The following is a 70,676-nucleotide window of genomic DNA, read 5'->3' as shown; positions in this document are numbered from 1 at the left end:
AGATAACCGTGTCAATCAGGATCTGGGGGTGAATGACCACAGGTGCTGGCTTGTGTGTATTTGATGCGTCCGTGTGTGAGCAGGTGTGTATATTTGGGAGTGTGTATGTCCCCGTGTGACATTAGCAGTCCCCAGAGAGAACTCTGCCCCAGAGAGGCCAAGGCCCCTCTTCACTCCCTCCTTCTCCCTGTGCTGAAGACTGAGAGGGACAGAGGAGTCTCTGCACCTCCAAGGTGTCCCTGAAGAGAGCTTTAGGGTACAGCAGAGGACCCAGCAGGGGGTAGGTCAGCCCGGTCCCTGCCGGGGCTTCCAGCTCTGGTCGAGAACCTGCCCGGATACCTCTGTGAGGTTGGCAAGCAGCTAAGAATAACAGTGACAATCACAACCACTTATGTGTGTTCAAAGCTTTTTTCTTTTTTCTTTTCTTTTATCTCTATGATCTCATTTGATCACACAACTACCTCGAAGGGAAAGAGGGCAGGCCTCAGGGCTCCCTCAGCCCCAGTGGAAACAGGAGTTCAAGGAGGAGGCAAGGGACCTTCTCGCGGAGACCCAGCTGCTGGCCCTAGGGCCTCAGACGTTCCTGCAGCCGGATGGGATCGCTGGCCTTCCGCTTGGGCCGAGGATGGCCAGGGGGATGACAGTGTGAATCTGCAGACTGAGGTCCCTACAGCCAGGCAGCCCTGGCCCGGCCTCAGGCCAGCCTCTCCGTGCCTGACTCTACTGCCACGTTTCCCTGCAGACCAGCCGTGCCCGTGCAGCTGAACCCGGCCCCTCAGACGGAGTGACTCGGTGAGCTCATTCCCCACGGCCAAGCCTGGCCCAGGTGGTTTTAACAGTCCCGTGGGTGAGGTCCTGCCCAGGCGCTGTCCTGTTGGTGCCTTAGGCGAGAGCACAGAGCCCCAGCGGAGGCGAGTGGCCAAGATGGAGGTGAGGAGGAGGGGCCCCCACAGCCTCAGCTTCCTGCTGACTGGCCCTGCTTCAAGCCCCTGGGGTCCCTGGCTCTTCCTTGGGGCTCCTAATCACCAAGCATGCCTGAAGGTCAGGTCCGGTGCCCCGTTCCACCAGCAAAGGGGCCGCCATGCTGTTCCTCTTGCTCAGCTGTCTGACTGCCACGCAATTCCAAGCAACTGGAGGCAGCATTCAATTACAGCCAAGTGGAGGGAGGGCCCGGGGAGGTGGGTGGAGAGTCCCATCTCTCATCTGGGGAGCCTGAGGTGGAGCACCACACAGAGGCAAGGGATGAGTCAGGCCGGGGCACTGCCTGGGCAGCCCATGGAGCCTCATGGGCAGGAAGAAGAACCCAAGCCGAAGTCCTGCCCGAAGGGCTCACCACAGAACCCCAACTGGGCAGATCTGTGGGGCTCAGACGGGACCAATCCCTATGTCTCCCATGGACAGAACCTGGGGTTTTCCAGACCTTTGCTCAAAACACTCCGAGGCTACAGAACAGTGAGTTTCCAGGTTAAAGACCTGGTACTCAAAGCCCCTCGCAAGTTGGCCCCTACCCACTGGTCTGGCTCTCCAGCACTTCCAGGGAATTATCTTCTTAAGATCTCTGCCTGATCAATTCCCCCTCCCCTACCACCGGGTCCATGGTCAATGCCATTGACGCTCCTCCTCTCTATCAGAAGTTCAGCCAACTCTCAAACTGCTGCGCACACTCCTGCCTCTCTCTGCGGGCACCCAGCACCGTGTCTGGCGTGCTCAGCGAGCATTTCCGGGTCTTACAAATGCCTGGCTGGGAGGCCACCTTAGCTGATGGCTCTGCCCTCTAAGCCCTTGGAGAGGGAAGTATATGAGCTGTTCTCTAAGTAAAGCTTAGGGCCCCAAAGCCAGGCAGGGCTGAATATCCCCTCTCCCTGTGTCAGCAGGGGCTCCAGCACCTCCCCCCCACAGGGGGCTCCAGATCCACATCCTGGTTAACAGACCCAATAATGGAGGACTGAGGCTAGCCAATGATGGGGTTTTTAAAAATACACAGTTTCTACCCCTCTTCATCCCAGACCCTATTTCCAGTCACTAAGAATATTAGAAACATTCTTCTGTTCTGACTGTGATTTTTTTTGTTGTTGTTCTTTTATGTTTTTGTCTCTGTTGCAGGCTTTGAATGATACCAATAGATAAGAATGACCAAGTGGGGCGCCTGGGTGGCTCAGTCAGTTAAGCATCCGACTCGGTTCAGGCTCAGGTCATGATCTTATGGCTTGTGAGTTCGAGCCACGTGTCAGGCTCCGTGCTGACCATGCAGAGCCTGCCTGACATTTTCTCTCTCTCTTTCCCTCTGTCCCTTCCCCACTCTCTCTCAAAAGTAAATAAGTAAACTTTTAAAAATTAAAAAAAAAAAAAAAGAACTATGGAGGGCTGCTTCTGGGCCAGGCACTGTTCTAAGTGCATTAAATATATTGACTCCTCTAAGTCCTGTGTCACCCTTTAGGCCGATATTTCTCAATCAGGGTCAATATGGTCACCAGGGGACATTTGGCAATATCTGGAGACATTTTTGGTTGTCACAACTTGGGACAGGACGTACCTCTGGGATCTGAAGAGCCAGGAAGCTGTTAAACATCATACGGTGCACAGGAGAGCCCCTCACAGGGAAGAGCCACCGAGTCCCCAGTGCCAACAGTGTTGGCACTGAGAAGCTCTGCTCTGAGACCTAGAGTCTAAGCCAAGGCCTATGATCCTCATCTCACTTTCCCACTGAATGAACTGCGGCCCAGAGAAGTTAAGTGACTTTCCGAAGGTCACACAGCTAGTCAGCAGGTAGCTTTAAGCCAAGCAGTCTGGGACCACGGTCCACACATCTGGCTTCACTGTGTGGTATCTCACTTCACCCCTCTGGCCAGGATCCCTTCCATGTGGGCTCTTCCTGAGGCTGAGGCTTCCCAGTCAGAGTCCCCAAGTCCTTAGCCACATTCTAGCCCCGAGAACCTGGGACAGCTTGCACCAGGCCCCCCACCCAGGCCTGCAGCCACACTGACTTCTTTCCTCTGAATGGGGTCACAGCCCCACACGAGGTCTGGCCTGTACAAAAAGCACACGGGTGCCCAGGCTGGGATCGTACCTCCTCCTTCGCCCCCACCTCACCGGGTCCAGGGCCATGCACCCACAGCTGGGCCTCAGTCAGTTTTCTGTGGCTTGGCCTATGACATAAGGGAGTGGTAGGAAGGTTCTGGTGCAGAGAAGATGAGGTGACTGGCAGACATATGCGAGGCTAAGGGCCGTCAGTTTGTCTCCAGGTGCCATGGGGCCTAAACTGGAGAGGAAGCAGCCTGAAATGAGGAGCCTGTTGGGGCCTTCCAGCCTGCACGCAGGAGGAAGAGGCCATGTGCAGAGGGAGGCAGACACCAGCGCTGGCACTGCCTGTCTCAGGACGCGGACCCCGGCTGGGCCAGGCCTCGAGCCGCCCTCCCACTTGTGAGGCAGTCGGCCAGGGTGAGGGGCCCAGGCTGAAACTAGATGCAGAAAAAGCCAGCTAGCACAGTGAGAAATCTCCCCACTGCTGGCCTGCTGCTTTGGCCGGGCAAGGGGTTGGGGGGGGTGGGGGGGGGATGACCGGGAAGGTGCATCAGGGAAGGAGGGGCTCCTTCCTTCTTCCTGTCCAGCCCTGCGGTCAGGGTCTGGCACAATCCAGGGGTCCCCAACAGATCCTGCTGCTGATTACCTGCCTGCTAGAGGGGCGTGGTGGAAGAGGGAGGGAAACATGGCAGAAGGAGACAGGGGCCAAAAATAAGATGGGAGAAGCCACATGATGAAAGATGAAAACCTATATGGAGGAGGAAGACCAGCTCAGCAGAAAGAGTAAGTAAGGCTGCTTCCTGCAGGAGCCCCTCACAGGCAGCACAGGCCCCCCTTGGGCCCCCCAGCTTGGGGCTCCCCCACCAGGCCTCCCAAGGATGCCCACTTCCCAGGACTAGCTCACTCTGCCTCCCTGGAGTCTGGCTCTTGCCTCACAGACACTCCAGGGCTTATCTGCTTCCCTCGTCAATGCTCAGGTCCTCTGGCTGCTTCGAGATGCATCACCAACTCACACGGTCTTCTCTTCACGTAGTTAAAGAGCAACTTCCTGCCTCTGCCAGAGATCTTCATACGAAATGCTTAAAGGAAAAGGGAGAGGCAGGAAAAGCCATAACACAAAGTACATTATTATGCTTTAATATATTATCTCATTCATCCTTGTAACATGCTTGCTACTGTATCCCCAGCACCTCTCACAGTGCCCAAAACAGTAAGCATTTGTCCAGAAATCACAGGGCAATCGAAAAATGAAATTGAGAAAACAATTCTATTTCCTTTTTCTGTTTTTTATTTAATTCAGCAATCTCTACACCCAATGTGGGGCTCAAACTCATGACCCCAAGATCAAGAGTTGCATGCTCTTCTGGGTGTCTGTGTGGCTCAGTCAGTTGAGTGTCCGACTTCGGCTCAGGTCATGAACTCACAGTTCATGGGTTCGAGCCCCACGTCGGGCTCTGTGCTGACAGCTAGCTCAGAGCCTGGAGCCTGCTTCAGATTCTGTATCTCCCTCTCTCTCTGACCTTCCCTGCTCATGCTGTGTGTGTGTCTCTCTCTCTCTTAGATATAAATAAAACATTTAAAAAAAATTTTTAAAGAAAAAAAAAGAGTTGCATGCTCTTCCAACTGAGCCAGCCAGGCACCCTAAACAATCCTATTTCCAACAGCATCAAAAAGTATGAAATACTTAGAAATAGATTTAACAAAATAAGGGCAATGCTTATACTCTGAAAGCTACAAAACTTTGAAAGAAATGCTAAAAGATCTAGAAAATTAAAAGAATATCCCATGTTTTTGGTTCAGAAGACCTAATGTTAGGACGGCAATACTCACCAAACGGATCTACAGATTCAGTGCAATCCCTCTCAGAATTCCAGCTGAGCTCCTCGTAGAGATTGGCAAGCTGATTCTAAAATTCAGACAGAATCGCAAGGGACCCAGAATAGCCACACCTATCCTGAGAAAGAACAAAGTAGGAGGACTCACACGTTCCGATTTCAGACCTTACTACCAAACAGTAATCAAGACAACGTGGTCCTGGCAGAGGCATAGACACATAGATTGCTGGGACAAAACGAGAGTCCAGACAGAAACTTACACATCTATAGTCAATGGACTTTTTTTTTTTTTTTGAATGTTGGTGTTATTTTGTTTTGTTTTGGTTTGGTTTTTTGTTTGTTTTTGTTTTTTGGTTTGTTTTTTTTTTTTTAACTCATGAAGTGAATTTTATTCAGGAGCTTCAGGAAGGAAATTGAAGGTTTGATTTGTATCTCTTCCTTAGAGGTGGATATATAAATCTTTGGAAGTTTCTTCTAGCTTTATTTTTTTAATAGTTTATCGTCAAGTTGGTTTCCCTATAACACCCAGTGCTCATCCCCACAAGTGCCCTCCTCCATGCCCATCACCTCCCTTCCTCCCCCCCCAACCCTATCTGCCCTCAGTTTGTTCTTGGCATTCAAGACTCTTTCATGGTTTGCCTCCCTCCCTCTCCCCCACTATTACCCCCCTTCTTCTCCCCCACGGTCCTCTGTTAAGTTCCTCCTAATCCTCCTATACGTGCAAACATATGGTATCTGTCCTTCTCTGCCTGACTTATTTCACTCAGCATAACACCCTCAAGTTCCATCCATGTTGCTACACATGGCCAGATTTCATTGTTTCTCATTGCCATGTAGTATTCCATTGTATACATAAGCTACATCTTCTTGATCCATTCATCAGTTGATGGACACTTAGGCTCTTTCCATGTTTTGGCTATTGTATAGTCAGTGAACTTTTTGACAAGGGTGCCAAGACCATCCAGTGGGAAAGAATAGGTTTTCAACAAATGGTCCTGGAACAACTGGACATCCACACACAAAAGAATGAAGTTCAACTATTATCTTACACCATATATAAAAATTAAGTCAAAAAGCAAGAGTTAAAATTATAAAAAATCTTAGAAGAAACATAAGGGTAAACCTTTATGACCTTGAATTTGGCAAAGGACTATGAAATAGGCCACCAAAAGAATGAACAACAGAAGAAAAAATTAGAGACATTGGACTTCAACAGACTTTATGTCTGTGTGTCAAAGGACATTGTCAAGAAAGTTGAAGGACAATCCACAGAATCAGAGAAAATATTTGCAAATCACATATCTAATAGGGGACTTTTAACAAGAATATATATAGAGCTCTAACAACTCAAAAATAAAAGGACAAATAGCCTAATTTTAAAATGGGCCAAGGAGATGAGTAGATATTTTTCCGAGGAAGATGTGCAAATGGCCAAAAGTAGATGAAATGATGCTTGACATCATTAGTCATCAGAGAAATGCAGATCAAAACCGCAGTGAGAATGAGATACCACTTCATACCTTCTTGGATGACTAGATTTAAAAAGCCAGATAGTGAGTAAGATGTGGAGAAATCATAGATATCTGAGATTCACCCTCATAGATTGCAGGTGAGAATGTAAAATGGTGCAGCCACTTTGGAAAATAGTATGGCAGATCCCCAAAATATGAAACACAGAGTTACTCAATGACCCTGAAATTCCGCTCCTAAGGATACACCCAAGAGAAATAAAAACATATCTTCATACAGAAACATATACATGAATATTTACAGCAGCATTATTACCAGTAGGCAAAAGACGGAAACAACCTAAACGTCCACCAACTGATAAACAAATAAACAAAATGGGGTATATCCATACATGGAATATTTTTCAACCAAAATGACTGTACTTTAATGTAAACTGCGGACTTTCGTTGATAATGCTGTGTCAATATCAGTTCATTGATTGCAACAATCTGGTGCCACACTGTACCATGCTAGTATGGGATGTGTGGGATTGTAGGGGAGTGTGTGCGTAGGGAGATAGGGGATGTGGCAACTCTGGACTTTCCACTCAATTTTGCTATGAAATTAAAGTTGCTCTTTAAAAAAGTATTAAGTTTTTGTTTTTTTTTTTTAATGGGAAAAAAATGTGAAGTATTGAGGCAGGCTACCACATGGGTGAACCTTGAAACATTAGGTCAAATGAAAGAAGCCAGTCAGGAAAGGCCACATAGTATATGCTACCATTTATATGAAAGGTCTCAAACTGGGAAATCTATAGAGGTAGAAGGATGAGTGGTTGCCTAGGGCTGGTGGTGGGGAAGGGGTTGGGGAAAGTAAGTGGATGATAGCCAGAGAATCCAGGATTTCTTTTCAGGGCGATGTTCTAACATTGACGGTTCTGATGGTTGCACATATGTGGATATCCTAAAAACCATTTAATGTTTCTTTATTTTTGAGAAAGAGACAGAGACAGAGACAGAGCATGAGCAGAAGGGCAGAGAGAGAGGGAGAAACAGAATCCGAAGCTGTCAGCACGGAGCCTGATGCGGGGCTCGAACCCACAGGCTGTGAGATCATGACCTGAGCTGAAGTTGGATGCTTAACCGACTGAGCCACCCAGGCACCCCTAAAAATCATTTAATTATACACTGTTTAGAGTGCATGGCATGTGAACTATATCACAATAAAGCTCTTAAGATAAAGGCATTATTAGGGCGGCTCAGTCGGTTAAGCGTCTGACTCTTGATTTCAGCTCAGGTCATGATCTCACAGTTTGTGAGTTCAGCACCGCTTCAGGATCTTACCATGACATCTCTGAGTCTGCTTGGGATTCTCTGTCTCCCTCTCTCTCTGCCTCTCCCCCGCTCATTTGCTCTCTCTCTCCCTCAAAATAAATTAAAAAACATTTTTTAAAAAAAGAAAAAGACATTACTGAAGTGACTGAAACTAAATATAGACTGTAGATTAGAAAATTATTAAATATTTAATATTAGAACTTTCTGATTTTGATGATTGAAAAAATTAATGGACAACTCTATCAGGTAGGCACTATCATTATTCCCATTTTACAGATGCAGAAACTGAGGCATGGAGAGGTCAAGTTCCTTGCCCAGAATCACATAGCCGTCAGTCTCAGAGGCCATTGTCTTTCCCCTCTTCTTGTCTCCCCTGGTACCCTGGTCTTTCATAACACTTGTCACAATTTGTAATTTTATATTTTTTGTTCCACAAGACAATAAACCTCTTGGAGGCAGACAGGTCTCTTCTGATCACTACTTTTCCAACTATTTAAACAATCATTTATTGAACCTACTATAAGCCAAGCCTGAAGGTGTTACAAGAATCAGTGAAAATATCTAGTACAGATTCTAGCTTATAGTGGGTACTGAATAGGTATTTGTAGTTTGAATGGGTAGATGGATTGGTGGGTGGATGGGTAAGTAGACGGATGGATGTGTGAAGGGTACATGGATGAGTGAATGGATGGATGGGTGGGTGGATGGATGGATGGATGGGTGGATGGATGGGTGGATGGGTGGATGGATGGGTGGATGGATGGATGGATGGATGGGTGGATGGATGGGTGGATGGATGGGTGGATGGATGGGTGGATGGATGGGTGGATGGATGGATGGATAGGTGGATAGGTGGATGGGTGGATGGTTATCTGGAAGCATGGGGAGGTAGGTTCTGGACAAGGCTGCCTGGGCCTGTCCAGGCCCCATCCTCTTCACCTAGCTACCTTTCCTCTCCTACACTTACCTCCTTCCCCTGCCCCAATCTTCAGGCCCATCACATCCTCAGACATCCCCCCACACACACCTTGCCAGTGCTCAGACTCCCCTCTCTTTCTCCATGAAGGCTGTTCAAACTTTCCCCATACTTCAAGGCCCTACCAGGGCCCACCGCCTGCAGGGAGCCTACCTAGCCCGTGTGTTCTGTCCCTTCTCTGCACTCCTTCTAATGTACAATATTTGACGGACATCACCAGTTACTTCCTGTACACGATCCTGTCCTGAGATTCAGATCTGGAGCTTGGGAGGGCTTGACCTTGGCTCTCTGCTCCTCTGCTGTCCCAGGGACAGGTCAGTGGCAGGGCCCTGGTGAAGCCATTGCATTGGCCACGTGGGTAGAAGTCATGGCCTCCCCCTCGGCGGAGGGAGAGGACCCAGGCACCAGGAGGAGAAAGACCCTCAGCAGCACCAGCTTCTCGAGGACCGCGAGGCCTGAGCCCGGTGGAAGTTCGGCCCAAACCTGACCCCTCAGCCAGGCTGGGGCTGGGCTGGCAGCGGCAAGGCAGGCACGCTGGCCACAGCAGGGGCCGGGCGTGGGCGCCTCCCTCCCCTCCCAAGCTGGGCAGAGCAGCCCCAGGCAGGCTGGAGGCCTGTTTGCCTTGGCCCGGGGCCAGGGCCGCCCCGCCAGTGAGTAATGCGTGAGGACCGCCTGGCTCTGGTTCAAGGGAAATGGGCTGGAGACGGGGCCTCCTCAGCCTGCACTGGGTTAGGGTCTGGGGGCGGCTTCCCGGAAAGCGCCTGCTGTGGCTGCCTCAGAGCCAGTACCCAGCCTGCTGTCCTCTCTTCCCCTTCTCCCTCTCCCCTTCTCCCTCTCCCCTTCAGTAGAGACCAAGGACAGATAGAACTTGAATTCCCAGAAAAAGATCCTCAGTCATGGCCCAGGAGCCGGCCAGTCCCCCACACCCCTTCACAGAGTCTGCCATTCCCTGGGACTGACGGACCACACTTTCTGCGCACCTACTATGTGCTGTTAGGGACGACATGGGACTTCGGGGGTTGAGTAGGGGGCAGGAGGGGAGAGGAGCCCCCAGAGGCTTTAGGTGCTCATATTGGAACCACTGGTACTTGAAGAGGCCTCCCAGTTTACCTGCCAGTACCCAGGGCTCTAGGTGAGGACACTGAGGCCCAGAGAAAGAGTGACTTCCCAAGCCACGCAGCAAGTTAATTACAGCAAGCTAAGGGCCCACGCCACCTGGGGTGGGGGGTGGGGGCAGCCCCCTGCTGCTCTGTAGGATGGCCTTGGTTTTAAAACCCGCATAGCTCTCAGGGGCCCCTGGGTGGCTCAGTCAGGTGAGCATCTGACTTTTGATTTCGGCTCAGGTCATGATCCCAGGATCGAGGGATAGAGCCCTGTGTTGAGCTGTCAGGCTCCAGGCTGAGCATGGAGCCTGCTTGGGATTCTCTCTCTCCCCTTCTGTCCCTCTTCCCAACTCACACACTCTCTCTCACTCTCTAAAATTAAATATATATGTATATTTTTTAATTTAAAACTGCATGGCTCTCATGATGGAGGGACACTGCCTAGAACATGTTTATTTCAAGGCTGGGTCTTCCGAAGAGCATTCCCAAGGGCTTCTGTAACTTTACAGGAGTTGGGCTTGCTTAGGACCCAAGTGGCCATCAGGTGGGAAGGATAACCATGGCCACTGTCACCACTGGGAGGGTCAGAGATTCCCAGCCCTCCCGTCCCAGTGGGATGACTGCAGCTGACCATGCCCGCAGCCTCGCCCAGCTTCTAGCCATGAGTCGTCTTCATAGCTGCAAACGGCAGAAGATTATTCAGGCAGAGTTAAACACAAAAGAGAAGTCACGACATGATCCAGGGTAGGTCACAGAATCAACAGCAGGCTGGAGAACTTCTCCATAGAAGGGGTGGCTGCCAAAACCACACCATAAAGCCGGCCTCTTGAGAACCCACTGGCCCCGCCACGGAGCACCAGATGACTCTTCTCTCCCCACTGACATCAGCACTGGACACCAAACATTGGACCGCACTGTTGGCCCTGCAGACACTGCTGTTCCCCAGAAACAGGATGTGGCTACTTCCCACCCCTAGAATGACTCTGCCTCATCCCTGCTTCTCTGTTCCCAGATCCTGACTCCAAGACCAGAGCCGGGGTAGCTGATTGGCCAATCCTAGGTCACGTGGCGATATTCAGCCGCTAGGAAGCTGAGAAAACAGGTATCTTGCCCTTGGCCACCCGACAAACTCAAATAAAAAGAATTCCCCAAGTTGGGGTGAGAGCCCAAGTGACATATAGCAAATCCGCACGAACAGACATCCTCTTGATTGCATTGTGCCTCTTCCAAGTCCTTGTTTATCCCGTCCCCCGCCCACACTATCAAAAACGAACATACATGCACAGAAGGGTGTTGCTGAAGGGCTTTGGGGTTCAGCACATAATTATATTTTGTAAGTAAAACTCTTAGCACAGGGCATGGCACATAATCGGCGTTGAGCAAAGACAAGTTCTTCTCCATAAAGAGTGTGTACAGCTGGATGAGCAGAGGGAAGGGGACCTGTGGCTCAGCTAGTTGGTGACAGGATCTGGTCCGGGTGATGTGACCCCTCTTTCTCTTCTCCCACAGCAGATGAGGACAGAGGTTATAAGAAAGTGTTATACAAAGCGGTACAGAGCACAAAAGAGAAGTCACAACGTGATCCGGGGTAGGTCACGGTATCAACAGCAGGCCGGAGAACTTCTCCAACAAGAGAGAGTGGAAGGCTTCTTAGAGATTTAGATACTTGTCAGAGTCTTGAAAGAAGAAATGAACTTCATCAGATGCAGCAGGGGAGTTGGTGGGGGGAGGTGGAGATTGGGGGGGGGTTTCAGGTCAAGAGGCCTATGCAAAGGTGTTGGGGGGGGGCGGCGAAGTGCATGGCTTTTACAAACAAAGCAACTCAGAGCTGGGTTTTGCAGAAAGGCTTCTGCTATAACCAGGAGTGTGGATCAGCAGATGAGAGCACGGGTACTGGGAGAGTGGTCTGGAGGCCTCTGAACTGCTCAGGGCGGAGGCCAAGAGCACCGGGTGAGGAGCAGAAGGGAAAGGAGGAAGGTGACTCAGCTTTCGGGCAGATGGATTTGAGGTGCTGGATTCCGTGTCCAGGACCCCTTTGTATCATGGGCACCAGAAATCACTGAGAAGGTAACAGGAAAGAGAGGGCACATTTAGGTGTGCATGGTAAGTCGTGTGGGAGCAGGGAGCGACTTCCGGAGGGACGGCCCCTGAACAGGCTTCTGACTGGGGAGGGCATATCAACAGGGCTTTTCGTTCCTGCAACTCCAGAGCCAGAACGGAATTGCCAGAAATGACAGAGCAAAGGCTGAGGCTGCCAATGGGTCCTTCCCTTTCCTTCTGTCAAGCAGTCTCAGGCAGGGTAAGGGGGTAATTGACACCACCATGACGGACTGAACCGAGAAAGGGGAACTCGTGGGATCTAGGGAACGAGAGACACAATGCCACAGAGAGGTGGAAAGATGCTGTGCACCAGGCCAGCAAGGCTGCCTGTCCCAACTAAAGCAGAACGGGAGAGGATTCCAGAGAGACAAAAACACTGAACTGACAAAATGTCTCATCAGTTGGCCCTTGAGCAAAACTGTGTTAAGAAGGATCTGAAGAGCGTGAAAAGCAATGGCAAAAGGTACAATGAACTCCAAGGTCATTGAAAGGACCTGAGAAGTCCTATCTCTAGGAATATCAGAGAGTTGAGTAAGAAAACACACGCACTCACAGTACGCTCCACGGCTCAGCGTGAACAGTCATGGCGTAGTCTGATGTGAGTATAGAGTTTTAGTGAGAAGGGATGTAGTGTGAAGACTCAAGAGAGCTAACCCCCAGCTAGAACCTGACTAGGGATTTAATAGATAAAATCAAAAATTGGGGGTGCTTAGATGGCTCAGTCAGTAAAGCACCCAACTCTTTTTTTTTTTAATTTTTTAGTGTTTTATTTACGTCTGAGAGAGAGACAGTGTGAGCAGGGGAGGGTCAGAGAGAGAGGGAGGTACAGAATCCCGAACAGGCTCCAGGCTCTGAGCTAGCTGTCAGCACAGAACCTGATGCGGGGCTCAAACCCACAAACCATGAGATCATGACTTGAGCTGAAGTTGGACACTCAACCAGCTGGGCCACCCAGGTGCCCCTAAGCATCCAACTCTTGATCTCAGCTCAGGTCTTGATCTCAAGGTCATGAGCTCAAGCTCCACTTTGGGCTCTGTGCTGGGAGTGGTGCCCACTTAAAAAAAAAAATCTAAATTTGGTGTATTAAGAAATACCAGAATAAGAATATTATTTAGAAATATGGTGAGATAGGGGCACCTTATCAGCTCAGTCAGAGGAGCATGCGATTGACATTGATCTCAGGGTCATGGGTTCGAGCTCCACACTGAATGCAGAGATTACTGAAAAAAAATTGCAGAGATCACTAAAAAAAATTAACTAAATAAACTTAAAAAAGAATTAATAAAAAAAGAAAAAACATGGGGATATAATCATAGTTCTGATGTAAGTTACCTCTGACAGTAGCACTGAAGACACTGAGAAGGGCTTTACATTTTTCTTTTCCTTTTTTTTTTAACAGCTGGAATAGGGACACTGGCCCTTTATTTCTTTTTTAATTTTTTAATGTTTTTTAAAATTTATTTTTGAGAGAGAGACAGAGCATGAGTGAGTGGAGGAGGAGCACAGAGAGAGGGAGACGCAGAAACTGAAGCAAGCTCCAGGCTCTGAGCTGGCTGTCAGCACAGAGCCCAATGCAGGACTCAAATCCACGAACCGCGAGATCATGACCTGAGCCAAAGTCAGATGCTTAACCGACTGAGCCACCCAGGCACCCCAGGCTTTGAATTTTTCTTTACACACCTCTGCACTTGTGAATATTTGATGACAAACATTTCTTTTTGCAACATTTTAAACCAATAAAAAAATGTTTAAATACTGAAAAAAAAGAAGAAATACGGTGATAAATACCAAAAGAAACAGCTGGCAGGGGTGAAGGGGTTATTTCTGGTAAACTCAAGGGAGAAAAGAAAGGCCAATGAACCAGGCTGGATTTCATCGTAAGGTGCTCAATACTCTTTGACTTTTTAAATTTTGTGCGTGGATTACTTTGAAAAAAATAAATTGAAAAAGAAATGACCATAAAGAATAAGAAACCAAGGGGGGAAAATAGGCAAAGGGTATAAATCAGAAATTCATAGAAAAAATGCAAATGTCCCTCAGACACGTGAAAAAAATTTCACACCCTTTCCCCTCTCAGCGATGAAAGAAAATTTCAGAAGTGGCCAAGCATTCCCGGCCCGGAACATAGAGTCATGGCAGCACAGAGGACTGGGCATTGCGGTGTACCAAACCATACGATGGTGTGATCCTGTAAGAATTTAACAAATTTTCTTTCAGCTTCTCCTACATGGTGGGCACATTAGAATGTATATTTTAGGGGCGCCTGGGTGGCTCAGTCGGTTAAGCACCCAACTTCGGCTCTGTCTCTCTGTCTCTCTGTCTCCTCTCTCTCTCTCTCTCTCTCTCTCTCTCTCTCCCCCTCTCAAAAATAAATAAACATTAAAAAGAATTTTTTTAAAGAATGTATTTTTTAGAAATCTAAAAAGGTTGTGCTCTGATGTTAGCAACTGCTTTGTGATTATGGGACCAGATGTGATTTTTTTCAATTCTTTTTCCTCCTTATTAATTTAGTCTGATTTTAAAATAGTGAACATAAGTTGCTAAAGAGGTCAACATAAGGGTGCCTGGGTGGCTCAGTCAGTTCAGTGTCCAGCTCATGGTTTCAGATCAGGTCATGATCTCATGTTTCATGAGTTCAAGCCTGGCATCAGGAGCCTGGCTATCAGCACAGAGCCTGCTTGGGATTCTCAATCTCTCTCTCTCTCTCTCTCTCTCCCTCCCTCCCTCCCTCCCCCCCCCCCCCCCCCCGCACCTCTCTCCCTGATCTTCCCTTGCTTGCTCGTGCTGTCTCTCTCTCAAAATAAATAAATATCTTCAAAAGAGAGAGATCAAAATAAAGAGCAAAACAAACAAAATTTTATTTATACATTTGCCTATTTTGAGCACCCCCCAAAATAAGATATAAAAACAATGAATATTGGTTTGGATAAGCACCCAATTATGAACCTGCTCAGACACTGTAGAGACTGTATACCATGCCCAAGAGGGTCTAACACACACTAGGTCCTCAAATGTACAAACTGAACCATCACAATTAAGCAAGAGCTGGTGGGATATTGCAGGCAAGGTGCTTACTGTATGTATATGAGCCTCCAGCATGCACACGGGATACAAAAAACTACCTACAGGGGAGCCTGAGGGATTCAGTCAGTTGAGCGTCCAACTTCGGCTCAGGTCATGGTCTCACGGTTTGTGAGTTGGACCCCCAAGTTGGGCTCTGTGCTGCCAGCTTGGAGCCTGGAGCCTGTTTCAGATTCTGTGTTTCCCTCTCTCTCTGCCCCTCCCCTGGTTGTGCTCTGTCTCTCTCTGTCTTGAAAATATTAAACTGATAAGAACAGATACTACACTTGATCTTGGCCAAAAGGCCGAGAAGTGATGATTCTCTGTCTCAAAAATAAATAAACCGGGGCACCTGGGAGGCTTAGTCAGTTAAGCGTCCAACTTTCGCTTAGGTCATGATCTCACGGTTCGTGGGTTCGCGCCCCACGTCGGGCTCTGTGCTGACTGCCAGCTCAGAGCCTGGAACCTGTTTCAGTCTGTGACTCTCTCTCTTTCTGACCCTCCCCTACTCACGCTCTCTCTCTCTCTCCTAGAAATAAATAAAAAACATTAAAAAAAATTTAAAAATAAATAAATAAACCCATTAAAAAAAACTATCTGCAGAGATACTTAAAAGGTTAAAATGAGCAATGCATACAGAGTACTTTGCACAGTGCCTGGCACTTTGCATGTGCTCAAGAAATGTTAGCTACTATTAGTAACAGTAGTAGTAGTAGTAGTAGTAGTAGTAGTAGTAGTAATAGTAGTAGTGTGGTAGTAGATATTACTGTTGTAACAGTACCCGGCATCCTAGAACTTCCACCACTCATGCAGCTACCCTTCCACAGGCTTTTTGTCCATCCTCTACAGTCACGAGAGCAGCAAAAGGGGTTTCCTTTTCATCTACCAGCTGCTCTCCTCCTCCTCACCCTCATTTTCCTCCTCTCCAGCTGCCCACTGGCCCCCCGAGTAAGCCAGGGAGGCAGTACAGCCTGAGCCTGAGCCTGACACTGGCCACCAGGTCCCAGGGATGCCACCACCAGAATATCAAACTCACAGGAGTGGTGTGCCTGCCGCACATGCTCCCAGAAAGATGAGGGAGCAAGGGACAATCCTAGGGGAACCCAAGACTGACTTTTTCAGAGGGGACTTGCATGCTATTGATTCCCTTTTTAAAAAATTAAACTCTAACGGCTGTAGAACCACATACAGAAAAGAGCACAAACCGCTAAGTGTACAGCTCAATGAATTCCACCAACTGAACATCCCGTGCAAACAGCACCTAGATTAAGCAGCACTTCATCAGCCTCCAGGCGCTCTCTGCTCCCCTTCTGACGTCTAACACCAGTAGATGCGCTTGATCCAGTAGATGCGCTTGATCTACCGACAATGAACCTGATACAAATGGAACTTCATACAAATGGAGTCACCAGTGCCCGTTTTTGTGTCTGGCATCTTCAGCTCAGGGTCACACCTGTGAGAATCATTCTGTTGTGCGTAACTGTAGTCCTTTGTTCTCACTAATGTGTGCTGTCCACTGTGTAATGTTTTACTTTTTTAATTTTTAAAGAAAAAATTTTTAAGCTTTTGAATTTATTTTGAAAGAGAGAAAGCAAGAAAGCAGGGGAGGGGCAGAGAGACAGAGGATCCCAAGCAGGTGCCACACTGTCAGCACAGAGCCTGACATGGGGCTCGAACCCACAAACCGTGAGATCATGACCGGAGCCAAAACCGAGTCAGATGCTCAACGGACTAAGCCACCCGGGGGCCCTACCACTTAAAACAAAAAATCCACTCTACTTTTGATGGACACTGTTTCCATTGTTTTGGCTACTTGAATAGTTCCGCTGTGCATATCCTTGAATGTAACTCTTGGTGAATACATGTATGTTTCTGGTACAGGTACAGTTATCTTTAGCTTTAGTGAATATGGCCAGTTTTCAAAAATTACTAAAACCATTTTACACCCCACACCATCCTCACAAGAGGGTTCCAGTTGCCCCACACTGTCCCCCCATCAGTATCAAATGATATATCTTTTCAGTGGACACCAGCATCTTTTAAACTCAGCTCCAATACTAGACATGAAAATGAATGGTCTACAGAACTATCTGGGATGTATTATTAAGTGACACGAACAGCTTGCAAGCCAAAATGCATAACATGGCTTCGTTCATGAAAACCGTATACGTGTGTGTATATAGAATCAGAGGCCAAATTTAGAAAGGAGACACATTAAAGCCTCCATAGCCTCTAGGAGTGGCTCTGGAAGGCATAACTTTATATTTTTTTAATGTTTATTTTTTGAGCGGGGGGCGGCGGCATGGGAATAGAGAAGGAGACAGAGGATCCAAAGCAGACTCCATGATGAGTGCACAGAGCCCGATGTGGGGCTCGAACTCACAAACTGTGAGATCATGACCTGAGCTGAAGTCGGATGCTTAACCGACCGAGCCACCCAGGCGCCCCTGGAAGGCATAACTTTAAAGGATGACATTGAGGATGGCTTTCACTTTTTGTTTTGGGGTTTTCAGTCTTTTTAAAGTTTGAAAACAGAAGTCTGCATAAATCAAATAAAAGTATCCACCCCCTTTCCCCATTCCCGGCACATGGCATTCCATTACCTAAGGCTGGCAGCCTGACCCTGTCTTTCTTGTTATTCCCAGCATGCTCTCCTGCTCTGGAATCACCCTGGGCAGGGCCTCTGGGACAAGTCTCCCGGGCACTGTAATTTCCCTGGCTGCAGCGTGTCATTAAAAGATCTGGTGCTGATGATGCAAAGCCCAGATGCAGCAAAGATTCCAGGCCCTGATGGGACAAGGCAGCCTGGTCCCCAGAGCCAGCCTCCTGGCAGGGATAGTCCGACAGTCTCAAGCTGGCCAACGGGACGTGGGTCTCAGGACGTAGCTTCACTTGGAGGAAAGAAACCGTGAAAACTGCTCTTTCGAAGCAGCCATCTCCCATGGGAGCTCAGGGCTCAACTCAAGGAGTGTACAATTAGGCAGACCTGGCTCCTGCTTTGCTACTCTCGAGCTGTGAGGCCCTCCTTGGGCCTTCATTTCCTCATCTGTAGAATGGGATAATAACAGCCCTTACCTTAGAGGCAACATCAATTCCTTGGCACAAAGAGCCTGGCACAAATCTAGCCTTCAGTAACTGCAGGCCACCACTAGGACGGTGGGGACAGCTGTCTCTGTCCCCAGGACTCCAAGAAGCAAGGTTTTACATTTACCTCTGGGGGGGAGGGGGTGTGGGGAGGATAAAGATGAGACCACACCTTCTTTTCACCAGTGCAAAGCAAGCACTTTTCTTGGGGCAAACTGAATTCACCTGAAACTTGAATTGCATATATTTTAGTTGAAAGCTAAGTAGTCACTCAACATTGATTCAGCCAAGGAATATTTGTCGAGTGCCCACTGTGTGCTGGGCACTATTCTAGATACCAGGGACGTGGCAGCAGTCAGAGCCCCCAGTTCCTGCTGTCTCGGAGCTTTGTCTCTGCTCGAAGTGCCAGCCCACAGCCAAACCAACAAACAGGTATATCGTAAAGCGTTAAACATGCATGTAATACAATACATACAACATCAAACAGTGCTGTGAACAAAGATAAAGCAGGATAAGAAGATATACTGGGGTGGGGAGGGCGCCTGGGAGTCAGTAAGCATCTGACTTCGGCTCAGGTCATGATCTCACGGTTTTGTGAATTTGAGCCCCGTGTCGGGCTCTGTGCTGACAGCTCGGAGCCTGGAGCCTGCTTCGGATTCTGTGTCTCCCTCTCTCTCTGCCCCTCCCCTGCTTGTGGTCTGTCTCTCAAAAATGAATAAACATTTAAAAAATAATAATAATAAAACAAAACCAAAGGCTTCACTGGGAATGCTAGCTGAGGAGTCAAATCACTGTGTTCAGTTGAACCTGGGCTCTGCTCTGGAACCATCTCTCTCTGTTGGCGGAGTGAGGAAGCCCAGGATGGCGCTAGTCTTGGCCGGGTCTAAGCTGCGACCGGCCTGGGCTGGCCTGCTCTCTCCTGTGGAGATGGGTGGTCTGGGGAGGAGGGTGCTACGAATGGTTTGTAGGAGGTGAGGAGCAGGCCACGAGCCATTTCTGTGAGTCAATGGGGAGGCTGCACCCTCAGAGGTCACCCCAGCCATCCTCAAGAGCCACCACTGGAGCTCAGTTCACATCTATTTTAGCGGGTACTAACCGTGCACCTACGATAAGCCCAGAGCTGGGGTCGTGCTCTAAAACATTCGAATAAGTATGAGAGCTGGTGCCTGACGTCAAGGAGCCCCAGTGAGGATACAGGTATGAGACCAATCTTCATAGAGAGGAGAGCAGGACAGATTAGGTGAGCACCTGTGTGTGCGGAGCAGGCCACGGATTCATCTGGAAGGGCAAAGTGCCCAATCTCAGCCCAGTGACACACAAAATGTGCACATTTACACAAAGCCAGCGCTGTGGCTTCCCAGAGCAGGGATTCAGGGATCCAGGCTGTTTTCATAGCACACCTCCGCCAGCCCGAATGCGTCTTCCAGGTGCCCGTGGCAGAGGCGAGAGAGAGACAGAGAGAGAGACAGAGAGACAAAGAGACAGAGCTGGGTTCAGTCCTTCAGTGCTCCAGCCCAGAAGGGGCCTCAGCCCACTGGCCAGATCAAGTCATGCGGCCCCACACAAGCTGCAAGGGCGTCTGGGAAACACAGGGAGCACATGGCTAGTCCCCGAGTGGCCCCTCATTCCTGCCGGGATGTGGCCGGCTGAGTGGAGGAAGAGGAGTTGAAAGGGGTGTTGGACGGAACGCGTGATTGTCATGTTTGGAAGAAGAGAGCCCTGGGAGAGCCTGAGGGACAGGCGCCAGGCCCGGTTCTGCCGTTTCTGGGCTGGGTGTCCCAGCGAAAGCACTGATTTTTCCATCCTCAGTCTCTTCATCTACAATGGGGATAATCAGAGCCACCGTCCAGTATCAGGAGCAGAGTGTGTGCGCAAGGGCTCTCTGTGCTGCTGAGAACTAATGTGATATCATTATCTACGAATTAGCCATATTTTCTTTCGGGTTCAGTGCAGCCCTAAGAGATACGTTCTGTTTCTTCCTCCAGGGCCTCTGTGTCCTGCCTGTAAATCCAAAGCAGAGACTCCATCTCATACTTTTCCACCAAGCACCCACACTGGCCAGGGACCACACTGAGAGCAGGAGCAAACAGTCTTTGTCATTTTTTTCCCCCAACAATTCATGTCAAGTTTGCCATCTAGTACGTACTAGACATGGGCTTGTCTTAGGATAAAAACAATTCTAGTCTTTTTTTGCCCTGAAGATCCTACAAAAATGGCAGCACCAGGAAGGTGCCCCGAATTGTTGCTGTTTTTTTTAAATTTCTATTTGTTCTTGAGAGAGAGAGAGACAAAATATGAGTGGGGAGGAGCAGAGAGAGAGGGAGACACAGAATCCAAAGCAGACTCCAGGCTCTGAGCTGTCAAGCACAGAGCCTGACACGGGACTTGAACCCACAAGCCGTGAGATCATGACCTGAGCTGAAGTCGGACGCTCAACTGACAGAGCCACCCACGCGCCCTTGGTGCCCCAGGTTTATTTAACAGCTTAGCCGGCCCAGGGCACACATGTCCATGGGACCACCTCAGGGCTGGGACTGAGATCCTGGGGTCCTTAAATCCTCACATAGACTCTCTAGAAAGAGGCTCCCAGCTCTCCTAGTCTCTGTGGCTCTGATGGGCACCAAACTGTGAGTCCTCCCTGGCCCGCCCCCAACCCTCACCCAGCCTTCATCTCCAGCCTCCCACCTCCCCACCCCCCAGCCAGTAAATCGTCCCTGAATTAATCAAAGTGCTTGCACTGGTCCGAACTCACCAGGGGCCGCCTCCAGCGGCCACTTTGTGTTCGGTAGATTAATTGCAGCTGGGGGAGGGGCGGGAATCCATTTTTAGAAAATCATTACTTTCTGAAAGAGAGGGGGGCACTTCTGGTTGGGGAAAACTGCTGAGCTGGCAGCTGCTGAAACACCAGGAAAGCCGGGACGGACTGTGCAGGCTGCTCGCAGCTCAGCCCCCACTGCTTGGGGGTCCACATCCTCTCCCCAAGGCCAGGGCACCCCAGCCCTCCTGCCTGCCTCCCGCCGGCCTTCACCTCCTGCTCGGGCCTGGGCTCAGCAGTTCGCTGGCGTTCTGAGCACAAAGGGGTCACCCCAGTATTGACCACCCCCCTCCTCCCGCTGCTGATGGGCTTATTTGTACAGCCAGCCAGCTTGCACTATAGCTACACAGAGGTCATTGTCAGCCCCTGCCAGCAGCTCTACGGCAAAAAGGAGGTTGGGGACCCCTAACTGCCGCTGCCTTGAATTGAGCATCTAGCGGCTTAAACGATATGAAATTGCCATCTTCGTAGGTCACGACGGTCAGATATTAGCAGTCCCACGTGGTTCAGCCTAATTACCATACGGCCAGCTCTTCGGATGTTTTTTCTCACTAATCCCCCTCTTGGCCCCGTGAGGCAGGTATAATGTCCATTTTGTTTGAGAAATTGAGGTTCAGAGAGGTTAAGTGGCTTGCCCAAGTAAGTACTCCAACCCTGGTCTATGTGACTCCAAAACCCAGGACTGTGAGTCACATCCTATCTCATGTCACACCACCATCCCACCTGCCCCCACGCTCATTCATGAGCTCTGTGCTTCTTCGGGCTGTTGCCCGGGCCAACAAGCACACCGGGGGCGCCTGCCTTGCTGCTGCTGCTGCTGCTGCTGCCCTGCGGGGCCACGAGTGGCCTAAGGCTGGCGAGGCCCTCAGCGCATACAAACGTTGCTTATATTGGCTAGCGATCAGATCAGCTTGGTCCTTTTTTTCCTTTTTTTGGAGACAGACAGAGACAGAGCACGAGCAGGGGAGGGGCGGAGAGAGGGAGACACAGAATCCGAAACAGGCTCCAGGCTCTGAGCGGCCAGCAAAGAACCTGATGCAGGGCTTGAACCCACGAACCGCGAGATCATGACCTGAGCTGAAGTCGGACGCCCAACTGAGACACCCAGGCGCCCCCAGCTTAGTCCTTTCACACAAGAACTTATTTTAGGAAAAAAGTGTGCCCAACACAGTCACTCCCTGACCCAGGCATGTCCCTAGAGATTAGATAGTAGAGAGATGATGAAATCTGACATCGCCACTTACCAGCTGGGGATCTTGGGCTAATCTTTGAACCTCGGTTTCTTCATCTGTAGAATGAAGCTAATAATGGCATCTTTTTAGGGCAGTTTGTAAAGATTATATGGGATAATCCCCCGTGCTTGGAATGCTTGGAACACTGCCTGGCACACAGTCAGGACACAATCAATGATGACTGTTTCCATTCCCAGGCCAAAAAGTAAGCCCGCAATCCTGCCTCCTTCTTCCTCGTTCAGGGGACGAGCCCTATCTGAGCATTGTGCTAGGAAATGTCAGGATCGCAGATCCTACGCAGGGCCCCAACTGATGCTTCGGAGTGCCAAGAGCCGATGTCTCTTTAGGGCAGATATTTTTAAAAGCAAGGAGGCTTCCTGGAGAAGGTGTGGCCTGAGTTATCCTCATCCTGAAGGATAAGGAGAAGAGAGCCGATGGAAGAAGCTGGAAAGCACTTGCTTGGAAGCACATAAGCAAGGTGAGTTCGAGGAACTACAAACGCCTGGGGCCAAGGGTCTGGGGTGAAGAGGTAAAAAGGTGAGGTCTGCACAGAGGTGCTATGAGCCCTGAACGGAATCACACTATGTGGAGTCCGAGAGGGGAACATGTGTGAGAGAGATTTGCATTTTATAATCACAGATTGAATGAGGCAGGGAGGACAGGATTTGGCTGTTTATTGCATGATTGCAGACAGGGCAAGGGAGATGAGAACCCCCAGGTTCCTGGTCGGGGTTTGTCACTCGAGGTCCCTCAGCAGTCCTGGCACATGGAAGGCATGCAGCGAAGGCCTGTGGGGTGATGACCACTCTGGCCAGATGAGGTGGGGTGGGCTACCAGCAGATTCCAGGCTTCCCCTATGCATCCCCTTTTCCCTGCAGGCCCACAGCCAGTCAGGCCACTGGGGTGCACGTGCCCCGACCCCAATCTCAGCCTGCTGGGGCTGAAAGTCAAGTCCAGATAACACACGAGGGCAGGCAGGTGCTGCTGTCACAGCCAGCTCCTGCTTTCCGCATCAGAGACTCTACCCAAATGGCGGGGCCAGCTGGCAGCGTGGTGGCCCCCCACTTCTCATTTTGAGTTTCAGGGCTGTCATCCTACAGGATTCCATCAGAGAAACATCTCGGCAGGGACCAAGGACTCAGCCCACTCAACTGCGGAGTCAGATCCAGATCTAAGCACTTCCTCCCTAAGTGACCCTGGGCAAGTCTTTTAACCTCTCAAAGCCTGCATTTTTGCCGAGGGTCCTAGTAGGATTAAGTAATTCCCCTGAACACTTAGCATCGTGCCTGGCACCTGATTACGCATCCAATAAATGGCAACTATTATTATTAAAGTGCTTCCTGCGGGCTGATGCAAGTTAGAGCAAACTAAAATGGCTTTGCCGGCTCCCTGATGGAACACCTCCCAACCCCACCCCTCCTCCACACTACCACCGTGGAGTTAATTAAAACCCTCCTTGGGTGTTTTCCAGACATGGGATTTTACACTTACTCTGGGTTGCAGAAAGAGAACGGAGGCTGGTTTCACTTCAACTCATAAAAAGCAAAATGCTGCTCTGAGAGGTAGTGAGCTCCCCATCAGCTCATGTGAATAAGCGGGCCCAGATGACCATTTGGCACTAACGCGCGAGCATAAATGAACATGTCTTAATATTCCTCACTACACAATTGTACTGTAATTCTCTTGAATGAAATGGTGGTGCCAGTAGGCCGTAGTGTTCTGTGTCATTATTTGGCAAAATAAAATACTGATAATCCTGCAGGCCTCCAAAAAATTGTTTTCTGTGCCGGTTTGTGACACTCGCAATCTTAACCCCCCACTTCAAAGACACACCATTTCCTGGATCTTAGGTTCAAGACCCCTGACACAGACTGTCTACACAGCTGTTTGGTGCCCAGTTGCTTGTGCAAAAGGCCTGAGTCCAAAACATGGTTTAGATCAAACAGCAGAAATCCACCCACCTTTACAACTCGGGGCTCCCTGGGGTTGACAAATACAGGGCGCCTGGCCAGCTATACCCCAAAGTCACTGCATACTAACAGGGATGGGGGGGTGTCTTTGTAAAAGATCGGGCTGTTCTGCAGCTCCCTTTCATGACTCGCCTCCTCTTCCCCGACCAAGTATGGGGCCAAGGGACTCCACGTTCTAATTCCAACAGATTCCCCTCTCTTCTCCCCTCCCACCGGAAGAAAAAGATGCTGGAGGACATGGAATCAAGTATACATTTTAAAAATTGTTTAATGGAACATAAACTCCTTTAGAAAAACATTCAGCCAGGTGATAACACCCATAGAAAAAAACACCAATCTCGTGTTTATCTTTTTTAATTTGGCATTTGTTATTTGCATTTATATTAAAGCAAAGTGCATCTTTTCTTTATTTTTCTTGTTTATACACATTGCACAATACATAAATAATGATGCTTATAAAACGTCTTTATATTTACAAGTAATAATATATTTATATATAACATAAAATACATTTTTTCTTTAATAAATCTCAGGGTTTTTTTTTTTCAGGAGTCCTTTCTCTCTCAAAGCACTACAATGCTAAATTTCCAATGAGAATGCTTCTCTTGTTCATTTAAACCTTTGTAGTTAGAAAAATAGCTTATGTTAAAGTCTAAACATGCTCATTGAGCTAAGAGCAGTGTCAACATATCATACGAGTGTATGAGTTGTAGAAGAAACGAAAGAAGAGTTAGGTGTCAGCCCAGGGTGGTTGGTACCTTGCGTTCTGATGGACCGAATCCTTCTTGGTGGGAAGGGGGGCTGCTGAGAAGTCTCCCTCCCAGGGCGGCTCCCCTCGCTGGTCTACAGCAGAGCTCAACACACAGGCGGCAGAGGGGAGGAAAGTGCTGAGCTGGGTTTCTGAGTTGGCCGGGGTGGGGAAGAGACCTGACATGACCAGGGCAGGGCACAGGCTGAGGGGTTTGGGAGGGTGCTGGGCAGGCAATCTGTGCCAGGTTGGCCCCCGGCAGCCCTCGGGAAGCCCGTCTCAAGAGAGATCCAGGAGCAGATGGCCAAAACAAAAAGAGACGTGACGGAGACAGCAGGGTGGCTGGAAGGGAGTGAGGACAAGCAGGAAACCACTGGTTCTGGTTCAGCCTCTTTGCAGGGTTTGCTTCTAAGAAGCCTGCAGACAGGCCCGTGTCCTAGGAGGGGAGAGGTGGGGCGGGGAGGCTGGGGAGGGGAGAGCAGGGGAGGGACAGAGCCTGGCTCCTGGCAGCTGTCGGAACCCCAGCTGCCAGCCCGCCCAGGTACGGCCTCTGCCCCCACTGAGCATGTCCAAAGGGCAGGAGAGACAGAGCTCGGGAGTGCAGGCCCCTCAGCGGACACCGCAAGACGCACACATGCACGGATGCACACTCACTCTCACACATGCGCCCTGACAAGGGAAACGAGGACCCCAAAGTTAGGGCCTCTGCCCACCCCCGTTCTTCCACTGTGTTGGCTGGGTACTCGCTGTCGCTTCCCCTTTTCACACTGGGGTGTGCTCTGCCTGCCAGACCCTCCCCCCCCAAAAAAAACCCCAATGATTCTTTTCATAAGCTATTTCTCAAAAAAACAAAACGAAACAACATAAACGACGACGACCAGAAGGGGGGACGGGGCGGGGGCGGGGACACACACCGACCAAAGAGTCTGCCTGAAAAGCAAGCAGTCGGGAGGGAAATAGTAGCAGCAAAGTAGTTTGGACTGGGCCCGCTCGGCTCGCGCTCCATCCTCTCCCCACGCGGCTACCGGCTGTTGAAAATGACCTCCAGCCAGCACGGGCAGCTGCTGATGAACTGGCGGGTGTAGCACTGGCCCCAGCCCTTCACAAAGCTGATCTGCACCGTGAAGCCAGTCCACGGCTGCTGCATGAATTCGTGGTCGTTGGGCCGCTGCAGGCTGTATGCTTTCTCGTAGTCAAAAGCCTTGATGGAGAAACCGGGGAACACTTTGTGCACCAACAGCGTCCTGGAGTCCGGGTTGTCCAGTGTGGCCGACTTGATGAAGACGGGGTAGCTGCTGCGGTTGTACACCCACACGCCGTCCACTTCCCGCGTTAGCTGGATGCCACAGCCGATCTTGCTCCGCACTTTCTGCACCAGCTGACTCTTGTTGTCGGAGTTGAGCTGTCCGAGGCAAAAACCATTCCCCTGAGGTAGATCATAGAAGATGTCCAGGGAGGGCTCCTGGACACAGTAGAGCCTCCCCACTCGCGTCTTCTCCTCCCAGTATGCCACCACGCACCAGTGTGACCGATCCCCAGGCTCCAGAAGAAGTTGGGAATCTGCAAAACAAAATGGCAGACGCGGTTGGTGGCAGTGGAGATTGGCACCTTCCTCTTCAAGAGTCAAGGCGCACACAGGCGGTTCATCACCACCTCAAGCTCTCGGAAGACAGAGGGGATGGTAGTGCTGGATCTGCCGCCGGCTCAGCTCAGAAATCTTGACCCAGTGATGGAAGAACGCGCCTGTATACACGGGGCTCGCTGGGGTGCCTCCTTCCTCCACTCCCCCCACCCAGGGCGCCATCATGTTTACCCATGGGGCCAATGGAAGCCCCATCCCTGAGGAGCCCAGAATCTAGGGTACCCTTAGTAACTCCACTGGTCCTGTTTTAGGGCAAAAAAATGGTCTTCCAGATGGCCTAAAGTTACATTTCTTTAAACTGGATGGATCCGGGGAGGCTAGCTGTTCTAGCCCCTGGTCATCCTCAGGAGAAAAACCAGGACCCAGAAAGACTGTTGGCTTGGGCCCCACGGATGACACTGCCAGACTCAGAACCCGGGTCTCCGGACTCCGGGGTCATGTCCAATGCAGTCTCTGCGTTTGTCATCCAGTGCTCAGGTCAGCGCCTCAGTCATAACGGAGCGCTATCTGATAAAATGAAAGTGAGGTTGGTCTGGGGCAAAAACATCTTGCTAACAGAAAATCCTCTCTCAGTGTGTCTGTCAGCAGCAGCGCTGTACACAAAGGGCGAATTCAGTCAAAATGCCAAATCACAACGCGCAGGTCGGTGTTCACCCAGACTACCTTGACAAAGCTTCCTCTGGCCCAGACAGGAGATTATGTGTCTGAAATGGGTTGACCTTCCTTGAAGTGGCCTTCCCTGCCTGTACCCCCTCTCTCCCCTCCCTCCCCAGAAGCATGCAGACATAGTGCCCCAGCCCCTTCTCCCCACTACCCCTGCCCCCTTCCCCAGCGGCCTCACCCCAGCTTTCTGAGACCTGGTTCTTCCCACAGGCAGCCGGGAGACTGAGGGGGACCCTGATAAGGTGACTTTCCTGAACAGGCGCTAGGAGGTCTTTAAAGGGGGGGATTCCAGGGAGGGAAAGGGGGCCCCAGCGGCTGGCATTCCAACTCCTCAAACTGGAGCCAGCAGGGCAGGCCTCAGACTGGGAACCATAAATCTCCCCAGCCGGGGCCGGGCTGCAGGAACGTTGTGGTTTGTGGGGCAGGGCGGAGACCGGAAGTCTTGTATTTGTTAACAAAAATGGGGAGAGGCAGGCAGCAGGGACCTCCTCCTGCTTCCCCTGTAGCCCCCACTGCTCACTCACCGGGGGCTTGGGGCCTGGGGGTGGGGGGCGCTGGCTGTGAGAGGTTTTTCGGTTTGTTTGGCCTTTCTGATTTTGGAACAAGGGAGGACCCATGCGATGGGCTATACAGCATGGCGGGGGGGGGGGGGCCCTCTGGGAGCCACGTCCTGCCACCCCCGCGGGCCCGACAGCTAACCCCGGCAGCGCAGCACAGAACTGCCTCCAGCCTTTACAGGCATGTTAGGACCTGGGACCCGGTTGGCTCCATTAAAAAAAAATTTTTTTTTTTAAGCAGCAGCCAGTCTTGCATGGAGGCGTTGTATGAATAAGTCTGCACTGTGACCCACGGGGGCGGCCACGAACACACACCCTGAGTGGCCATCTCCTCAGGACACCCCAAGTGGCCTTCCCACATGCCTACCCAGAAATGGGGAAACCGAGGGCTCCTTCCTCTCCCTCAACCCCCACCCCTCCGAAAGCCAGCCCCAGAAAACTGGCCTGGCCCCCAAAACACATGTGTCTATAAAGCACAAGGGTGTGAGAGAGACTGTGTCCGTGAGTGTGAGCACACGTGTGAGTGTGTTGCGTGAGCATGCGTGTGTTTGCATGCGTACGCTCTGAAACATATGGAAAAACAAGAGAGGACGAGGGCTCCAAGCAGAGGTGACTCATCAAGCATTAACTTGTTTCTGCAAAGTATCCATCAACTGCTAATAAACTCGTGAGTGCTGGCAATCTTTGAACTTTTCTTGTCGAGGGAGTTCGGCTCTAAAGGCTACACCGAAGCCCCGTAAGATCCACGTAAATAAGAATACTACGGCATGCAAGTTTGCCGGGAAGGAGAACACTCTTCTGGAAGGCACGGGACGCCCTGTTTTGGGGAGGAGGGTGTTTTAAAATAAAATGTAAGAAGCTCTCTCTCTCTCTCTCTCTCTCTCACTTATTATCCCAACTCAGGACGGCAAACGTGGTCTGGAAAGAAGACTGGGGCGGGGCGGGGGGTGTGTGGGAGACCCTCTGGGAGCCTCCTGATACTTTGTTTCATGGAGCCCAGCCCCCCTGAAACCTGGCACCCGCTAGCAGGGAAAAGAGGGGTGGGAGGAGGCGGTGCAGGGTGGGGTGGGGGCCTAGGATCAAGTTGCGAGTGCCAGGCCCACCAGTAAAGGGTGGGGGGCCCTGTCTGCCCAGTGGCCTCTGGGGGCAGGGGAAGCTGGGCTGGACTGGGCTGGACTGGCCCGGATCCCTGGGGGGGGGGGGGGGGGGGGGGGGGGGGGGGAGGGGGGAAGCCTTCTGGCGGGTTTCTCTTTCATCTGCACAGCCCGCCAGTCCACCCAGCAATTTGCTGCCAGACATCCCTGGACAAAGCCTTTTTCTGCTGAGGTTAATGGCCCAGCCCAGATAAGCAGAGGGGTAAGGGTGTCCCTGGGTGTGAACAAAGCCCCCGAAGGCCCACCAGGACCCTGGCCGGCTCCTCCCCTGCCCTGACCCTCCGGCCTGTCCCAGCTATCACCCCCAGCCTCCCAGTGCCCTGATGCCCTCTCTCCTCACTGCCCCTGGGCTTTCTCTGGGCCCAGAAACCTGCTCTTCAGCAAAACCACCGTGCCCTCGAAGGCCCCTTTAGCACATCCCACTTCTGAGGGCCCGAGGCAGCAGCCCATGCCTGCAACTCAGAGCCCTGCCCCGAGATCCCCACCATTTGGGCCCATTTCCACACTCAGCATCCTCTTCAGAGCAGCACAGTCCCCTGAACTGGGCCCACAGGCCGCAAGCGTCTGCCCACAAAGGTCTGCGCACTCGCTTCGCCCCCAGAGGGGCTGCCGGGATGGAGGAAGACCCTCCCCAGCCTGACTTGGGCTTCTCCTTGCAGCAGCTGATGCTTCACCTCCAAGGGCAAGACTCACAGGCCCTTGTTAACTTCCCTCAGCTTTACAACCCTTTTCCGGTATTTTCAGCAACTTCTCTCCCTCCTCGGAAAACTACACAGGGGCTGGTTTTAAAACTGTATTTGTGCATTTTTAAAGCATCCAAAAAGAAAAGCTGTGTTGTAAAAAGCCAACTAATCAGATGCCTGCTCACAATTTTTTCTTTTTATTACAGTTTAGGGAATTTTTGGAGCAACCCCAGAAAAATGCTGAATCCGCCTAAAATTCCTTTAAGGTTGTTTTTCCCCCCTCCCCTTCCTCATTTCCCTTAAAGCATAAAATCTACCCTTGAAAAGGAAGGGGGGTGGGTGTTGAGAAGGGAAAGGATTTTGCTTGTGTTTGCACTTGCATTAGGGAAGACCACTTAACAAGGAGCTCCCTGCCTCTTACAAAGAATTATTTAATTACCCTGGTCATGAATGAACAGACCTGACCCTTCTAGAAGACTGGAGGCCCATGAATGACTCTCACGCCCAAGGTTCTCAATGACACAGGGTGACCAGAGCTCAAGATTTTAAATTAAAAAAAAAAAAAAAAATTTTTTTTTTCAATGTTTATTTTTGAGAGCATGAGCAGAGGAAGGGACAGAGACAGAGGGAGACACAGAATCTGAAGCAGGCTCCAGGTTCTGAGCTGTCAGCGCAGAGCCCGACGCAGGGTTCAAACCCACGAACTTTGAGATCATGACCTGAGCTGAAGTTGGCCCCTTAACCAACGGAGCCCCCACCCAGGTGCCCCAAGGATCCAGACTCTTGATTTCAGTTTAGGTCACAATCTCATGGTTGGTGAGTTCAAGCCCCGCACCGGGCTCTGCACTGATAGTTCGGAGCCTGCTTGGGATTTTCTCTCTCCCTCTCTCTCTGCCACTCCCCTGCTCATGTTCTTTCTTTCAAAATAAATAAAACACATAAAAATAATAAAAAGCAAAATCTTTTTTAAAAACAAACTTAAAAATATTAAAAATGAAAACATTTTAAACTTTAAAAAGTTTTTTTTTTTAAAGGAGATCTCTCTAGGGGCACCTGGGTGGCTCAGTCAGTTGAGCGTCCAACTTCAGCTCAGGTCATGATCTCATGGTTCATGGGTTGGAGCCCAGCGTCGGACTCTGTGCTGACAGCTCAGAACCTGAAGCCGGCTTCAGATTCTGTGTCCTCTCTCTCTCTCTTTGCTCCTCCCCTGATCATGCTCTGTCTTTCAAAAAACAAACATTAAAAAAATTTTTTAAGGATCTCTCTGCCAAAATCTAACAGTGAGAAAAGGCCTGTGCGTTCCCTCCCCCGTGGTCCTGCAGAGCCAGAAGGCTGAAGCCATATGGAGAAGCCAGGGGAGACGGGGCAGAGATAGTTGGCTCACGCAGGTGGGTGAGGGTAAGCAAAGGGCACAAAGGGAGACAGAGAAGTTAAACCTGGCAATCCTGGAACGCAAACACCGCCACGCCTCGCCTGCTGCAGGTCCAGGGTCCTCCCTCCTCGGGACTCAGGCGCCACCAAGGGTTGCCTCATCCTGCCCTCCCGCCACCTCAGACATCTCAAAGGTTAACAGCACCCGCCAGCCCTGTTCCCCACCCCAGCCGGGAGAGCAGCCGGCCCACTTCAGGGACAAGGACTGAGATAAATGGGGACGCAGTGCCACCCCGTCCCATCTATCCGCAACCCCAACACTCTCAAATCACAAGGAACCTTGCTGGCCTCTTGTCTGAGAGGCAAATGACCAAAGACCACAGCAGAGGCCGGCTGAGGTATCCGGGCTCAGCGTGGGTGCCGGAGTGAGCTCTGAGAGCTGCCGTGTTTACAACCTCATCCAGATCCCAAGAAAGCTGCTGCCAGGGCACCGTCAGATTCCTAGGGCAGCAGGGACAGCCCTGGGGTTTGGAGCAAGTTACCCAAAAGAAGCAAAACAAACGCGAAACATTTCAGGTTACGCAGAGAACGCTCAGACTTAACCCACCACCACTGCCCCAAGCTCCTCCACCGAAGAGACCAGGAAGTGGATTCTGGCTGGCAGAAGGCAGGACGGAGAAAAGCCTGGGTTGTCTTCCAAGCTCTGCAACAAGCTATCTTCACTGAGGCGGCTGGACCGGGGGGTGGGCAGGGGGTACCATGGGGTCTCCTTCAAAGGCCAGGGTGCTTGCTCAGGTCCCTGTGCCCAACCAGCTGAGCTCCCCCAAATGCCGCCCCCCAGGGAGCTCCAGTGTTGTGCAACAGCCCCACCCCCCAGCTATGGAGGCAGACACTCTGCTGAGACCTACTTCCCCAGGCACCTTGGCGGTGACTTAAGCTCTTCCCTAAAACAGAGCTCCCAGTGCAGCCTCAGAGGGCTGTTGTGACAATCTGATACAAAGTGGCCAGCGGCCAGGACCCAGCTTGCAGCTACACATGCTGGTCTCGTCTCTCAGAATTCTTGTCTCGGGTTCTCCAACTGCTTAGAAAATGCTACCCACCCCTCCCCAGGGGACAGAACGGCTCTGGGCCATGCCCGCACCTAATGATGTACAGGTCCTGTTGGAAGGGGCTCATGACAACCCTAGGAGGTCGCATCCTATTACTGTCCTTATGTTGAAGAAGGGGGGAAATGAGACACCGGTCACTTGCCAAACAGAGGCCAGACCACTGGCCGGTGTGAGCCACTGGCGCTCTCCAAATGCTAGAGGGGAAAGAGACGCGTTCTTCCAAAACACACTCTGGAAATGTGATGCCTACTTTAGGGCTGAGCGTGGGGTCCAGCTCCCACATACCAAGCGGGGAATGAACCGGCTTCTTTGCCTGCAAGCTGCTCTTCGATCTTGGCCAAAAGGCTTGCCCCTGCGGAGTCTCAGTCTGACCCATCCATAACTAATAGGAAGGAGGCTGGGGCACAGCAGGCCCCCTTTGGGCTCTGACCGTCTCTGGCTACACTCTTGTGAATCACAGAAATGTCCCATCCGTATTAACGCTGCTTCCATTTATTTTACTCCGTTCTGGGAGAATAAGAAAACCACTTTAGGGAGCAGGGCACATTTTTGCATTTAATTTGCAACAATAAAAACAAAATCAAAAGGAAAAGGAGATTTGAGGCCGCTTTTGCTGTGTCCACCCGTAAACCAATTTCTTTCAAGAACTTCGAGTTGCAAACTTGTGTTCCTTCTATCTCTGTCTTTCACGGCCCTCAGCAAAAGGTGGGCCCCCAGGGGAGGGGCTGCCCAGGCTTGGTGCCCTCCAAGTTTCTCGCCCATCACCACCCGCCCCCTGCGAGCTCTCTCGAGCTCACAGGCAGACCTGCTAGTCTAGATAGAAGACGGATTCGTGGCTGTGCCTTACAGACTAATTACGATGAGTAATCGGTTACTAAAGCTACGACACACACACACACACCCCCTCCCCTAACTGGCCCTGGCCCTGTCTCCCAAGGCCCCTCAAACGTTCAAGTCTAAAGCCCCCAGCCCGGGGGTCCATCCTAAGGGAAGTATTTGGCCAGCAGAGAATATAATTGAGGGTAGTGGCAGGCAGGGGAGGGAAGCCACACAAATCAAAAGCTCTCGTCTGTCTCGCCAGCCGGGCTGACCCGGCTTCCTGTGCTCCAGCCTTCAGCCATGCAAATTATAGCGTGTACCCGGCTGCCTGGCTTCTGAGGAGACCAGCTCTGCCCGGCTCCGAGAGGACTCAGAGGAAGGGTGGGGACGCCCAGCCTGGCCAACTCCATTCATAATATTTACAGTAAATGGGCCTCTCTGGCGGTTAGTATGCACCCAGCCTCATCATTTCTTGAGTCTGAACTTCAAGACTCTTCCTTCCCCTCCATCACGTACCACAAAATTCCCACCACTGCCCCCCTATAAAAGCTCAGCGACTCTTTTTGGAAAGGGGGTTCCCACACCTGCATGCGTACATCGCCCCCCCCCCCCAGACCTGCATGGCATTATCTGCTCACCAGCCTGTCCTGTCCTCAGGGTATGACCCTGGCCACTCCCAGGAAGACCCAAGATGTCCAAGTCAAATCTCTAAGCTGACCCACCCGCCTCCCTCCTGGACAGAGTCCAGAGCTATGCCCCCTAACCGCGCCCCCAGATTCCACATGTGGATTCCCAAGTGGGAATGCGTACATGCATCCAACTAAAGGATCTTCTCCTAAACCACCAAAAAGTCCCTCATTTTCTTCTTTATGTTGACCCCGTCTAAGTAGGAGGGTTATATGCTAAAGCTCAGGGAGAATCTTGATAAAAACGGATGCGTATGTCAATTGTTTTAAAGGACACACCCCCAGAGGTTACAGAAGAGCTCTGGCCTGGTCAGGCTGCAGGTCTGGGGGCTCTGCAGTGAGCTGCTTTTGCTGTGGGCCCCACTTTAATAAAGCCCCGTGGCTCACTGACCTCCCGGGCCCCGAAAGGCGCTACCGCGTTCCAGGACCCAGTCGCAGGCCCTGCCCTGCCCCTCCCATCCCCCCACACAGGTCCAGCTTTTCTAGAGGGTAGGAAAACCATCGAAGACGTGGAAAAACACAGGGAGAAACAAAAGTCCTTTTCATCCCTCCCCTCCCCCAGCTCCCCTTGTTCCATAACAATTATGAAAACTGTTGGATGGGATGGCATTTTGAACATTTACTGCATTCCGGCCAATACATTCCAACGCAGGACCTGATGGAAAAGACTCCCTTCTCCGGCCAGCTCCCGGCCCCCCCACTCCACCCCACCCCCAGCTTGCGAGAGCCGTCATTCCTTCTCTTTCTTTACAACCCAACACCAGGGCCAGGCCAGGCCCGCACTGTGCTCACAGGGAAAAACAACAGTAGGCAGACTGGAGACAGTGTGCAGACTGGAAAAGTTAATCATTACTTCTGTCTGCCTCTGTAATCTAATCTCTCTGGCTTTGACACACTCACTGTTCAGCCATCCCGGCCCTTTCACCCCCAAAGCACCAGGGCCTCCTAAGCCTGGGGCCTGCCCCAGGCCCTCCCATGAAAGAGGGATGAAGCCTCCCCCAGCCTGGAGGGCCATGGCAAGGCCCCCTGAAGCCCACCATACATCTCAGGCTGCTCTGTGCTGTGTGTCCCACATTTCAGAGGACTCCGGACCGGACATTCTTTTGGGTTCCAATGTGGCTTGTATTACTTTGAAGAGAGCCAGGCTGTCCCACCCCCTACCCACGCAAAGACAGCCCCCCCACCCGGCTCTTCTCTCACTCCCCCTGCACCAGGGCTCACCCACAAACCCACTCAACTACATCCAGGAGTGTGACAGGCAGTCTGACTTGCCGGCCCCACACCATCGATCCACATAGATGCGTAAGTCAAGATGGCCCTGCCCTATGATGATGCCTCAAAAACTAAACATGGAGTCACCGCATGACCCAGAAATTCCACTTCTGGGTATATATCCAGAAGAGTCTTGAAGAGATTATTCACACACCCATGTTCATAGCAGCGTTATTCACAACAGCCAAAAGGTGGAAGCAACCCAAGTGTGTCCACCAATGAGTGAACAGAGATGTGGATACACACACACTAAAAAAGAAAGGCAATTCTGACACAGGTTACAACACAGATGAACCCTGAAGACACTATGCTGAGTGAAATAAGCCAGATGCCAAAGGTCAACTATGGTTTGATTCCACTCATACGTGGTACCTAAAGGAGTCAAGTTCACACAGACCGAAAGTAGAATGGTGGTTGCCAGGGGTCGGGGAGAGGCGGGCTGGGGGGTTAGTGTTTAGTGGGGACAGAGTTTCAGTTTGGGCAAGTGAAAAGGTTCTGGAGATGGATGATGGGTGCATGGGCATGGACTTAATACCACATTAAGTGGACTTAATACCACTGAGCTGTGCACTTAGAAATGGTCAGGACGGATGGAGCTCCCGGATGGCTCCGTCAGTTAAGTGTCCTCCGACTCTTGATTTCAGCTCAGGTCACGTTCTCAGTTTCATGAGCTCGGAGCCTGACTGAGGGCTCTGCAATGACAGCCTGCTTAAGATTCTCTCTCTCACTCTTCCCCTCCCCTGTTCACGGTCTCTCTCAAAATAAACTAAAAACAACTTATCAGGATGGTAAATGTTGGGTATATCTTGCCCAAAAAGAGGGAAGTGGAGGGGAAGGACCTGACAGGAAGGGAAAAAGGAAAAAAGAAAAGAAGGTCCTACCTCTTCTAATGCTTTCAGTGCTGCGCATTAACCTGCCTGCCGTGAGTACAGGGGATTCACGGGTTTCACGGGTGGGCTTCCGCCCATCACAAGGATAAAGGCCCCCTGGAAATGTATGCAAATGCAGCTATGCATATGCATTTTTATGAGGAAAGATTCCTCAACTTTCACTCCTTCTTGGGAGGTTAGCAAGCCAAGAAATGTGAAGAGCTGTATCTTTTTATTCAGCGTGCAAGCGGCCATTAGCTACCCACCACCAAGGCGACAGGGAGGGGGTCTCATTCCCACAAACCCTCAAATCCAAGAACCAGAGACCACACAGATCACAGGCTGTCTTGCAAGATTCTGGCCTGGGGACTGGGAGAGACCAGGTCCAAGCTCTTATTTTGCCGATGAGGACACAAATGGAGGCCCAGGACAGGCACAGCCCTGCGGCCAGCTGAGGCTGAAATCCCCACTTTCAACCACGAAAGCAGGCCAGCCTCGAGGGACAGACACCTGGTTGGGGCTCGACCTCCCACTGTCATCCTCCAGCCCCCCTCCCAGGACTCCCCGGGGGGGGGGGGGGGTCACTTCTGAATCTTTGCATGCTCCTCACCCCAGGCCTCTCCCCCAGGAAACAACCTCTCAGCGGGGTTTTAATTGTGACCCCCACCAAGCTGGAGATGGGGCCTATTTTTAAGGGCTGTCCAGCGCACCCACCTCACAGGAAGAACTCAACTAGCTCTTCTCCCTCCGGGTTACTCATTAATGACGGGGAGGGGCCGTGCTGGCTAAGAGGCTGCCCTGGGGCGGGCAAGGTCCCCGAGCACTTTCTGGGCTGAGCAGCTCTTCAAGACCCTTTGGTGGCCTCAGAAGTTCGCTCAGCCTACTGGAAGGAGACACTCCCAGCTTCCTTAGGGGCCCAGAAGGAGTGGAAGCCAGGAGAGGGTGATGGGGACAAATTACTGAACCTCAGAGTGGCAAATGCAGAAAGGTGAGTCCACAGGGAGCACAGCCCGGGTCTATCTGTTCCATCCCAAGTTAAAAGTAAAAATGCAACTCTCAAGTGAACAAACCCGAAGGCCACGACCAGTCCCCGACCAGTTAACTGTCTTCAGACAGAAGCTCCCAACTTGACAAGATGAAACTGGGGTCGAGATCAGTTCTTTCCTTTCTGCCCTGATCAAATCCCAAGCCAAACCAGCTCTGATTTTTTTTTTTTTTTCCTGGCCACTAGGGTTCCGCAGCACAGCGAGTAGATAAATGAAAAGAGTGGCCTCCGCGAGCAGAGCCATCGGTCGGCCTGGGGGGAACAGGCAGGGACAGGATGAGAGTGGAAATGAAAGCACTTTGGTCACTGCATATTCGACCCCCTCGTACAAAGCCGTCGCGGTGGGCCAGGGCCCTCCTACATGGGGCTGGCATCTCAGAAATGGGCTTGACCATCAGATTGAAAATTAAAGAGCAGAGTTGCATCTCCCAAAGCCCCCAGGAGTCCTAAAAGGAAAGTCAAGCTCCAGGCCTATCTGCCCTGTGGCTGTCAAGACATTAAATTCTATCTCTCCAGACATCTGTCTGGTGCCGACCCCTCCCTACCCCACCCAGGGCTGAGCCAGTGCAAGTCTGCTCACTTCTGCTGCACACGGCGCTCCCAGGTACCCTACCAGGGTCTGGATTGTGACTGTACTTCTTAAGGTTACTGCTTGTTATCTTATGGGGGGGGGGGTCAAGGAGACAGACCTCTGTTTACCCACAAGTTTTGTTTTATCTCAACTGTCAACGACCACACAACCAAAGCAGAGGCAGAAGCCGGGGACAGGAAAGCCCTTGCCAGCCCGCCGTGCTCAGACAATCACCCCAGGGACCCATCCCTGCACCTCGACCAAGTCTTAGAACACCGACAGCCCCAGCTCTGAGCCCAAGGGCCCTGGCTCCTTTCTGTCCTGTAGAAACTGCTCTCTGTCTGTACTCCAGACAGAGCCAAATCCCGTTCAAGAGCCCTCCACCTCCCTGACCCCAAAAGCACCTCCAACATGGTGCTTAATAAGTGCACGCTGCTCTTCCTTCTAGCAGCGGCCCCCAAACTGCAGAGCCTGGCACATAGTAGGTGCTCAATAAATAATCACCAAATAAGTGAACCAGAGACAGGCTGGCTTCTCCCAAAGCAGGCGGCCCACCCAGCTTTACACCTGCCAGAGGGAGGTACAAGGGAACCTAGCAGGGAGCGGGCATGCCTTCCAGGCAGGGGTCAGCCACAAAGGCCCAGGCCCTGTCCCAGCTGCAGGTGGAGGCGGGAAGGGAGAAGCCCCTGTCCTCGCCTACTTCCCAGCCAGCTGCGGCAGATCCGAAGGGGTTTCCAAGCCGGGCGCCGGCCAGGCAACCTCTGTGGGCACACCACCTGCCCACGGCATTCTGCCTTGGCGTCCCGCTCTGTTTGGACAAGTTACCCTCACCGAGTGTTCAACAATGCTCTTACACACCCCAGGGCTCTTGTTGTGTTATGAAAACAAAACAACGCACGCTAAGGGAAAAAAGCCGGGGGGGAGGGGCAGGAGTGAGTGGGAGCAAGCACGGCACACACAAATCTCTTTCTGAGCTCCGTCCTAAAGAGGGCCCCTTAGCAACATGGGTTGGGGCACAGGCCCATGTCATCAGAACAATGACATCGTCCACGAGGGGACTCAGAACCCCCCCTCCCGACTCCCCCGCGCAGCATTAGGGGAAGGCAACGCTGGGCGGAAAGCTGCCTGTGTGAATGTGAATTCTTACCTACCCCCTACCAGAAAGAGTTTTTTTTTTTTTCCTTTTGCAAGCTAAAACTGAGCTAATGACCCTGGGTGGGGCTCGGCGTCGAGGACCTCGAGCAGCCAAACCAAAATTCACTTCCAGCCAAGAGCTGCTTGGCCTCACCATGTGGGGAAGGAAGCTGAAAAAATCATGAAAGATTCTTTAGTGAAACCAGGAAATAAGGCTGCAGTTAACATTTCAACTGAAGGTGACCCTTCTGGTAAAATATTTTTTTAAATAATAAAAATAACATAAAGTTCTCAAACAGCCTCTTTCTTAAAGAAAATGGCCTAAAAGTTCTCGTGGGAGTGGAAAGGAAGGGGGGGAACCCCCCCCAAAAAAGAAAACCAAAAAAAAAAAAAAAACCCCAGGCTGGCTTCGTCTTAGCCACTACCTTTCATGAACAACTTTTTTTTCTGGAGTTCTTATAGAAGGAAAGATGCAATTTCCTGTCTTATCCCCAGTATTTCCTGTTCACTTACAAGGTGAAAGTTATCACTGTTTTAAATAACCGTCCTCAGCGCCACAGAAAGTTCCATTTTCCATCCAGTGTCCCCATTCCCAACACAAAATCTCCCCACCTTAGAAGAGAAATACGACCACGTCCTACACCTTTAAAGGGCTGGCTTAATTAAAAAGGCTTGGTCCCTGTGGCAGACAGCACCTCGGATCTTAGCTTCCCTGCCCCAGATCCCCAAGGACACCCCACAGGGAGACGTGGAAGGGGCTGGGAGCAGCCCGGCGTGTTTGCGTAGAGCCGCTGCTGACAAAGTGAATGTTGCTTTCTTGGTGTGTTAGCCACTAAATTGAGAACTGTGCCTCAGCAGTTAATAATATCTTCCCGCTGAAAATAGCCCAGAGAGGAAGCCTCTCTGTGACAGTAGGCACACAGCCAGCCTCTGGGCTAGCCATTCAATACTGAGCGAGAAAGATGGTAGGACCAGCGGTGACCTCCCAGTGGCCGTGCCGTACAGGATCCTTTCATGAGGCTCCTGCAAAGGGAGGGCTCCCGGGCAAGTCACCCGCCGATCTCTGCAGCCCTATAACCTCGGTGAGGATGTCGCACGGACCAGGGGGCCCTGGCACTAGAGCCAGGGGAGGGATCTGGATCACTGGGGAGGGGGCAAGGGGTCAGGGAGCCCCCAGGCTTTGAGGAACAGTCCCTGAACCGTGCTTGGTCTCCAATCCCCGGGCAGGCTAGGCTGCAGGGAACCAGGCTGCATAGACCAGGGGGAAATAGCACCTGGGGCAGAGAGAGAAGATGTGCACTCACTTCGCCTGCAGAAAGGTCAGGCTTGGAAAGAACCACAGGGAGCTTTCCTATCTCTCATTTCTGCAGCCTGCATGGAAAAGGGGAGGTCAAAAAAAAAGAACAAAAAGAACAAAAAGAAATCAACACAGAGATGCGCCTGCTTCTTCAGGTAGTAAGAGTCAGAGAGACAGGCTCCCAGCCCGGCCACCAAGAGAAGCCACCAGATACTCCGCAAGGGGATGCAGACCCTTCTTCCCCTTCCACGACTGGTTCCTCAACTTGTCACCACACTGCAATCACCCGGGGAGCTTCAAAACATACCAATGCAGGTCCCCACCCACAGGCCATACTTCAGAAGATCCCAGGGGCTCTTAACGTTGGGGGCATGTCTAGGACTCCCACCCTGTGCCTTGTTTTCTCTCACCAGGTTTGCCCCCACCTGCTCGGAAGTCACCACTGCAGCAAGACAGGAGCAAGGTTTTGGTGTAGCAACAGCAACAATAAAGAAGCAAAGAACCTCAAACTTGAGCATGACTTTGGCATTGCTTCCTCGTCCACTGCCTCCTGGCTCCGAGCTTTTGCCACAGAGGTCCTCTAAGTCTCGAAGTCCACCAGGCTATACAGCCAGGCTCTGCTACGGGGAAGGTCCAGGGCGAGCGGTGAGATTTAATGTGCTAGACTGTATGTAGCCAGAAGCGACTCTGGACAGAACCTGGCCCTTACCTGGGCCCCTGCCCCTTTGCTGGGAGTCCCTGTTCTGCCTCAGTGACAGGATGCATGAGGCAGAAGCCTGTTCAGTAGGGCCAGGAAAGCGGCCCAGATTTGCTCCAGAGCCTTTAAATGGGGCCTCCCTGCATTTAACCCCTGCCTGACATCCTCATTCTTTCCAGGACCAAGGGGGTTTCATCAGGGAGCCCTGATGATCCAGGGCCGGGAGCATCACCTGGAGAATTGCAACAGCCTGAGCTTCTGTCCAGGACCGGTCTTCCCTGGGGGGTGGGGGTGCACCAGGTGAGCCAACAGAGGCCCAAGTCCTTACACTGGCATTTAGGGAGATATGGGCTGAGTCCCTAGAGAGTCCGACTGTCTGGAGTTGGGGTGTAAGGGAGTGGGTAGGCAAGGAGCTCACTCGTGGTCCCATGTGCTGGTCCCTCTGATTGTCCCAAAGCCCGTGTGCTCTTGGCCACTTGGAGGAGCTCAACCCACCCCCACCCCCACCCCTGGCATCACAGATGTCAGCAAAACCACCAGCTGCTTGTTCCCAGGCAGAGGAAGGAGACACAAAAACACAGCAACAGGCACCCGGGTCACAAATTCCCAGGGTCCCATCACCACTCCACGCCAGTCAAGAAGGAACCGTTCACATGGGCCTGACTGGCAAGATGCTGCAATCTCTCTGAAGCTACTTGGTTTGAGCCTAAACTGACTACTTGGACTGAGCCAGAACCGCACTTTCGGATTACATAGGTATTTTTGAAGACTCGTGTCTCTGAGGCAATCCTAGACGCCAGCAGGGACCAAAGAGAAGGAAGAGACATGTTCCAGGAGTGGCCGCTGACCTAAGGGCACTCCCATCACCCAGAAGTGGCAACCAGAAGCTAAACAAAGGAAAGTCTGCAAAGGAGTCGGCCTCCCTTAGGCTGCTGGGACGGTGTCTCCCCAATAAGTATGACTCTGCAGAGCCAAGAGCTGGGGTCCCCTCAACTCCCCGCCCAGCACCCCGAGACACAGCAGCACCTAGGTCACCACTGCTTCCCACCTCCTTCCTTGAAATCCATGGTGGCGTCTCGCTTGAAGTTTAAATAAGTACAAAGTTTTGTTGGCCTCCAATTCGTGTCTCAGCCCAAGGAGGCACTTCTGGCGGCAGCCTGGCCAACTCCAGACGTTAATATACACAGGAGGAGGATGAAGGGTGGGTCTTCAACCGAACAACCCAGAATGTGCAGGCGAGACGGTGTTCTTCCCGTCCTCCCGCCCAAACCAGGCCAGGAGATGAGCTAAAGGAAAGAGCCCTACCGAGGACTCCGGCCGGAGGCTTCAAAGATGGCAGCTTCTAGCACATGCTTTTGATTACCAGCGAGCCAGCGAAAGCTCTGAGAGCAAATCCTTCCCACTTCTACCACCACCGCGCCGAACCTAGAAGTTTCCCCTCGACAGCTGAGCTCTCCAAGGTGGGTCTTCCTGAGCGAAGACACGCCAGCAGTGAAGGCCTATTCTGGAGCTGTATGCCTTTCAAGAGGCACTATCTGCACGGAGCTTAACTCAGGGCTGCCAGATCCACCAACACGCCCCCACCCCCAAAGAGCATACACACCCTGCCGTCCGCCTACCCCCGGGCCCATCCCACAGCCTGCTCGTGTGTCTGCGCACGGGACCGTCTCTCCGTGCGTCTGCAGCACACGCGTGCGCACACGCGCACACACAAAACCATGCACCAAGCAATCCATCTGTCTCAGAGAGCCGGCTGTCAGAAATGAAAGTACAATCTCCTGGAACCGAGTCACAGCCTTCTAAAAATGTGCCGTTCTCCCAGACTGAGGAAACTTGCAGGGGTGGAGTATGTTTCTCTGCGAGGCCTGAAGGCCTGGGCCTGTCGCCTCCCAGGCCAGACCCGAGCTGCAAGGCTAAAATTCCAACTGCAGCCAGTGGGCCTGCTCCCAGGGCTCCCACCCGCCCGCTCCCCTTCCTCGCAGGAGAGGGAAAGGCCAGTCTTGGAGTCACCCCTGCAGTTCAGGAGGGAATGCCTTGGAGCACACCCCCACCCCCACCTCCGAGGCACCACATTTTCACATTTGGCTGTTTTTTCTTTCCCTTCTTCCCTTGCCAAGAGAATCAAGTCCTGGCTCCCACTCCCGACCTTCCTCCCACCCTAAACTGAGCCCCATTCATTAAGCCCGCTCTCAGCCAGGGCAGGACAGGAAGGAAAACAGCACACAGGGCCTGTGAAAGAGACACTCAGAGAGGTTATTTCAGGGGGGAGGTGGGGACAAATCCTTGTGGGCGCCTTCGCCGCTCCCCACCTTGATGCCCACTCACTCCCCCCTTCCTGAAGCAGGCTCCCACCCTCCAGCCTCTGCTAACCCCTTCCCCTGCACAGCCCTGTCCCACTCTGCTACGTCTCCCCAGCCCCCACCAGCCTCATCCTCCAAGGCGGACACACCCAGCCACCCCCTCCCCCCCAACCATGGAAAGATCAACTTGGGAAGGAGGAGGTCTGGGCTCTCTCCATCAGCAAAACCCTCGTCTTGGACCCGGGCCACTATAGCATCTTTTCGGGGACACGCTCCCTACAAAGGGTGTAGCCCTGGGTTTCTCTGTGCCCATCGCCTCCCCTGACACCCCCAAACCACTGGGCACCAGCCCAAAACTCAAGTTTCTTCAATTTCCCCCCACAGCACATTTATTAATAAGCTGTTCCAACTCCGAACGGAAAGAAGAAAGAGCTCAAACTTTGAAGCCTTGGGAATTAGTAAATTAAGAGCTAAAATTCAAAACAAATGCTCTTTCATGTGGAGGCCCCCTGGTCTTTTTCTTTCTGCAGTTTTGTTAAACCATTCGATCCCTTCAGAGACAACCTACTCCTCCTCCCAAGCAGCGCCTTGGTAATCTAAATGGTTGAAATTACCTTGGGGGGGGGGGGGTGGGGAGAGCAGTTAATAAGTGTTTTACCCGCGCCCCCTCCCATTTCTTTCGAGGACTGGAATGGCTTTGGGAACAGAACGTCCACCTAACTCAGATGGGGCTGCGCTGGGGGCCGAGGAAGGAGATGCTCGGCTTGGTGTCGTCATTTCCTCCAGCAGCCCGAGACAGACAAGATGTTATCAATAAGACAACTCTTCCGAAAAAGCCCCCTTTCAAAAGCTACCACTTCCCTTGCTTATTTCATGTGGTTCGAAAGGGCTGGGGCTCCTCCCTGCACATTCAGGATTTAAAAAATAAACCCATCGAACAACATCCTGAGTGCTACTCTGCCCAGACCCTCTCTCGTCCTCTTGGCCTTCTTTTTTTCAGGAACTTTCTCAGCCTTAGAAAGCAGAAAAGACGCAGGTCGCCGGGTCCAGAACAGTCTCCCTCCTCCAGAGCTGCGGTCCCCCGCCCCTTCCCCCGCCCCTCTCCGGGTCCCCCTTCTTCCTGCCCACTTCTCATTAGGAGCTTTGTGTAAACAATACCCTCCACGGCAGATAACAGGCAGAGTATATATTGCACTGAAATAAAAACAAACAAGGGTCCTCCTAAAGGCATCCTCAGCAAGCTCCGTTCCTGGACGGAGAAGCCTGGGAGGGGCTGGCCAGGATGAGCATGACCATGGCCTAGAGGCAGCGCCCGGCCAATCAGAGGTCATCCCACCAAAGAGAGCACACCACGGCCCCCCCACCCCCACCCCGTCCCCAAAACACTTCTACTGCTTTCATCTGAGCTACCGTGATCCAATGCCAGCGTCCCAAAGGCAAGCAACGACAAATTCATGGAGCCCTGGGATTTCTCCTCAGCCCCGACCCCCAGGTGACTTTCCCTCTTGCTTTAGCTGGCTCTTAGAAAACCTAGAGGTGGCACACTTGGGTGGGAAAATCAGGTAGAAATAGGATGTCTTTGGAAAAAGAGGAAAAATGCTTCCTACTTACATTGCTAATGAGTTTATGCTCTCTTCTCATGCCTCTCAGGGACAAGGAGGCTCAGGCTACCTCCCTCATTCCCATACCCCTCCAGCCCTGGCAACCAGGCCTTCCCTCACACCGTGCGCCCTGAGGAAAACCTTCCCTTCCCAAGTAGCACTGCTAAGCCTCCACTGTCCTCAGTGCCTCTATCCTGTGGCTCCCGTGCCTGGATACGCGCTCCAGAATCCCGCACTGAGCTGGACTGGGAATCAAAACCTGCACAGAAGCATCAAGGACATCTACGCTGAACTCCCACCCTCCTCCTGGGATCTGTCTTCAACGAGTTCCCAAAAGGCGATCCATCCTCTTCACGGCACTCTAGGCACCAAGGGCAAGTGCAAAAAAGAGCTTAAGCTTAAACCCATGAACTAATGCCAAGGTCACCGAGTGGAAGCCCCCAGAGCCAGTAGCTGCTTTAACAATAACCATGAAACACAGCACCACGCCAGTCCCCGGCTGGCCCCCACTTCCTCATCGCCAGAGCAGGCCCAGTGTCCTGATGCGTGAGGGACTGCGGAACTGCGAGTCTAAGGGCCCGAATCGCCACCGATGCATCCAGTTCAAGCACATAAAAGTGAGAATTAATTCCAGACCAGCTGGGGTGGCAGAAGGCCACCCCCATTCCCCTAGTCTCCAGCCATTTCAAGAGGTTTTGAAACTGCCAGGAAAATAAGAGAAAATGTCTCACCTGAAAGCCCCCCAGGGGCCAGATAATTCGTTCCCCCTGTTTCAGCGGAGGAAGGCACAGCATCTGGACAGTCTGCTGTGGATTTGAAAAGGAGACAGAAATAAATAAATACACAAATAAATAAATAAAAACACCAAGATTAATTTTTAAGCACATTCTAAACAGCATTAAAGAGAAACCACACATTCCAAACGGCTGACTCCCCACCGCGATGCTGATTATTAATGGTCTGCTCAGGCTTCGCTGCCCATCAGAAGACAGACCACAGCACCTTGTCACCGGTCTGGGCTCTGGGCAGCCAGTTAATCATCAGTCAAGTCAGGCTCGATCACAGACTGGCTGGAATTTCTCTTTTATTGCAAGTCCCCCATTGAGGAAACCTGGTAGTTCCCAAGGTCAAAGGAAGCCTGGGCTCTGCTCTCAACCCCCAGTGCTGTGTCCCTACCCTTTCTCCCAGAGAACAATCAAAGGGGAAGCCTTGTCACGTGGCCCCAGTGACTTCTTTGCCTCTCCGCTAGACAAGTCTATCCCTCATCTGTTAGCCCTCCCGGTTCTTTAGGACTTTCTCAAGAGTGCCCTTGGCTGAAGGGACTTCTTTTGCTTTTTAACTAACGTATAGGAAGTATAATGAGGCATACGAATCTCAGAACAGCCCAATGGTGGGGCGCCTGGGTGACTCAGTCAGTTAAGCATCTGGCTCTTATTTCGGCTCAGGTCATGATCTGGAGGTTGGTGGGATCAAGCCCCGCGTCGGGCTCTGCCCCGGCAGCATGGAGCCTGCTTGGGATTCTCTCTCCCCCGCCCCCCTGCCCCTCCCCTGCTCATGCTCTGTCTCTCTCTCAAGATAAATAAACATGAAAAAAAAAATGGAATTAAAATAAAATTTTAAAAAACCCAATGAATCTTATTCACATACATATCTATGGAAGCCACTGGCACATCAGGACAGAGAACACTGTCAGCAAGGCTCCCAGCCGAAGGGGAAATGTTCGACCTCCTTCTAGGCCTGGTCCAAACTCCTCACCTCTGGAAACCATCCCGGGCAGCCGCAGACCTGCAAGGCTCCCCGCCCTCGGTTCCTATAAAATCTTTCTGGCATCCAGCACTTGGAGTCCCCTTCTGCCGACTTTGCTCATCTCTTACGTTCAGATCCTGTCTGCCCCAACTAGCCTATAAGCTTCTTTCCAACATCTTTGTCACCCTCGGGTGCTTAGCACGGTGATCTAAACGCTAAGGAGGCTAATGACAATTCCAGCTGAGAAACAGACTCGACAACGTCCCTCCAAGCAATTACACCAAAAACTAATGCCCATGAATCACAACGCATTAGCCCCATGAAACAAAAATACACACGACCCTGAAAGCTCATCATGCGTCACTGCCAAGGCCAAACTTACATACAGAGGGCCACAGAGAGAGGCCGGCTCTAGAAAGGGGCTTCCCGGCTCCACCACAAGCACACTAGGTTAGACGGTTCAATTTCAGTCCCTCAACCACCCCAGGTCACCAGCAGGATGAACCTGGGTTGTGTTCTACCAGTTTCACATTGGAACCACTTGGCCACGCTGGCAAATAGGAAGCCAAATGGAAAGAGAAGCCCAGAGGCAAGTAGTACATTTGAATTCCTTTATTTAGTAGCCTAGCAGCAGCCTTCATTCCCCAATAAAAGGAGGAGGGGGGCTGAGCATGGCCTACCCTGGGCCCCCGAACCATGTCTGGGTTTCTGCTGCTTACCCCTCCAACTCGGAGATTCTCTCTCTCTCTAAAGAAGAACTTTTCAAGAATTCTAGAGCGGGGAGGCAGGGGAAGCAGAGGCGAGGAGTGGCGGCCATGGGCAGGGCAAGAGAGAAAAGACTGTGTGTGTAATCTCATTTTATCAGGATAAAGTGTAATTCCTAACAGGAATATACAGTTTTACAGGATACACTTAATCAAATGGAAAACAATGGGGGAGCAGGAAGCTGAGCTGCTTGTTAAATGGTGTATACCCTGAACTTTCTAAACTACTTTGATGGCCTTCCCCGTGTTCGAGAGATAGGTTTCACCTACCCAACAGGCGGAAGACACCCCCACATTAAACAGGAGGATGTATCCACGGCCAGTGCCCCCCGCCTGCCTCCGACTTTGGCTGGCTGAATCCCAGGGGCGAAGTGGGTTTCAAAGGAAGAGCCTGGCATCTCAGGGCAGAGCTGGGACCACATTCAAGGTGTCAGCCTGTCTCAGATCAAAGGTAAGCCAGCTCCGGCAACCACAAGCGTTTTTATGAAATGGTGCTCTGCCCTTCTGCAGAGCCTTTGATCTCGTGAGGGATTTACAAACATTAATTAGGCCTCCCCACCACCTCTGTGAAGTAGCAAAGTATACCTGTTGGACCCGCACCTAGGTAAACTGAGGCGTCACTGACTAGCCCAGGGGGCCACCCAGCAAGCTAGGCCGTGAGCAAGAGCTGAGGGCTCATCCCAAGTCCTCACTCTTCCCTGCAGGTGGCCTCCTCAAGCTACTGCAGGGATAGTAAAGGTCAAAGAGGCCACACCCCCAGCCCTCACCCACAGAGAGACCTCCAAAGCCAGTGTCTCAGCCTCGGTCTGTGTCACCTGCTCTCCAGAGCCCAGGCTGCACACTCTAGGCTCTAGGCCATTCCTGGCTCTTATCCATCATTATGACATTACCAAGCACCCAGTAAAGTGCTGGGTTCTCTGGGAGAAAAAGTTAGTCCTTGAAGACACAAGCCTGGGGACCAGTCAGGAATGAGCTGTACAAGGGGGTACAAGGGAGACGGCTGGGGATTCTATTTCTCTCACCAAGAGAATAGTTCCAGGAGAGCCCCAGACAGTCTCGTCCACATAGTTCTGAGCATCACACCACCTCCCAACTGCCATCAGGGCCAGAGAAGCCCCAGCCTCGCTCCCCAATCACACCCTCAACGTCCCAGCTCTGCCCCAATCCACAGCTCCCATGGTTACAGTACAATCCACTGCATGGGAATCATTCACATTTTCAGGCAGGCACATCGTTAGGCCTGTAGAATGAATGAACGAACCAATAAATGAACAAATGAATGAATCACCTAACTCTTAACTCTTTGATCATCTAGATTTACAGAGGTCCAGAAAAGCTAAGAGACGTGAGTTAAGAGGTAAAAGCAAGGCTAGATCCCAGACTACTCAACTATGCTTTGGAGGCCTGAGCCACAAAATGGGTGCTGGTCACCTGGGTTCCTGGGCCTAAGCAAATCCGGTGTCCCCAGAAACACCCTCAACACCAGCCATTCTGGGAAGCCTTCCACACCATCGGATACAGAGGACAAGGGAAGCAGAGCCCACATAACAACCGCTCTGCATCGTCCCCCTCCACAAAATAAGTTCTACCTTCAAACAGAAACGTTCCTATCCCTTGTGGAAGGGGAGAGAGCCTTCTCGACTTCAGATAGTCACAAGTCACAGCCACCTTGCTCCTAGCTTCAGGTATGTTTAACCCCTTCCTGCAAGATCCTACTAGTTTGGGGCCACTGGGCACCCAGGTCCCTTCCCACCACCTCTTTCCAAGCTGGAGACTTCACAGAAGGGATTCCTTTCATTGTGCAACTGGGTAAGATGTTAACAGCTGTGCGTTGTAAAACCTGGCTCCTGGTTCTCACCTAGTCACCCCAGACCAAAACTTCAACCCGGGGCTCAGGCACTCAAGAAACCAAGCAGCTGATCTAAACTCCCCAGCCAATTACTCTCCCCTCCCATGCGCAAGATGAAGATGAAAAGCGGGGGCAGCATCCCATCTGTATGTGTGATCTCAACGGCCCTGGCCACAGCAGCCGGCAAAACCGGCCCCAGACCTGTCCCCAGCCCCACTGTTCCCAGACCTGGCTCGCCTCCAGTGAGTCGGGACAGCTCCTTCCACCGGGGCATCGCCTGTTACCACCTCGCGTCCTCACACGACAGCGCCTTTTTTCATTCCCTTTCTTGTTTTGTTTTAAACAAAACGTTTTGGGTGAGTAACCAGCTGTTTGAGTTTCCGATTGGCAGGTTAATCACTTCCTATTGGCTGATCTGGAAAACTTTTCTCCCCCTTGGAAATGGCACATTCCTGTCTTTGTGGCTTCTCTGTTTACACACATTTTGCTACCTAATGTCAACACTTGCTAATGAATAAATATATCACTCCACTCACTGCAAATGAGGTCCTGGCCCTGGCAGAAGGACTGCCTGAATCCCGCGAACAGATTTATCCTGGTATCTCTGCGGGGAAACCCACGAGAATTGTGACCCTCCTGTTCTATGGCTTTAGGAAGTTTCTGGGAGCATTTCTTTACCCCTAGCAATCTTTATTCCTGGGCCCAAGGTGACTGGTCTTCCTCTCTTTTAAGAAATCCCTCCAGATTTGAAGGCTACAGAAGGAAAAACAAAAATCAAGACAGAGATGGCCCAGCCCCTTATAGAAGAAACCTCATGAAAGAATTCTGGGTCTTGAAGCCAAAAAGCCCAGTCAAGGAGAGCCTGGGTGGCTCAGTCGGTTAAGCGTCCGACTTCGGCTCAGGTCATGATCTCACCATTTGTGGGTTTGAGCCCCGCATCAGGCTCTGTGCTGACAGCTAGCTCAGAGCTTGGAGGCTGCTTCAGATTCTGTGTCTCCTTCTCTCTCTGACCCTCCCCTGCTCACGCTGCCTCTCTCTCTCTCTCTCTCTCTCTCTCTCTCTCAGAAATAAATAAAACATTAAAAAAAATTTCAAAAAGCCCAGTCAAGTTACATTCTTTGAGAAAACAGAGCTTGGTTAACTTCAGTTAACATTTGTTACAAATACAGAGAGCCAGTTATCTCCTCATTAATGACCATTTATCTGGTGTTTTGTAAATCGAAAGCAAAATATCACATGCTTTGCAGGCCACTTATTAGATAGGCACCAGGCAGGCAGCAACGCCTCCCAACTTCAGGGAGCGGTGGAGTCCCGGGGGGGGGGGGGGGGGGGGGGGGGCTGGCTGCAGAACACGGGCTTTGGTTATACCGTTCATTAAAGTATTTAATTTATGACAACGCCCCAGCAAAACTTTTAATTAGTGGGGGGAAAGGCCCAACAGCCAAAACTCATGAGGCGGAAGGACTTGTGGCATTCCAAAGCAGAAATGGGGCCCAACCCTTCACTTCTCCTTCTTCCAGAACCCTGGCAAACTAAAAACATCACAAGGGTTGCATTTTTCAGGCATCAGGATACAGGCCTGAAGATCCAAGTTCCCATCCGGTACTTTTCAGCTAGTGCATCTCCCGCTGTTTAAGGAGCTCTGGGGCACTGGGGCCCATCCCTGGAGGCGTTCCCGACCCCTGTTTAGCTGCCCCCTCTGCCCCTTGGCACTGTTAACTCCATAGGGTGAGCCCCTGCACAGCCAGCCAGAAGCTGAACATAGACAACCGCAACAGGGCTGGTGCCAGTTTCAAATGGGCTTGTGCTCTGGCCCCCGGCCATCTAGTGACAAAGCAACAGGCAGGCAGAGTTATGCTAAAAACTTGCATAGTCCCCAGCACGAATTCTGAGAAACACTGGGACAGAGCTGACTTCCAGGGGTTGTAAGCACAGAGCACCCAGCAGGATGCGGTCGCCTTCACTTCTTGATGTTCTAACCTCTTACTTCAAACCACGACCTTCTCTGCACCTTTGAAACCGTCTTCCCACTCATCAAATTATCCATTCTTCTCACCGGTTCTCCTGGCACTCACAAAACTCTCTGGATTCTCCGATCATCCTGTCCTATTTGGCTCTCAAGGCACTTCTTCGTGGATCAAATTCCACGTGTTAAAGCTGAGCCAATTTTGGTTACGGAGTGAAAATACACAAGAAAGGAACTAAACATAATGCTTATCTAGGAACATCTTTGCAAAAAAGAAAATCAGAGTAGATAGATTTATACAACACACACACACACACAGACACACACACACACACACACACACCCCTCTCCAGCCACAACAAAAACAGAAAAATCCACCAAACTTCCAACAGAGGAAACCCAGAAGCACCTCGGGGCAAGCCCAGCGCCTTCCCAAAGCCGCTGCCTAGACAGAGAAATCCGCGTTCTAGAGGCTCCATTTCTAACTTGAGAGAAGGGTATTTTTAAAATCATCCACTCACCAGTTGGTTTGAGAAAATCCATCGGGTATCTGGAGTAAGGAGGAGGGGGAGACTCTGGAATTAAAAAAGTAAGAGAAAATAAAGGCCGAGCCATGAGAAAGAGAGATAGAAACTTATGATAACAGAGACATTCTTTTAGCCCAACTGTTTGTCTTAGCTGTGGGGGTTGGAGGCAGGGCCGCGAGGCGGTGATTGCCTTGATATTTAGCTGTCAGATAAACAAAAGAGGCCGCCTGGCGCCAGCCTCGGCGCTCAGCTCCTTCACGTCTGCAGCCGCCGCCGCCGCAGCCGCCGCCGCCGCCGCCGCCGCCGCCGCCGCCGCGCTCCGCCGGCCCCGCTGGAAACCACCGGTTCGGGCCGCGCACTTCACAGTTCACGGGGCGGGGAGCAACAAAGCCCCCTCCCCGTCCCCGAACTTCAGAACCCGCTCCCGCAGCCCCCGCCCCAGCCCGCCCCTCCCCGGGGTGCAGTTCACCCCGCCCGCCCCCCTCCTCCCGCCACGCCGCTGCACACCCGCGCAGAAACTCGGGATCCCCATTCCTAGCCCACCCGGGGGGCGCGCCCCAAGTGCGCCGTGAACTTGGGCGGACCTGTGGGCGCCAGAGGTACATCCCCCGCGTTGCACAGAGACGTGGAGAAACGGGAAGCAACAGAGGAGGCTGGGAGTATAAAGAGAGGGAGGCTGGGGTCTCAGAGGCGAAGCCCTGGCGCGATAAGGGGCAGCAAAGGTACGGAGGCGCTGGGAACAGACCATCCTATGGTCAACTCTGTGCTTTACTGTACTGAAAGAAAAGGAAAAGTTGGGGACACCCAACTTCTCATGGCTTGCTCTTTTCCATCCTGAGTAGGTAGCTGACTTAAGTGCAGATACCCAGTTCGGCCTCGCATCCCAACCCTCTTTGCCCCAAGACCCCAGACCTGTGCGGCCCAGGAGTATCCCGACTGACTGTTCTTGTTTACTAAAGGAGCAGAGACTTTCCAGCCTCTACCACTCGCTTCTCCCAACCTTCCTTGGCGGGCTTGGACTGAATCCAACTCGGCCACACACCTCAACGCTTTTCCGGGTGCAGGGGAGGCGTGACCCCCACTTCTCTGTGCACCGCCTAGCTGAGGTGGAAATGAAGGCATTTAATTTTTAACCGCGTGTCCGTGGAGTGCGCGCACGAGCTGCGCCCACAGCCCACCTCGGGGCAGCAGAAGAAAAAAAGCCTGGAAGGGAACCCCCAGGGAATGCCCTTGCAGATTCCCCTTGTCCTGTCTCTACTTTTGTCCCCAGAGGCTCTTCCCAAGAGAGGATGTACACCCCCCCTCCAGAATGGTGACTACACACACACACACACACACACACACACACACAGTCCGGGGGAGTGGGGATTCTCTTACCACTTGAGCGCCAGGGGGAGGAGGCAAGAGAGTGGGCGCAGAACAACTTCTTACCTAGTTCGCAGAGTCGGCTAAGGTGATGGGGGTTGCAGCACACCAGCTCGGGGTTGATCTTCCCGTAAGATTCACAGCAACACAGCCTCTTGACTTCCGAGGAATGCCTGAGATCCGGCCACCTGAACACTTTGCACAGCAGGAGGGGGAGCGAGTAGGACGCGGGCGGCTGTGCCGGCTGCGAGCCGGCGGGCGCCCCCAGGCCCAGCCTGCAGTCCAGGCGGCCGGGCAGCAGGAGGCACGCGGTGCGCGTACCGCCGCGGGACTCCACGGCCTGGAGCAGCAGCTCCAACTGCCGTTCCTTCAGTTTCTTGAGCACCGAGTGCGTGAGCGCCTTCAGATCTGCCTCGGCGCCCCCGGCCGCGCCGGCGCCCGTGGCTGGGGGGTGGGGGTGGTGGTGACCTTTGGCACCTCGGACCGCCTTGCCCAGGCAGCAGCCAGCCCTGCCCGCGCCGCCGCCACCGGCCCCATGCGCCCGGCCGTCCGTCGCCCCTTCTCCCCGCAGCTCGCCTCCTCCTCCGCCTCCCCCCGCGCCCTCCTCGTCGTCCTCGCCGCCGGGCGCACGGCTCCTCCAGAGACGCCGGACGAGCGCAGATCGTTTGGTCCTGAACATGCGGGGCGAGGAGGCGAGGAGAAAAGTCGTTTGCCGGCTAAGGAGCGAACATGACCTCCGCACACCATGAAGAAGTCGGGCGCCGAGTTGGGGCAGCAGGCGCAGGCGACAGCAGCAGCAGCAGGGGCCCGGGCAGGAGCGGCGGCGGCCCGAGGGGCGCTCCGTGGCATGCGCCAGTCTCCCGGAGGCCGGGGCGCGCGCGGGGGCCCGGGGGCGCCCGCCGGGGCTCGGGGGCCTGCGCTCCGGCTGCCCCACCCCGCGCGGCCCGCGCCGAGCGCGGCTCTCGGGCCCCGGCGCACCCCGGAGGAACGCGGCCGCCGCTTCCCTGGGGGCGGCGAAGCCTGCCCCGGTCGGCGCCTCCCAAAAAAGAGGCCCCCCCGCAGCGGCTCCCGAGTGTCTGGCTCGCCAGCCTCGGCTTCCTACATGGAAGATCCGCGGGGGCAAAAAACGAAAGGCGTTCGGCTGGGCTGCTGGAGGGAGGAAAAAGCCTCTCTCCCCCTTGCTAAGCAACTTAATTTGGGGGTGGGGAGAAACAGGCAATTAAAAAAAAAAAGGCAGGCACGCGATTTATTTTTTTCCTCTATATCCTTAGTAACCGGATCTCCTCGAATTCCGTGCACACGAAGACTCGGAGGAGGGGGCCGAGTGGACTTCACCCCGCATGAGATGTCTGGCGAAATAAGAAGGCTCTCAAAAAAAAAAAATCTTAAGAACCAAATATGCAAAGCCCAAAATGAAGAACACCACCTCCTCGCACCCCCAGAGGTCTGGGGGCGTCCGGCTGGAGCTGGGGTTTAAAAAAAGAAAATGTTTACAAAGTAGAACAAGACGTTTGAGGGGTGGGGGAATAAAAAAACGCATCCACGAGTTACATCCCCCTTTTTTCCTTGCAGAGCCCCGCTGGTCTTCCTTTCCTTTTCTTCTGCCAAGGAAAAAAAAAATCGTATATATGTTTTTAATCCACAGAAAGCTCTGGCTAGGCTGCTTCAATCCTCGGCATCTGCGTGTTTGGGGGAGTCTGGTCTTTCCTCCTGCGCTCCCGGAGGCCCCGGTCCTCGGCGGGGACTTCCTCGGGGCTGGCGGGGGCGCAGGAGCAGAAGATGCTGCGGCGGCGGCTGCGCCCGGCGGGGCTGACAGCGCGGGGGAGGGCGGCGCGGCGGCGGCGGCGGCGGCGGCGGCGGCGGCGGGCCCCTGGCGGGTCGTGCGCTCTCGCCCTCCCGGGCGCAAGCTGCTCACTAACGCGGGGGCCGCCGGCGCTCCCTCCCCTGGCCGCGGCTGGCCGCCGGGACTCCCCGTAGGAGCTGCTCGCCGCGACCCGGCTGCGGCGGCAAGGAGGCCCGGGTGTCCTCGCGCCGCCTTCTCCACCGAGACTCTCCTCGTCGCGCCCGGGAGCCTCCTTGTCCCCCGTCCGCCCTCTCCTGGCGCTCGGGTCCTTCTGCCGCCGCCGGGGACTCGCCGCGCCGCGCTCAGGGTCTCCGGGGCCGGACGCTCGGCAGCTCGGCGCCGGCGGGCTGGCTCTGTCTCGGGCAGCTCTCTCCCGCGCGGCGAGCGGACCGAGCACGGCGCCCGGCTGGCTCGTCTGGCGCGGCTCGGGGACAGGCTGCTCCGTGCGCCGAGCGAGGGAGCGAGTGTGCCCGCCGCTCGCCGCCTCCCGCAAGGCCTCCCGCCCCCGCCCCCTTCCCTCCCCCTTCCTCCCCCTTCGCTCCCCCGCCCCCAGCCGCCGCCGCCGCCGCCGCCGCCGCCTCCTCCCCGCCCCCCCGCTCCCCCCCTCGGGCCCTCTGCTCTGCTGGTTCCACTGCGCAGTGGCGCGCCCGGCTCCGGCCTCGTCACGTGGCCGTCTAGACACCCTGTCGCTTTAAAAAAAAAAAAAAGCGATTGTGTTTCGCAAACAACAGATCGGGTTTCTAAAAGCTATTTCTCCCCCCCACACACACCCCCGCCACCGCCACCCGGTCCCCGGTCTGCGAAGGGGGGACCACTCGGGGGGGCGGGTAAAGGTGGGGAGCTGAGGGGCTCCCAGAATCGACGGAGACCCGGCCGGATCAGAGGAGAAACGGGAAGACCCGAAAGCGCCGAGAGGGCTTCGCCGGCGGGTTTTGAAGCGGAACGAACCGGTCGGCGGCCCGATTTAGACCCAGCCCGGGGAGCTCCGCGGCGGCCGTCCCGCGCGCGCTCGCCCTAGCGCTTCATTCATTCGTTTTGTTTTAAAGGCCCTGGCGGCGGATCCCCTGGCCGCGCTGGAGGGAAGGGGGAGGAGAGCGCTGTCTCCGTTTTAAAAGACATTTACACCGGACTGGACCGAGGCCCTGGGAAGTGTGCGCTGGAGGGAACAGCCGGGCCGCCGAGGGCGGGGAGGCGGCGCGAATGTGACCTCAGCGGCGGCCGCGCGCTCCCTCCCGCCCTCACCCGCTCGGGGCTCGGGTTTCTAGGACTGCCTGGAGAAGTGTGTCTTGTGCACAGCTCTGGAATGCATTTGGCCGGCTGACGAGCTGCGAGGGGCAGCATCCTGGCGGGAGAAGGGGCGGGGGCGAGGGGGCCGGGGGAGGGGGGGGCTCTCGGGCCCGCCGCCGGCAGGTTTCCTCCCGAGCCCGGAAGACCTCCGGCACCCCGCCTCCCGGCGCGGGAAGGTTACCTTTCCGAGCAGACCTGCCTTGGGCATGCATATGCATGTACTGCCTGCCTCTGCGCCCTTCTCGGCCCCGTAGCGTTCACGGTGCTCAGGGTCATAGAGGTTATCCTCTGACCCCAGGTTCGGGAGAGGCAGAAACCCCGCTGGCAGATTACGGCAAGGAAATGGGTTAAGGCCTCGGTAAGGGCACAGGACCAGAATGCGTGAAAGCTGATGGTACTGAGAAAAGAAACGATTTAAATATATACGCATCACTACTGATGAGGCCACTAGTTGGCATGGTGATCTGACCTCACAGATTATTCAGTGAAATAAAAAAAAATTTTTTTTAAGTAATTTACAATTGTGATATCAGGACAACAGCGAACCTCACTGGGGATGAGTTGAACGACGAATCTTTAGAAAAGGTGCAATGTACTATTTTCATTATCCTGGCTAAATCCTACCTTAGAAGGAAAAGGGACAGATGACTTTAGCTTTACAGTTCACACACACCCTCCCCCCCCCCCGCAACTTAAGAGGCTCTGATGTGCCATAGATGCTTAATAAACATTTAGGAATCCACACAGGATGCAAGGGGACATTTGGACGAATCCTTCCAGATCTAACAAAAGCACCTTTGGAGATAAAAATGTAAGAGAAAATCAGCAACATTGGTTACACCATCAGCTCCAGGCAAGGGACCCCTGAAGCTTATTGACTTGTAAGACACAGGGGTACCAAGCAACGCAGAAATGTATGTAGGACAGGGCAGAGGCTGACATTCTAAATGCTTTGTAAGGCCACCTAGCTGCAATTGTATAAGGTCATAATTTTACTGTAAAAAAAAATGTTGCCTGTTGAAAAGGGCATGGAGGCCACGTGTGTCTGGGAGTGTGTGTGTGTGTGTGTGTGCGCGCGTGTCTGTGAAACTTTGTAGAAGCACCTTGCAAACTTGCAAAGACAGCAGCAAGAAAGCCCCAGGAAGCTATGGACGAAGTTTGGCTCTGCGTGATCCCATCATCACAGGCAGGAAAGACAAAAGAGACAGAAGATTTCTGGGAAATGCATAATATACTCACCTTAGAAAGGCTTATTAAGAATCCCAGGCTAGAAGTCAGAAAACCTGATTCCAGGGCTGAGGCTCTGCCCTCACTGCTTAACTAAGTTGCACCAGAGGTGATGCTTACATTTGGCCATTTGCTTGGTGGGGATTAAACAGCTTTCTGGGCAAGTTTCCTGCCTTCACGGGGTCCCATTCCCTCTCTCTGCTCTGGGCCTCACTAGACAACCTTTGCTTTTCAGGAGAGGCTAAGCTAGGCTGCAAAGTGACGAGAAGGACATAAATAAACACAGAAAACAAATGTCATAATTCTAATTAAGCATCTTGGCCAAATGGAGAAGCTGGAGACCCTTTTAGAAACCTGGCCAATGGCACTAACACTCTGTGATGAGAACCCAGCACACACACTGGGCAGGTAGATTTAGTGGGTGTTTCGGGAGCTGAATCTGACGTCACAGCTTGTCTGAGGAGAGCATGCATATACTTGCAGAGATATGTTCCCATATAGTGTAATTGTGGGTGTTTTAATTCAGGCGTCACCTCTGTCTTACCCTCTGTCCATGGCTCTCCTCCATTTTACTACCCTCCGTCGATGACCGGTGGGAGGCTGGGCAAGTAGCAGCAATGATTGGTGCTGCTTTATGACTCCCTGGCATCCCCTGAATCAGTTAACATCCCAAGCCTTCCTGAGAGCCAGCCCCGCCCCACTGCATTCTTGTTCCTTTCCTTTCCAAGAAAGAAGCCAGCTGATGGAGGAACTCCTGGCTGGCTGGTGTGCCTAGAAAGGGAGTTCTTTTCCTCTCCACAGGCGCAAAGGAGACTGACAAGCACCCCGCTTCAAACTATTCGGATCCTTTAAAAAAAAAAAAAAAAGTTTAGAGTTCACCAAACTATTGTGAATGAGTTTGATTCTAATCATTTGCTGGCAGGGAATATGGAATAAAATATCTCATTTGCAGTGGTTTATTTCCTGTTGTGGCTTCTATTTTCATCTTTTAGTCACTTTGGTGATAGTAATCAAACCCTAATCATGGTGCAGCCACCAGTCACGGAGACCAAAATAACTTGCAGCAGAGTTCTGACAAATAAAGATGGAGTCAGCTAAAGACCTGGCTACTTGGTCGCTGGCCACTGGCCCCCGGAGGGCGGAGGGGGCTGCCACTGGACGGACCACGGGCAAAGCGTCTAGATGAGGGAGGAAGCCAGAGGGAAGTTGCTCCAAGGGGCATCTAGTAGGTAGGGTCCCAGAGTAGTTGAGGAAGGGGAGCTGCCTGGAGGGTGGGGGGAGCTGAGGAAAAGCAGATGAACCTCCCACAATTGTCATTGGAGAGGAAAAGGGAGCAAACGAGAATCTGCAAAGGCCACGGCCACAAGCAACCCTCAGCAAAAGCCAAAAATAAATAAATAAATAAAATGTCCTGCCTGAGGAAGCCAGGCGTCTTCCTTTCAGTACTTTTCTTATTTCCAGTGGTTCTGGGAAGAGAGGGGGGCCCCCAGAGTGCCTGTGGGTGGGTGTGTGCTGGCAGGGCTGGGGACAGGGGTGAGGCAGGGCCGAGGACAGGGGTGAGGCATGGATGAGGATTTGGTCTTGCAGAAGCCAAAAGAAGAAACCATTGAAGGGGCCAAAAAAGTGTTGGAAAATATCGACATTTCTTGCACAACCGTCCCCTGAAAAATGTGTGAGTGAGCTCTAAACCATCCTGGGCTGGCAGCGGTACAAATGGAAGCGATGGTTCATGAACGGAAGATGGCATGAGTGAGGCCAATGTGACCATCAGCACTTCTTGGCTTATCTTAGAAGAACAAGAACGTAAGTGAATGAAAATGCATCTAATTCACAATCGAATAAAGATGCTCATCAAATATTCCTGTAGTACAGACATGCTGTCAGCTGATCCACAACATTTGCCAGGTGGCTGGCTGTCCGGGGCCCTGGACTCAGTACAGGGTGCTGGGGGGAGGGGCAGGATGAGAAGAACCTTGCTCTGGAGGAACCAGAGAAACATCCCCCAAAAGTCAAGATCGAGGACAACAGAGATGTTCAAATACACGGTCACCTACAGATATGGCTTCCTCCAGGGAGAGCCGCTGGATGACCGAAGAGCAGAGCAGGGTGGGAAACTTCCCTGTCTAGAACTTTTTGTGCCTTTACACATTGCGCCCCGTGTGAATGCATTATTTATTCAAAAATATACAGGTTTTGAGATTTAAAACAACAACAGCGACACTGCCTGCTTTTCTCATTTCCTGAAATTTGCTGCTCTGATGTCCTTGTATAAAGGGACGAGTTGGCAAGTCCCACGTGGAAGTGAGGCTGTAGACAGCTTCTCTCTCCATGGGGCAGTTACTACAGGAAGGCCGATGACAGCAGAGGCCAATGTGTCATCCCAGACAGCAAGGGTGGAGGCTGCCTCGTCATGACCCTGGCAGGAGTCAGTGAGGAAACACGCCAGTCCTAATCAAAAGTCATTCTAGATATCAGTCAGGTGCAAGTCCTAACCCAGGACGGATGGCCTCATAAATACTAATGTCGCGACAACCAGAGACACAGGAAGGAGCCTGCCCGATGGGAGAAAATGAGAGCTTCGCATTTGGGAACAGAAATGTGTGCACATGATTCTCGATCCATTCAGCCAGCATTGGTTCAAGGTGTGGTGCCAGGTACCAGGGGAGACCGCTGATGGGTGTGAAGCCAATAATATTAAGTAGTGTCTGCCCTCAAGAAGTGCATCATCTAGGGGCGCCTGGGTGGCTCAGTCGGTTAAGTGTCTGACTTCGGCTCAGGTCATGATCTCAGACCTCGTGAGTTTGAGTCCCGCATGAGGCTCTATGCTGACAGCTCAGAGCCTAGAGCCTGTATCAGATTCTGTGTCCTCCACTCTCTCTGCCCATTCCCAGCTCACTCTCTCTGTCTCTCTCAAAAATAAATAAACATTTAAAAAAATTTTTTTTTAAAGTGCATCATCTAGAAGGGAGCTTAAAATATGAAAACAATCGGGGCGCCTGGGTGGCTCAGTCGGTTGAGCGTCCGACTTGGGCTCAGGTCGTGATCTCGTGGTCCTTGAGTTCAAGCCACGCCTCAGGCTCTGTGCTGACAGCTCAAAGCCTGGAGCCTGCTTTGGAAGATTCTGTGTCTCCTTCTCTCTCTGCCCCTTCCTGGCTCATGCTGGCCCTCTCTCCCTCAAAAATAAATAAAAACATAAAAATAAAATAAAATATGAAAATAATCAACCCTCGCAAAATGTGACCAAAGCCACCCAGGCAGGAAGAATGGAGGTGCTTGCTCCTGAGAACTGAAACTCAAGTGATTTATTCTGTCTGGGAGGGGCCTTGAAAGGTTTCTTAAAGAAATATTTCACACTAGATTGGCTGAATTGACTAACTAGGCAGAGAGCTGCTCAAGGTACTAATGATCACACGCAAAAGAAAAACATTGTAGCAAAAGAAAAACATTGTAGTTTTCTGTCAGCTCGGAGGTAACTCTTCAAAACCCCCTCCATGCTTGTCATTTTAACTATGTAACTTTATCCCCAAACACTCCCAAGCCTCAGGAAGTCCATGACTGACTCAATGCAATAGGTGTTCAGGGGATCATCTCCCTCAGAATAAAGTTTTCTTCGCAGAAAGGATTCACAGGACGGACACTAGACTGTCTATAGTTGCAGAAAAAGTTTCTCCTCAAATAACTGGAGGAATTTCCATGATCTCCCCTTCTCAAATCAACAGCTGGGCCTCCCTTGTGTCAGACTGGCTCACGTCAGAAAACGATGCCAATTTCAACACAAGTGAAAGGGAAGTGCCTTCAGCAGTGGAGTAGGCCTGTGACAGCTCAGTAATGGGGGTACTTAGATAATGCTCTCAAATGTCAACAACAAACATTGTTATTCCCCACTGCAGAACAGACAGACATACAATTTGGAGGATTCCCACGGGCGCTAAAATAATAATAATAATTAATTAATTAAAACAGAGAAAAGATTGTATTTTTTTCTTCCTTAAATAGTTTATTGTCAAGTTGGTTTACATATAACACCCAGTGCTCATCCCAACAAGTGCCCTCCTCCATGCGGGAAAAGATTATCTTAAAGACAGCAAGGCAAGGAAATCAATGTTGAGCCAAACCTGACATATCCTGATGAGCCCTGGCCTCATTCCCCACCATCCATGCCTCAGGCGGGGGTCTCCATTCTGAGCCTCAAGCTGAAAGAGGACCTCAGCTGCCTCCATTTTGACCCCAAGCTTTCTAGCTGGGTTCTTCTTTCCAGCTTGTCCCTGAGCTCAGGCAGCACACCTTGAGGACAGAGCATCCCCTACAGGGAGCCGAAACTATATCCCCTCGGCCAGTGAGGACTGCCCTGAGCCTGCAAGACCCCGCCCATCATTGACTCCAAGACCCTGATGGACTTGACCTTCACTGCCCACCCGCACATTTTCCCACCCACCCACCTTTGCCGCACATTTTCCTGATATAAACCTGGAAATATTTTAAGCACTTTGAAGACGGTCTTTGAGAAGCTAGTCCACTGTCTTCGGGTGTTGGCTTCAGTGAAATAAATTCTTTTGTTTCACCACCACTCCTTTCTATGCCTTTGGATTGTGACAGTAGGCAGTGGCTGAACAAGATCTGTTTAGGACCCCACCAGCCCACCCACCCGTACCCAGCCAGCCAGGTGCTCTTGCACTCCTGTGCCCCTGGCTACAAAACCACACTCAAAATAGAGTCCCCCTCCTACCAAAAAAAAAAAAAAAGAAGAAGAAGAAGAAAGATTCCCAGCTCCGGATCGAATTGGATTACCAAATTAACCTTAGCTATTTTCCGATTCCCTACCCCCACCCCCATTTTTATCTTTCCCATTCCAGAAGTCCTTAGGAGACGAATCCGGTGCTCAGCTCTGCCTAGCGTGTGCTGGGTAGGATCCAAGTGCCGAGACATCTGGTAATGGTGAATCAGTACCGGCAGCGTGCAGAAAAGCTGAGTGATGCCTGTAGTAGAAGGTAGAGTCATAGTGACCACACACACTGGTCCTGGCACGTTCTGGGACCCACCAAAGGAGCCCGGCCTCATGAGTGATGGTAAAGGCATCTCTACCGGCGGGGACCTAAGGGAGCAGGGGGGACCCTCAGCCCAGTTTACGAATGAAATCTGCTTTTCTGCCATCACTAGCTTCAAGGCCTTAGAAAAGCCTGTCTCCGTAGTCTGTCTGCGTTCCTCAGACGACAAACACTGAATTAACAACGTCTGGTGTGCGCAAGACCCGGTGTGAGGCCTGGAGCACAAAGCCCTCACCCCGGGGTGGCGGGGACCAGGCGCGGACACACGGCCCGCACAAGCACTATGTAAACGAAGTGGCACACAGATGCTAATTGTCATGATTATCATGGATTCTGAGGTCGGGGCGTCCTGTAAGCTCCTTTTGCTTAACCTTCCAAGTAGGAAATGAAGTTTCCGAGGAGGTGAGTTTCCTAGGGAGAGAGAGGGTGATGAGGAAGGAAGCCATTTCCCTCATGGCTGGGCCTCTGGGTGGGGATCCCTAGGACCAGTTGGGACACTGTCAAAGAAGAAAGGCCAGCATCAGAGTGTAAAAAAAGCAACCAGATAAGCCCGGGAAATCGTTTTCCTAGAATGAGAGAGGGAGAACACAATAAGAAGCATTTCTTGTTCTTTTCTGGCAGGACTATGAGTCAGAAAATAGTTTCCTATGTCCTAGGGATAACTTGGTTGGTAATTATGAAAGGCGAGGAGAAAGTAAGAAGAAGTCCACCTTCACGGGGACAGAGCCACCCAGCGGGCAGGATACTGCCCGGCTGAGTTCAGTCCCGATCCCCCCTCAAACCGCCCCCCCCCCCATAAACATTTGTTTTGAAGGCTTTCAAGGTCAGGGAAATACGCTGTCATTCAGCAGCACTCCTGTCCGGGCTTTCAATAAGAAAAGATACGAAAAATGTGGTAACATGAGGTTGGAGCCAGCAGCGATTTTTACCCCGAGATTCCTCATCTCCAGTCCGTGCTCGGGAACCTGTCACCCCAAATTAAGTTTGCAATGTGTGGTGCGTTTTCTCAAGGGCTTCATTATTTGGTGTTTTTACTTCTCTTTTTATACTTTATTGGCCTTTGGGTGGGTAACATGTGCATAATGGCACACAATTCAAAGAGTACAAAAGAGCATGAATTGAAAAGCAAGGCTTCCTTCTGCCCAGCGCCACGGGCCTCCCTCCCCTCAGGAAGCAGCCCTCATTTACAGCCAAAGATGCCGAAACTGAGCCAAATTACAAGGCTCACTTGGGGTTTGAACAGGTGGGTGGCCCCATGTGGCCCCCAGCATGTTTGACATCTCCCCCTTGGATGTCTCAAAGATGAGCTCAAGGTTTTGTTCCAAACAAGGCATCTTCTTCCCAGAACCTGCTTCTCTTCTAGAACTCTGCCCTCAGAAAGCCAGTTACTCGCCCACCTCCATTGGATGGCGGGAGTTGGTCTCTCTTCCTCTTTTCACAACCAAACCAGCCTTCAACGTCTTGTCGATTTTACCTTCGAAGATACTCTCAACCCGTCTGCTTTTCCCCAGGCTCTCCCACTGCCACCCGCACCAACAGAAGCCATCAGCCCACGCACGGGACTGACCGACTGACTGACATGCACCTTGCTTTCTTCATTTCTGCTGTTCCCTCACTCAGATGTGCTGCTGGCCTGCACATTCAGCACCATCATTCAGCAGTCTTCCTACAACCCTCGGAACAAAGATAAATTCTCTTCCTTGGTCTCCAAGCCCTGGGTTACCGCGTGTCCTTCCCCTTCCCCTCGCTGTCACTTCAGGGTCTTCTTTCCACCCCAGGACCTCTGCACATACTGTCTCTTAGCCTGCAATGCTCTTCTCTGCTCTCCTACGGCTCTTTTGGGCTCCAGTCTTTTTTTTTTTTTTTTAATATTTTTATTTATTTCTAGGAGAGAGAGAGAGAGAGAGAGACAGCATGAGCAGGGGAGGGTCAGAGAGAGAGGGAGATACAGACTCTGAAACAGGCTCCAGGCTCTGAACTGGCAGTCAGCACAGAGCCCGACGCGGGGCTCAAACCCACAAACCGTGAGATCATGACCTAAGCGAAAGTCGGACGCTTAACTGACTAAGCCACCCAGGCGCCCCTGGGCTCCAGTCATTGAGATCAGGTCACCCTGCCACATCACTATACACCTTCAGGGCCCCAGACATCTCTCTTTTTTAGCATTGATAACTCCTGACCTTCTACATTGAATCCTAATCCCTCCACTAATGCTTGTCCTCTGACCCCCAACTGTAAGCTCTGTGAGGGCAGGGGCTCGGCACAACAGTACCTCTGGAGTAAGCCATCCAAACTCAACCGATACTGGCTGAATAAACAACTGACCAATAACCCAATAACCAAGGAGTCCATCATTTATTCTGAGATGTTGTCCTTCCCTGATCAGGGATTAATGTGCCCTATCCTTTATGAAACGGTTGATAGCAGACGGCATTTATTTACAGACTTATTTAGCAAAATCAAATGTTGGCAGTCAAATCAAAAGAGTCCTTCAGCTCAAAACCTTAAAGTTGACGAATTGCTGTCCAAGCCCAAGGGAGGAATCTCAGACCCAGAGAGACCCTGGAGGATTCTGAATACTTTACTGAGGAGTAAGGTGGCCCCAAGGTTGAGAGGTAATGAAAACTCTCAATGACCTCAGAGTCAGTGCCCTCCTCCCCATCCCTCCCTTTTCTGTCCCAGGGCTCCATGTGCATTGTCTCATGCGGACCCCCAGGAAGATGGGCAGCAAACTGTCCAAGATCACCCAGCTGGTTAGAGGCACCTTCAGGTCCAGAAGGCAACTAATCCTCCAGGTCTCTCCTCCCAAGTGACCCAAATATCTAAAACACAACATAGTAGGTGTAAAGGTAAAGAGATGGAAAAAACCCTCCATCTGGCCATCCCCAGCTGGCAGACCCTGGCTGTTTGGCACCAAGTGGGTGCCCTGTGAATGAAGGAAAGAATGTGTGATTGCTACCCTGGTCTCCCTTCGGAGACTCATGGTGCTCATGATCTGTACCTCATCATTCACAGGATTACCTTTCACAGTCCCCAGAGCCCTGTGGCCCAGGCCGGGCGAGCAAGGATGTCTCCCTAGTTCTCTTGTCCTCTAACTGTGTGCCAAGTATTGCTCCGGGCACATAGTCTCTTCCTCAGGAAGTGGACATTCTCTGGGGAGAGAGAGAATAAGTCAATGAATACATAGCAAACATACTGTCACCCCTAAGTGCTCTGGAAAACATGAAGTAGACCCAGGGACTATAGCTAGTGCGGAGCCGAGAGTGCACGTTTGAGACCTGTGTTTGGGCGGAAGTGAAGATTCCAGAACGGGGAGACGGCCTCTACCCCAACTCTGAGACAAGTGAGCCAGTATGTTACCAGAACAGCGGGAAGGCCCGTGTGGCCAGGGGTGACAGCATGGGAAGAGTGATTAGGATTGCAGAAAAGAGAGATCTGGAGAGGCTGATCCATGCAAAGCTACCCAGGCTAAGCTAAGATGTTTCTTAAATGGAATTTTCTGGCAAACGCAAGATACTGGAGACAATTACAGTACCAGGGAAAGTGCAAAGCACCCCAGTACTGGAACCGGAAGTGCTGTGTTCACCCATCAAGTCTGTCACTGTTGGGTATGTCACCCGAGACCCGTTTCCTCATGTTTGAAATGGGGATAATAATACGACATGGAATTGTCTTTTTTTTTTTTTTTTTTTTATTTCTTGGAGAGAGAGAGACAACGTGAGCAGGGGAGGGTCAGAGAGAGAGGGAGACACAGACTCTGAAATTGGCTCCAGGCTCTGAGCTGGCAGTCAGCACAGAGCCCGACGCGGGGCTCGAACCCATGAACCGTGAGATCATGACCTAAGCGAAAGTCGGACGCTTAACCGACTAAGCCACCCAGGCGCCCACGACATGGAATTGTCTTGAGATCAAATGAGCTAACCAATGTCCCAGGACACTGTAGAGATGGAGCTACGGAATCGTGATGTAAGAAGAAACTCCAATCAGGCATTTCTGAGCGCAACACTGAATAGGGTTAACATTAACGCACTCATACTGGTCGACCAGTAAACGCTCCATTTGTGGGGTCATTGCTAGATGAGTTTGTGCAGTAAATTTGTTATTATTTCCTGGCTCTATATACACAAATATACAGCTCAGATCCCTTCCTCTTTCTCTCCTTGAACTGACAAGAGCAATGAAGTACAATTCCGTGGTGAAGATAGTGAAGAAACTCTCTGACACCAAAATAATCTGGAATTGATCGTTTGTTTCAAATTGCACAAACACACTGATCTTACTTTGTAAGATGCAAAACAAAAGAAACTTTGCCAAAAGGGGCCTAGGGGTAAACAGATATAGGCTCACTTGTAAAAGCCTCAGGGTCCTAAATCATTGGCTGTGTTCTGGCCTTCCAGAGGACCCCAGGTTCCTTGCATGTGCTTTGACATCTAACGGATCCTGATGCCAAGAGAGGATGATGTCAGGCAGTGGGTGGGGTTTGAGATCCCCATCTCTTCTTCTGGCCCTCCTCGGGCTGAGGGAGGAGGCACATCGGTCTGCTGGGCAGTGGCCCTCCTGACCAGTGGTTCCCCGAGGGTTCCTCACCCAGGCCTCTGCTTCAACCCTCTGCTCCCAGTGTGGCTTTTTCCTCTCCTGCGATCCTGGGCTCCAGCTCTGTCTTCTGGGAGCCACTGTGGACCCGGACCAGGGGTGGGTTCCAACAATTTCCTGTGTGCCCAGAACTGCTTGCCCACGTAGACTCCTGCTGGTTCTCTGTCCAGCCAGAGACACTGAACAGGCACTTACTGTACAGTAGTAAATCCTTCAGGATGCCAGAGGAGGGTGGGTATGCGCATTCCATTTCCCACCCACCTCCCTCCACCCCGCAACAAACCACACTCACCCTTAACCCCAGCCAGCTATCTCCCAGGGTCCTCCACGGGCTTGAGAGATACAGAAGTTCAAGAGCTCAGCTGGGAAAACCCAGGCCCCAAAAGACACTCAACAAGTATGTGTTCTCTTCCTCCATCTCACCAAGTGATGGATAGCGCCCCCCCCAACCCCGCCCCCAGGGATATTTTCATCTTCCAAGAGAATACGATCCAATACTCCAGAACTTCACTGTTCTCTCTGCCTCTGCACAGCCTTGCAGCCCAGCACTCAATCTCTCATGGAATATTCTTGACACTTTGAAGGATCTGGCCAGCACATAAGCCAGTATGGCTGCATTCTTTAATTAATGTTTATTGAGTGTCCCTATTAGGTGCCTAGCAAGCACAGTGTGTAGCTAAAATATCTATTTCCTTTCCTCTCCAAGAAAGTATATTCCTGGACAAGCAGGGACATTGGCAAGCCAAATAAAAAAGTGGTAGCAGCACTTACACCGGCCACAGCAGAAGTGAGGTGGGAGTCGGTGAAGGGACAGAAACAGTGCACAAGGGTCAGGAAATAGGAGCTCGAGTCTTCGGGTCCTGAAACAAACATTGACTATAGGACACCCAGGAAGTAGTGTTCCTTCTCAGAATCCGTGTCTACACCCATGTGATTGATAGTATCACCATGTCTGCCTCCTAAGGATCTTATAGAAACTAGCTGATAATCATGTAAGCGATGCTTCTTGAAAAGGTTAACACACTGTATGAATTCCAGATGTCTTCTCCCAAATAAAATCTTTAGTAGACACAAAAATTGAATCAGGTTTAAAAGAATGGAACCCGGGGAGGTCAAAATCTGACAAATGCTGGTGTGGGCATCAGTTTAGATCCTGATCCAAACTATGGAAGAGCTCCTTTATTCTTTGACAAATACTAAATACGTTTATCTTCAGCTATGTGTGTGTGTGTGTGTGTGTGTGTGTGTGTGTAGTATATACCCCCCCCCCCCCACACACACACACATTTGGAGAAGAGTCCTTTTGAAAGTCTCTTTGCAGAAACTGGGTGCTACATATCTAAAAGCAGGAACTTCTGTGTAGATACAATACAAATAAATTAGACCACGAGTTACTATAATACAGAGTCAGATGTGCAAGCTTCAGAATTTTAATTTCATACAATCTGGGCAGACAGGTAAGTTGGTGTGATCTTTCTGGACAGCTGTAGATAATTTGAATCCAGAGCCTTAAACATGCTCCTATCCATAAACAAAATCGTCTCTACACACAATGGATGTTCCAACAAAGGCTACAGCATGGATGAATCTTAAACACATTACACTACGTGAAATAAGCCCATCACAAAAGTACAAATACTCTGTGACTTCACTTATCTGAGGTACTTAGAGTAGCCAAGTTCATAAACAGAGAGTAGAACAGTGTCAGGGGCTGGGGAGAGTATGAAGAATTAGTGTTTAATGGATACAGAGTTTCAGTTTTGCAAGCTGAGAAAAGTTCTAGAGGTGGAGAGTGGTGACGATTGCACAACAGTGTGAATGTACTTAATGCCGCTGAACCGTATACTTAAAAATGGCCAAGATGCTAAATTTTATGTTATGTATATTTTACCACAATTTAGAAAAATATTCCTAATTTATGACTCAGTCATCCATCTAGGAATGTATCCAAAGGACACAATCAGAAAAGACAGCAAAGATGTTTGTACAAGACTGTTGACTTAAGTCTTTTTTTTTAAACTGAAAACAGTCTAAGAGCAAAATAATGGTGGAATGAATAAAGAGATTATAGACTGTTAGGAAACACCACACAGCCATTTAAGAGCCTGCTTTTGAGAAATATAAAATGACATGGCAAAATGCTCATAAGAAAGAAGATTCAGACTCATCTATTCAGGGTGATCTCAATTTTGGAATATGCGTACTGGTACATTTGTAAGGAAAGAAGATCAGAAGGAAAGAAAGTAGTGGTTATCTCCGGGTGGTAGGGATTATAGATGGGCTTTTATGTTCGCCTTTATATGTTTCCTTATACTCTATGATGAGTATGTATTAATTACTTTTTATGGGGAAAATGATCAATTCATATGAAAAAGACTTTAGAGCCTGGAGTGTCCAGGAAGTGGTTCACACAGGCATAATGTATGATTCCCATAAGCTCTCCTGCAGATGCATCAGGCCTGTAATGTGCATTGTCTGCCTGCAAAGTACCAGGGGCACAGTGTGGATATTTGTGACGAGTATTTGTGATTAGGTAACTGTGGCCCCCACATGCTTTATCCTGTTTTGGGGCATCTGCAGTCGTTTTGTTGAAACTGTTAGGATACTTATATCGGCAGTTGCCTGAAGATCATTTGCCAGAAATAAGAAAGAAACATAAGGTCGGATGTGTATTTCATGCTTAAAGAGGATGTGGTTGACAAGTATGATTCATATGGGTTTAGCTAAAATGTCCAAAACACAGTCTTTGTTACATGTTTAAATAGAGGTATTGGAAATTGACCAACTGGAATACAAAATATGTTTGAAGAAAAGCGCCTATTTTTGATGGCAACCGAAAAGATAAAATACGTAGGGAAAGCCTTCCATATGCGTGATCTACGTGAAGAAAAATTTCAAACACTACAGAAGATCTGAATAAATGAAAAGACACGCCATGTTCTTGGATAGGAAGACTCAGTGTTACAAAGTCGTGAGTCCTTCTCAAATTAATATATAATTTAACTTGATCCTAATAGAAATAAATGCCGGTAGGAGTTTTAAGCAAGGGATATGGAGGGGGTACTGACCAGGCAGATAGACTAAGCCTCACGTTTGAATGAAAAGCAAATGCCAGCTAAAAATTGAAAGAGCAGAGTCAAAGAACAGGAACAAGCCCAACCAAATATTTAAAAAACACTATGAAGCTTTAGTAATTAAAATAGTGTTTAATGGATACCTGCATTGAGAGATCGTGGAACAGAATTGAGAGGCCAGAAATTAGTTTAAATATATATGGTGCAGGTCAAATATTTCTCAATAAAACTTTTGAAAAATATATTTTTTTTCAAACAACTCCTTATGATTTTGATAATTTTATATGACTCTTTTGTATTTTGTTAATTTTCACTTTTTTTATTACTTTCTTTTTTCTTTGTGCTTTACATTCTCTTTTTTCTGTACTAATTGAAATAGACCTTTGATCACTGATTTTTAGCTTTGTTCTTTTATAATATATGCATAAAACTATGTGTGTCTTTCAGGATGATTTTAGCTATAGCACACAAATTTTGACAGTTTGTGTTTTCATTATCACTTCATTAAAAATATTTTGTACTTTTCAAAAAAAATGTTTTTTCTACTTTCCATTAGACCCACAGGTTGTTTTATTTAATTAAAAAATATTTTTTTACATTTATTAATTTTCATATTAGTAATCTCTACACCCAGCGTGGGGCTTGAACTCACAACTCAGACATTAAGAGTTACACATTCGTAGGGGCGCCGGGGTGGCTCCGTTGGTTAAGTGTCTGATTTCGTCTCAGGTCGTGGTCTCATGGTTCATGAGTTCGAGCTCCTTGTTGGGCTCTGTGCTGACAGCTCAGAGCCTGGAAACTGCTTCAGATTCTTTGTCTCCCTCTCTCTCTCTCTGCTCCTCCCCCACTCACACTCTGTCTCTCTCTCAAAAATCAATATAAACATAAAAAATATTTTTTAATTTTAATTTAAATATATATACATATAATTATATGTATGTATGTTAAGCACTCAGAAAATTACCTGATGCATAGTAAGTGCCTCTGTGTTAGCTGTACGGTCATAATCATCTGTTTAGTTTTTTTTGTATTCTTAGTTTTCTTTTTTTTTAACTTTTTTACAAGCTTATTTCTTTATTTTGAGAGAGGGAGAGAGAGAGCGAGCACGAGTGAGCAAGCAGGGGAGGAGCAGAGAGAGAGAGACAAAGGATCTCAAACAGGCTCCTTGCTGCCAGTGCAGAGCCCCACGCGGG

The 70,676-nt window shown here is 51.3% G+C and overlaps 1 protein-coding gene and 1 non-coding gene across 3 annotated transcripts; both read right to left on the bottom strand.

Moving 5' to 3' along the window:
* Positions 1–15,010: 15,010 nt before the first annotated feature.
* Positions 15,011–15,195, bottom strand: LOC120229730. Its single transcript, XR_005527830.1, has one exon. It is a non-coding gene; the product is annotated as a U2 spliceosomal RNA (small nuclear RNA).
* A 9,476-nt stretch (positions 15,196–24,671) lies between these two features.
* On the bottom strand, positions 24,672–54,693 carry SMAD7 (SMAD family member 7). Of its 2 annotated transcripts, none has more exons than XM_039228919.1 (4): positions 52,481–54,693; positions 51,044–51,097; positions 44,929–45,000; positions 24,672–26,287 (listed from the first exon to the last, which is right to left on the bottom strand). In XM_039228919.1, the coding sequence occupies exons 1-4, from the start codon at positions 53,091–53,093 to the stop codon at positions 25,749–25,751; spliced, it is 1,278 nt and encodes a 425-aa protein (XP_039084850.1). In that variant the 5' UTR covers positions 53,094–54,693; the 3' UTR covers positions 24,672–25,748. The 2 variants fall into 2 exon arrangements, with proteins under 2 accessions (XP_039084850.1, XP_039084849.1); XM_039228918.1 differs by having other exon boundaries at positions 44,929–45,003; positions 52,481–54,692.
* Between the last annotated feature and the right edge of the window lie 15,983 nt (positions 54,694–70,676).

Source organism: Hyaena hyaena, unplaced genomic scaffold (genome assembly GCF_003009895.1).
Source record: "Hyaena hyaena isolate Hyena2069 unplaced genomic scaffold, ASM300989v1 scaffold_33, whole genome shotgun sequence".
Classification (NCBI taxonomy): Eukaryota; Metazoa; Chordata; class Mammalia; order Carnivora; family Hyaenidae; genus Hyaena; species Hyaena hyaena.
This window is presented reverse-complemented; position numbering and strand designations above follow the sequence as displayed.

Coding starts and splice junctions, on each gene's coding strand:
- SMAD7 (XM_039228918.1), bottom strand. CDS start 53,093: ATGTTCAGGACCAAACGATCTGCGCTCGTCCGGCGTCTCTGGAGGAGC. Junction 45,004..51,043: donor GGATTTTCTCAAACCAACTG/GTGAGTGGATGA, acceptor TCAAATCCACAG/CAGACTGTCCAGATGCTGTG. Junction 26,288..44,928: donor GGCCCCTGGGGGGCTTTCAG/GTGAGACATTTT, acceptor TTTGTTTTGCAG/ATTCCCAACTTCTTCTGGAG.